This window comes from Anopheles stephensi, unplaced genomic scaffold (assembly GCF_013141755.1).
Source record: "Anopheles stephensi strain Indian unplaced genomic scaffold, UCI_ANSTEP_V1.0 ucontig7, whole genome shotgun sequence".
NCBI classification, from domain to species: Eukaryota; Metazoa; Arthropoda; class Insecta; order Diptera; family Culicidae; genus Anopheles; species Anopheles stephensi.
The window spans coordinates 1-69610 of NW_023405438.1; the positions used below are offsets into that span (position 1 = coordinate 1).

At 44.7% G+C, this 69610-nt stretch overlaps 6 protein-coding genes across 10 annotated transcripts; 3 read left to right on the forward strand and 3 right to left on the reverse strand.

Moving 5' to 3' along the window:
* Positions 1-5518: 5518 nt before the first annotated feature.
* Positions 5519-16401, forward strand: LOC118517212 (low-density lipoprotein receptor-like). 2 transcript variants are annotated; one of them, XR_004908272.1, is made up of 4 exons: positions 5519-5677; positions 6033-6182; positions 11181-11832; positions 13235-16401. XR_004908272.1 is itself a non-coding variant. In XM_036063190.1 (3 exons), exons 1-3 carry the CDS (start codon positions 5561-5563, stop codon positions 13277-13279), a joined length of 312 nt encoding a protein of 103 aa, XP_035919083.1. In that variant the 5' UTR covers positions 5519-5560; the 3' UTR covers positions 13280-14674. The 2 variants fall into 2 exon arrangements, 1 of the variants encoding a protein (XP_035919083.1); XM_036063190.1 differs by lacking the exon at positions 11181-11832 and having other exon boundaries at positions 13235-14674.
* A 1678-nt stretch (positions 16402-18079) lies between these two features.
* On the forward strand, positions 18080-19762 carry LOC118517217 (developmentally-regulated GTP-binding protein 2-like). The gene is made up of 3 exons (XM_036063199.1): positions 18080-18371; positions 18446-19311; positions 19406-19762. Exons 1-3 carry the CDS (start codon positions 18308-18310, stop codon positions 19565-19567), a joined length of 1092 nt encoding a protein of 363 aa, XP_035919092.1. The 5' UTR covers positions 18080-18307; the 3' UTR covers positions 19568-19762.
* Positions 19763-19826: 64 nt separating this feature from the next.
* Positions 19827-27104, reverse strand: LOC118517213. The gene is made up of 6 exons (XM_036063191.1): positions 25644-27104; positions 22989-24395; positions 22226-22896; positions 21997-22165; positions 21733-21930; positions 19827-21652 (listed from the first exon to the last, which is right to left on the reverse strand). The coding sequence occupies exons 1-6, from the start codon at positions 25993-25995 to the stop codon at positions 21033-21035; spliced, it is 3417 nt and encodes a 1138-aa protein (XP_035919084.1). The 5' UTR covers positions 25996-27104; the 3' UTR covers positions 19827-21032.
* Positions 27105-27175: 71 nt separating this feature from the next.
* LOC118517214 (signal recognition particle subunit SRP68-like) lies at positions 27176-29461 on the reverse strand. Its single transcript, XM_036063192.1, has 2 exons — positions 29220-29461; positions 27176-29122 (listed from the first exon to the last, which is right to left on the reverse strand). The coding sequence occupies exons 1-2, from the start codon at positions 29326-29328 to the stop codon at positions 27384-27386; spliced, it is 1848 nt and encodes a 615-aa protein (XP_035919085.1). The 5' UTR covers positions 29329-29461; the 3' UTR covers positions 27176-27383.
* Positions 29462-29665: 204 nt separating this feature from the next.
* On the forward strand, positions 29666-32444 carry LOC118517215 (ATP-binding cassette sub-family E member 1-like). The gene is made up of 4 exons (XM_036063193.1): positions 29666-29802; positions 30101-31647; positions 31719-31953; positions 32017-32444. Exons 2-4 carry the CDS (start codon positions 30104-30106, stop codon positions 32065-32067), a joined length of 1830 nt encoding a protein of 609 aa, XP_035919086.1. The 5' UTR covers positions 29666-29802; positions 30101-30103; the 3' UTR covers positions 32068-32444.
* Positions 32445-32681: 237 nt separating this feature from the next.
* LOC118517216 lies at positions 32682-40825 on the reverse strand. Of its 4 annotated transcripts, none has more exons than XM_036063195.1 (4): positions 40722-40825; positions 36976-37376; positions 34222-34505; positions 32682-34139 (listed from the first exon to the last, which is right to left on the reverse strand). In XM_036063195.1, exons 2-4 carry the CDS (start codon positions 37223-37225, stop codon positions 33306-33308), a joined length of 1368 nt encoding a protein of 455 aa, XP_035919088.1. In that variant the 5' UTR covers positions 37226-37376; positions 40722-40825; the 3' UTR covers positions 32682-33305. The 4 variants fall into 4 exon arrangements, with proteins under 4 accessions (XP_035919088.1, XP_035919089.1, XP_035919091.1 ...); XM_036063196.1 differs by having other exon boundaries at positions 32735-34139; positions 40671-40825; XM_036063198.1 differs by lacking the exon at positions 40722-40825 and adding an exon at positions 38125-38344 and having other exon boundaries at positions 32735-34139.
* Positions 40826-69610: the final 28785 nt, after the last annotated feature.

The window sequence follows — 69610 nt, forward strand, 5'->3', positions numbered from 1 at the left end:
AATCGGAAGCAACACAATTCAGTTCGTCCGAATTTTCCTGAGCCATCTATCGGCGGACGTGTGTGCCATGGTTGTGTGCATCCTGTTAGGCGGTAAAAATATACCGAAAAAGCAGTTTGCTTCCCTTCTTTTTCCCTCCCTCTCTCCCTTCTAGTACTACTTTTCCAACCTACTGTTTGGAGCATTTTTACCTTTTCCGGTTTGAACGGAAGTTTGACTTTTTAAGCGAGAGCAATTTTACTACCTACAAAATGGGGCGAGAAAACTAGCCACCCCCAGTATGCGCCGCCTTGTGTGGTTTTTTTTTTTTTTTTTCGCTTTTCCCTCTAGCCGGTAATCTTGTCTCTGTTGAATGCAACTTTTTGAAAGGAGGCCAATTGGCAAAAATGTTGAACCACCACCACCACCACCCGGTCGGGTAAAATAAATGGCAACCGGGCTACCGATTTGCCGCGATGATTGCCGTGATTGTGCCGACGACGAATTTGATCTACGGCCCATCGTTAAAATCGTTCAGCCCGCAGTTTTTTTTTCGTTTTTCGCTTCGTTCGAGGGGAGGAAATTTGATCGAGGTACGAGGGAAGCATAACTTTTTGATGTAACTTTTACGGCAACGATTTGGCGAAACCTGTAAGGGCGAGCGACCAGGAACGATGTGCGCCTTTTGCATACATAATGCAGGCATCCATCTACCTGGCCGGGGCAAAGGTAGAACCGATCACTCGGGGAAAAACTTTTATAATCGAAGGGCCCTTTTTTCCGATCGTTGAAATGAATGTGTGTTTTGTGTGTGTGTGTGTGTGTGTGTTGAGGAGGTTTTTTTATTTAGTTTTCCGCTCTCGTGATTTATTTCCTCCATCACAGCAATGAAAACGTGTTGATACATCTTTAAGAGGCAAACCACCGAGTTTTGGGCGTTAGGAAGGCATCTTGTTTTGAGAGTGTTTCGGTGGAAAACTATGGTGTAAATCTCTCACCATTTATGTGAAGGGAACGCTGCCGCCCTAAACGTTAAACGTTCCTTAAAATAGCCCTTTTTGTTTGTTTATGTTTCAAGAAGCGCCCGAGTGCGGTGTGTGCGCTACAGTGATGGACAAAACAGTAAGATCATACTTATGATTTTTTTTAACTACTATTTTCAATACTTCTATTAGCTATATCGCTTGCAAAGTATAGGAAAGCTCCAGCAACATCTGGACCGTGTTAATTTTATGTTTTGTTTAGATTTTACCGAATAATTGAGTAAGAAAAAACAAAAACAAAATTAAACTTACGATTAAACAATTTTTATCGTAAAACAACTACATAACTACAAAATAACCAACAAAATACGGTCGATATTCCTCACACGACAGGATTGGGTAATGAATCCCGTCCCGATCGTTAATTTTTAGGATTCAGTTACGTATCATGTATCATGTTAAGGAAGCCCAAAAAGCAAGCTAAGACCTCTCAAAGCTCTAGAATTAAAAAGAAAAAGAAACTAGCCTCTGTTTCATTTCAGAACTTTGAAGAGGAAATAACCGGAATTAGGGAGGAGATCATAAAACTAAATGAGACCCTATTGCTTAAGATTTTTTTTGCAATCTTTTCATAAAATTGACAAAATGGTATTTAGATTCAATTTTCTAATTTACTTAATACTATCTCCGGTTTTTAGAGATATTTAACTATCTTTAAAAAAACCGCTCGACTCGTTGAATTTTGCTCCATAAGCATAATTTTTAATTTTTATAATATTCGGTGGTCTTATTTTTTATATCCGTCACTGTATGTTGAACATATATTTTTTAAAGCAATCTCATTTCATTCCCTTCTCTATCGGTAGTTTCACAGTGCGCTTTCTACATCCATCTCCAACTTCCACCCAAACGGAATGCAACCTCAGAAGCATTCCCGAAGGATCATTTTTTCCATTCAGTTTGCTGTTGCATCCTTCCTTAACAACCGGCGGAAGTGAATCTGTTTGGTTCAACTGCATCGTCTGACGGGTGGAGCAAAAAAAAAACGTTACAAAGCTGGTGCAATAGCTACCGGAAGCATACTCATTGAAAAGAATGTATAATGTTGTTGCCCTGCTGCATGTTCAATGCTCTCGACGAGAAGCTCTTTTCTGGCCCGATGGAGATGAGCTTTCCACATCTACTTGGTACATCGTTGCTGTACCCCTCTTGCTTGCTCTAAATGGAGTTACCCAATAAGATATTATCTAGATCGCCACCGCGTGAAAAGTACGCTTTCCCCGTGAAAGGAGCTTTGCCATCAAGCTTTTCCACGGAAAGAGAATAAACAGAGCGCCGAGTAGCAGCTCCCTTGTACACACCTAATTGCCAGCTTATTTTACGGCCACGACAACCAGGAAATTATGTCGCAAATATGGCCAAGAGTTGTAATCATCATTATGGATATTGCTATTTACTACTGTGCGGTGGCGTACATTAGCCACGCGCAAGATTGATGGCGGCAACAACAGGGCAAAGTCCCCACGGCAGTGCTTAGCATTCGCTCATCGAGTTGCTGTGTGTGTTTTTTTGGTGTGCTTTTTCTTTGTTTTTTTTTCTCCTCATCTCACGATTTTCGTCAAGCTTACGGTTGAACGAAATAATTTGTTAGTCAAGTTTACTTTCCCAAGAAACATTACACCCGGCCTCAACCGTCGGTGTGAATGAATTCAGCGGTTGCCGCGAGGTCCGCTGCCCACCCCAAAACGGTGAGCGAATAAATACGCACCAACGGCAACTAAATGGCTGAAATTGGCACATTTGCTGCCCGGGCACGGGCTATATTTTCGCCCAAAAGGAACCGATCAGGCGTATCGAAACGCTTCGGAAAAAGCGTTGATGCCGGTGTGACGGTAATATCCACCGCCGTAGGTCAATTCTCCAAAATAATGCCGTGAAAGTTTTTTCATGCGTAGAATTGCTTTTGGATTTTTGAATCTTTTTTGTAAGCTCGCTTGCTTTTTCCTGCAAGCGAGCAGTAGTTTGGCGCATGGAAAAAGCCGAAGACGAGCTTAAACGGAATCATTTCGCCATTATTGATGGTTGCAGAATGAGACATCCAATTTTTGGTTGATGTCTCGTGCCGGTTAACGTGGCGGAAGTTTCACAGCGCTTCACCTCTCGCTGTGTGCGGTGAATGTCCGGTTTTCCAATTTTTAATTTTTACCACAGTCCACTGACGTTGGTTGGCCTGTGTTTGGAGTAAGCCCGGACCACTAAATATGCCGTCACCGGGGTGTATCCTGGTGACCTTCTCGTTATCGCTGTACAGCGTGGAAGAACATAATAATGATCCTTACCTAGATCTTCAGAGTGTGTTTCTTTTCATGAAAATTGGACGCCAAAATCATTCCCAAATTTCCTACTGTGTGGCAATAATAATTCATTGTGTGCTTCGTTCTTTGTGACATCGTCGTGCGGCGAGAGAAACGATTCCCTTCACCAACAATGATCTCTGTTACACTTATCCACTAATGATTTTTACCAAAGTAAGATACGACAAAATCGGAGAGATGGATACCCTGAGGTGCCTGGCAAAGAACTTCGAGGAAGTGCACACTCTCCCCTCGCGCATTAGGATTGGGTCCATTTCGATTTTAATTAAAATCCTCAAATAACATACGGCGTGTGTTGCCGGTCGGTGGCATTGGTGCGCCTGTACCGCCTGTACGGCTTTTGATGTGAATCGTGGTGGTTGTAAAGCCGCAGGAAATACCAATTCATCTATCACTTTGTCAGTTTGGTTTGAATTTCATTCCTCTCCGCCATCAGCATGGCAGCCTATCAGCTGATATTTCATTCCGTTCACAGAATCGGAGAAGAACGATCGAAAACCATGGGAGGCAAGCATTTAAGGGCAAAAATGTTTTACAAATGCTTTAAATAGTTGGCATATCTTTCATCGTAGAAGTTTGGACGATCTTTATATTGGTGTGTTTCGGTGTTGCAGAGAAAGTTGCACATTTCTTGTAACTGGCGCGGTGAAACGTCAAAGTACGGCTAGACAGGAGTCGGCACAAGCAGTCTGCCTATATCCTCCTTCGTCATTGCATATATAACAGATGACAGGACCTAATTAAGCAAATTACAGTACCATTTCGCATTATTTAAACAATTCGCCGCGCCAAAAATTCCAGACAACATGGCGTCTTGTCGCTTCTTCGAGCCTCTCCACTGTTGTACCTGATTGAAATTCTCCACCTATTCTCCATTAACCACAAATGGTATCATAAAAGTTTCATTAAAATTAGTGTAAGAAATACAACTCTCTTTTCTCGTCCCACCGAACCAGAACTCATCGTACCGGAATTAATAAGACAATGATTAATGTGTACCATTGGGTAGTCCAGCCAGACAACCACCAGTCCACCATCAGCACTTCTCTCACTCCAACAAAAATGGGATGGGAAAAAGTTGGATTAAAATTAAAAAATATTTCTCTCCACTAATTGAACCTAATTATGATCTATATAGACGTCGGTAGGGCAAACGCAACGCATTTCCTTCCTACTGCTATTCCTGCTCCCGGCTAAAACAAAACCACCGTGTAGCCAATGTTGCTCTATAGCACGGTGCTCCGTCTTTAGTTATTAACATTTTATCCTAACCACCGGCACTATTACTTCCCTTGCGGTCTTAAAGGAGCTCTATGCCACCGCTATCGTCGAGTTTTGGTCTGCCCCGTATTTTTACACTCTGACCCGTGGCGCTAATGGTTTCCATTACTGTGTCGTTATTTATGCCACTTTTAATATGTTTCCTTTTGGATTGCCGCACGTCGCGCCGACAGGGATATAATGCAACCGTGCGCCCGGAACGCGAAACGACGGTGGCGAACAACACACCGGGTTTTTCTTCCGCTTCGTCCGTCCGTTCACCGAATGGGGGCAGATGTGTTCTTAGAAGACACTTAAGAATTCTCGCCAGGCGAAACCGTCCAATAATCATACCCCACACAACCATCTCACGACCATTACGCTGTTCCTCACGCAATTCATTACCACGTTCGCCGCGCTCCAAACGTGGCCAAATGCATTCCCACATTCTTTGCCAGCCTGTCGCTCGTTCGCCCTTTTTGTGTGCTGTTCCCGTGGTCCTTTCGTGGACGGGGTATAAGATTCCACCGACTTCACTAACTTCCTGGTGTTGGTTGCTTCCTGTTGTTGTCCTTCATGTGATACGCGTTCCGTAACCTGGGTCCTTTTGTAGTTATTATTATATCGTACCGAACCCGGACCTTGGTTAGCTTGACGCTCGCTAGCTGACGTCCCCTCAAAGCGAATGGGCGTTCCCAGCTGCCGGGGATGATGGGTAGTGCGGGTAGTGTTGTCTGTAATTGTTCTAACAACCGACCGTCCATCAGGACGCTTGTGGGTCCACGTTGGGTTTATCACACCATCGACCCTACCGATACCATTCCGTCCCAAACGCTGTGCACTCGCGCGGTTTTAATCAAGACATTTCTAACATTTTCCATTTTCTTTTCTCTTCTCTTGGACATTTCTTCCCACTGCTGCCCACCTGGCCCGCTAATAAATGGATATTTATAACCAGCGACGATGCGAAATGGCACCGACGGAACGCTCATCCATCCGGGCGTGGTCGAGGATGACTCCGGTAAGGTCGGCGTAATCGCTATATGCATCCTGTTTGCGTTGGCCTTCCTCGTCGGATCGGTAAGTGAATTTGGTTTCCCTAACAAAGCTTCAAGCGGCTAGTACCCATTACCGGACGTTTTATTCCTGAGTTTTTTTTTCTTTTTATATCTTTTGTAAAACTATTTTCTCAACTTTTTCTCGTTGATGGAAAATTTTCAATTTCAATGTAATGAGTTCAATTTTCTTAGTTATCTGTTTCGCATCCCCTCTTTTGCAACCGTTCGTTTAAAATTCCATTTAATTATTTTCTACCGGCCCCTCCGCAGCAATGCTTTCAAAAATCAAACCTTAGAAATTTTCTTTCAATAATCAGATAAGGCTACTGGATAACTATTTATTTTCTTACCCATTTTCTTCGTTCTGTTTTGGCTAGATTGTGCTCTGTTTATATCGCTACTACAATCACGCACGCTCGACCACGATGAACTTCGACAATCCGGTGTACCGAAAAACTACCGAGGACCAGTTCAGCCTGGAGAAGAACATGCAGAGCCGCATGTACCCGAGCACCGTTGGCGAAGAGGTAAGAGCGCTAGCCCGCGACTACACCGTCTGCATTAGATAAGGTGATCCGTTCGGCTACTGGCGGGAAAATGGTGGCGAAAGGTGAGCCGTGTCCCCGTCTGTGCAAATCACCTGCGATTTAATAAAACGGATATCCTCGATCGTCGGTGAGAGGGGGATCGAGAGAAAAAAAGGGACAACACAGCACAAGGCATTAGGTTAAACGTTAGCGCAAACTATCTCACCGGTGTCACGAGTAGCGAGTGGGTCGTAATTTTTGTAAAAGCAAAACACTTCGAGGGAATGGATCGGTGGAGTCCGGCGCTGTGGTCCGTGTGCTGTGTGCGCCGATGTAGAGCGAGAATGGAGAAGATGGAAATGGGAACACCTAACGAAGAAGGATTACAAATCGAGCAAATTAGTGTGGTGGTGGATAATGGAATAGGATAAATGGAAAGCGTTCCGACTGGCCAGAAGGAAGCCGTCCGGGACATTTATTATTGGGCAAAGGTACAGTGGACTGTTAGAAGTGGACAGCACAAGGCTAGACAATTCTAGTAATCTTGCTAGAAGGAACAAGTATTAAAGGTAGAAACGATTTATGAACAGGCTTGGATCGATCTCGATGTTTCGATCTCGTACCAAGCGCCACGATGACGATGAGTGTTAGTCGAGTCATGGTCCTTTAACGACGCCCCACACTCTTCGGAAGATGCTTAGTAACGGTTCAGATATTTATGTAAAGTATCATTCAAGATCGGTCATTCAACATTTTATCCACACATACACACAAAGAAAAAAGCGTTATCATAAATCATAACGTGTCTGCTGCGTGTCCTCACGGGTTCGGGGGTTAATCTTTTTTCCATTGGCTCAGAGATAAGTGAAGTGTTTGCTAAGGAACGGTTAATATGCTAGAAACGCCCCAAAAAAAAACTGCTCTAATTAAATCCTCCGGTTCGCCCGGTCACATTGTCTCGTCGGCGGCGAGTCTTCAGGGTGAGCTCGCATGTGCGGCTCATACGGCTCATAAACTCTTTCTGTAAAGTGAGCAGGAAAAGGGTGCAAAAACCCACTTTAAAATTTCATTTCATTCGTCCCCAAAAGAGTTGTTGTAGCTGGGATGGGCAAAACAAAAAAATGGCAGGGCATCTACTGCTGCTGGATCCAAGCATATGGGTGAATATGAGCAGATATTAACCTGATTAAATCCTTGGTGCTTGGTTCGGTCGTGCAGAACCACGTGGTACTAGGTCGTTGTGATGAGGAGGTACACAGAAGGACATAACTAAAACACTAACTAAAAGTTTTTTGTTTGCACAAAGCTTTTGCCTCGCTGCTGTATATTCATTTGCCACGTTTTTTTTGATCAACCGTCATACCTAGAGTAAACATTAGGGGCAGTCACGGGTTTTCGCCGGGCTTTTTCCTAACGTGTGGTGTGTCCCGCAAACCATACGGTCGGGCCATACCGGTACCCAACCCAACAACCCGCACACACACACACTCATTCATTCGATTTAGAGTCTAGAATCTGCTTTGTGTGAAAAGCGACACCGTAAGGAACCACTTGGGGGTGAATAAGTGTTTGGGGTCAGTGTCGTGTCGAAAGTGCCCACCCCCACCTTCCAGTATTCCAGCTTCCTGGGTTCACAGGGAAAAGTCCATCGAACAACAACAACAACAACAACAATAACATAGTTAAAAAAAGACCATCCGTATACGTTGTATGCGGTACAACGTTTCAGGCTATGGACTCCAAACTTTTATATCCCCAACTCTTACCGATTCTGCCCTCACTGTGTTTGAGTTTAAGTTGTGACAGTGTGTGGTGTTGTGGAGCATGGTATTAGTTCTTTTTTATTCCGTTCGTTCCTGTGCGTGTGTGTGTGTGTGTGTTCCGCATCCTAGATGCTGTCCTCGCCCTGCTGGACCGACATGAATTATTCACAGCCGTGGAGGCGCACAGATGGATAATAAAATAAGCTAACCGACGAGATATAAGTTTTAAGCAAACAGTCACTCCGAGCATTCTACGGACCAACTTTTTGGACGCTTTCATTTATTTTGGGTTTTGTTTTCGGAGGGTGTTGCTGTTTGGATTGTTTTTTTTTTTCTTGTTTTGCGAACATGATTAGAACTATGCTTCGCACTTCGGTCAATTAGGTGGGAAACTTTGCATTTGAAGCACAGTAGCTATCGTTAGGTGGCATCAAGTATAAATTGACACACTTCCCATTACGTCGTCCCACGATTCAGTCCGCTCCAAAGTACTATAACGTGAGCCATCTTTCTGTGAAAAAAGTTGCAGCGAAACGTGTGCAACAAAACAGGTAAATAATGAAGGAAGAAACACATGGAAAAAAGAAGGCGACCGGCAGGTGTTGGAGCCTGATTTGTGATTTGCAAAACAGAAAACCTCACCCTCACACTCTGTTGGAGTGTTTTCGTCTGGAAGCTTCAGTATCTCCTCGTAAATTTTTTTCTACAGTTTTCTTTTGTGTTTTTCCGCGGATCCGAATAGTGTCACCCGGAGGTAATGTTGAGTCTGGGCTAAAAATCTGTCCGTTGCACCTCCCGGCCAGTACATGTACAAATGTGGACAGGTCTCGCGATTCACGAAACGCTTTTCCACTTTCTATTTATATCCGGATGGCAAACAGCGGCGAAGGCACCAGGGACTTGACTTGCATGACTTGCTGGCAGCGAATTCGCATGTTGGCCTCGTCCAGAATTCTTCACGCCCTTCCACTCAAATCGGACCGGATACCGAATGCGGGAGGGGAGAAGAAAATTAGAAGCATGAAAACGGAAAGCTTGACTTCAGAATGCATTTGTGTGTGCTTCTTTATGTGCTGAAGGATTTCTGCACTGCTGTGAGTCCCGCTATTCGGACGTCTAAAGTGGCTTCTAATGCGCCTTTTGCCAGGATTCAGGCAGCAAGAGCAGCTGTGAGTGAGCTAAGCTGATTTTGCTGGCAAAAGACGCCCGGCCAGCCCCACGGGAATCTGGCTGGGCTGGCTGTGTTTTTGTGCATTGTACGGTTTTATTTCCTTATTCGCACAAAATGCACTCAAAACCGGAGAGGGATGGGGGGGGGGGGGGGGGGGTGGCAGGACTGTTTGTGATGGTGGGAGCTGGGCACTAAGAAAGGATTAAAAACTATCTACCCGTCCCGACATCCATTTTTCAGTGCTTTCTACGCTTATTTCTGATGCTGGAAAATAGAGGAAAAGAGAGAGAGAGAGCGAATGCTCATGGAATTGAGATGGAAAAAAGGGCGATTCCCTTCACACAACAGACCTTCGAACAGATACGATTCTGAGCAACAAAAGTCGAGCGTGATGTGAAAGCTCAGCCATTCTTTTTTTTTGGTGCAGCATCAGATTTAACTGTAGATTAGGCAGCGTGGGTTGAGGAACAAATTACAAACAAAAGTACACTGCTGGTAGATATTGGTATAAACACTGAGCCCTCTTTTTGGGACTAATCTGTGCAATAGTTTGCTTACAGGTCAAGCATAATTATTTGAACATTTCTAGGGCGATAAGTGTGATTCTGACCTTGGCGCTCCAGGAGCGGATCTTTACGTGGTGCTGAGGTGGCCGTCATGAAGAGCTTCGAAAGGACCCTAACTGTTTCAGAAACGGGCCTAAATCCTATAATAAACTCATCGGAATTCCATTCGTTCCTTTATAACTCCAAAAAACTAGCATGGAGGAACGCAAAAGTCATGCATGACATTGCATGGCATTTAAGGCAGGCTAATAACTTTCATTCGTGGAACTTAGCCTCGCTCCCCTAAACACCACAACAAAGTTCGCATGAGATTACAAGAAAAAGCTCAATTTTAAAATAGGACATGGTCGAATGTCAATGGCAGATTAAACTTTCTGATTGAAACCAGCACAATAGAGGTGTTACTTTAAGCACCAAATACCATTACCATGTGCAACAGGTACCGGTGCTCAGCTGCGAGAACTTACAGTTGATACATTTTACCGGGGAATCCGCTAAATGATACGTTTACACAATTTTCCGAGAATGTCCGGGGGTTGGAAAAGGATTTGTTTTAATATGACAATGCCCGGTGTTATGATGACTTCAAAATTGTTTTTTTTTTTAATGAATATGAATAGGTTGCAAATAGCATTTCCAGATCAAAAGGCTTAACTTTTAGCTGAAGACTTTATGGTTTGTGAACTTAAATGAAGATAAATTCGAATTATTGAAATTATCACCTCAAAAAGCAGTGTTTGTCAATCAGATTTTAATCCAGAAATTAAGCAAGGTTTTTGAACAACGTCCATAGTAAATAAGTTATTTTCAAAGTCCTTGCACTTATGTCCATCAGGGAAGAGCAAAAGACTAGAGGACGTGCTGCAGATTTCGTTTAAACTCATGAGAGATCCTGACTGCATCCAGAGCTGGATATTAATCTCGGTACATCTTAGCATCCAATTCATCCACCCAAAAAGAAATCAAGATGAGCAGAATTTTATATAAAATTGTTCATTTCAATCAGAAATTCATATTCCTTCGCCCGACGCAGATATAAAGGCATCCAACGAGCAGGAATTACTTAACATCAAAAGCAAAAAGGGACATGAAGGTGAACGCCGGTCAGCATCTTGAAGCATGCCCTAACCCCCTTTTCTTCGTGGTCTAAAATGCTAAAACGTGACGGACTCCCTGTACACTACTACATATTCCGGGTTTTGATTCAACAACATTTGCTCTCTTTCTTCTCTTTCTCCAAACTTCTTTCTTCCACACTCTTGCTCTCTCTCTCTCTCGCGCGCGCACTACTACGCTAATGTATGTAATCTCATGGTCGTTTACATCGTGATTGCCTTCCATATCCTTCCCCGAAATGATTTGCCAAAAACCAAAACCAAAAACTGATTCGATTAACGATCCTTTTGCCAAAAAAACCTTCCAACCCGAATTCGATTAACATTATCTAACCGTGTCCCCGTTGGGTTACAATACAACAAAAAATTCAAAAAAACCCTAGATAAATACATTTCACTACCGCACTTGAAGTGTTTGCCAAAGTAGCTTAGCTGAAAATTAAAGTTCTGTCGTAGGGTGGAGGTGGTGGTGGTGTTTTGTATTATGTGTGTGCGTGTGCGTCTGTGTCTGACACACGGAGTAGGGAGATAATGCAAAGATAAGCAACCGGCAGCCATACAAAGGGCCATCGGAAAAGCGTGTGAAAAGAGAGAGAGTGAAGGAAAATGCAACACACCTTCAAGCTTCAGAAGCTCTGCAAAAATCGTATCGTCAGCGCATCTCATCAGCGTGGCGGTGCATCCACCGGACGTGGTTTCGAACATCCCATCCATCCACCCTCCAAAGAGCGCACTACGTACTTGTACTAAAAACCGCAGCAAACGTGTCCTTCATCAACGCTTTTCACCGTCCACACACACACACACTCAAAAGCGCGCGCAATGAAGCACATTAGTTCTACACTCACACGCCACGAAGCGTCATAACTGTGCACCACCCATCATCAAATGGCCATCGTCACCGTGGGCCACTGAGGAAAACCCCAACCGACCGACAGACCAACGCAACTTTCGAATCATAAAATGTACAAACGAAAACAACGCGCGAGAATGCGAGATGGTTGTTTGAACGTTTACGACCCGCACACGCGGAAGGTAAGGCCGCCGGGGTACAATCGAAGCCTGGTTCTGTTCGTTGTCGTTCGTTGGAAAAACTGCAGTATAGCATTGTCTTGCTAGTTTTTCTTTTTATCGTCGGCATGTTTCGGTTCAGAAAATGCATGCACCGGTGTCGGTGTGTAGTACGTTTAGTTAGGTTGATGTATTTATTACTTTTTTTGTATTATTATATGTTTTGCATGTTACTTTTGCAAATGTATTTTTTTTTCTATGCCTCTCTCTCTCGGTTCCATTTACGGTGGACCATTTATAACGCTTCAGTTTTTAGGTTTAGATACGCGTACTAGTTCGGTTCCATGTTTTGTCCTCGAAAGTTAGTGTGTTTAACTTTCTCTTTCTGTCTCTGTAATTTCAAGCTCCAAGCCAGGGTTACCATATGGTAGATTTTGATACAAGATTTTCCGAATTCTGATTAATATTAGATGGAATAGAAGGAATTTCCCGAACCCTAGTATGGAAAATTTTGTACTGATGTATGGGTTTGTTGAAGCTATTTTTATTGATGAGCTATTATGTTACATCGACATAAAAGTTCGACCAATGCGTCAGAGTTAAATTAAAATCGGAGTCCAAGGAGACATCTTGGGACATCCCAGAAAAATAATTTCGAAGTATTCTATAAAACGTTATGCATTCTCTAGAAATTAGTAGTTGATGGACTGGACGCCAGCAGACGCTTTCTGCGGTTGAACTAACTGCAATAGGTCCTGCCTTGTGAAGACCGGCACCACAACTGTATCTACTATTGCACCACTTCAATCACTTCATTGGAGACATTTAAGTAACTGCTTGAAGTTATCTGTTTCGAGGAGTCTTGATGTATAGTCAAAATTTACTGGGTGATTCAAAATCATATAGTTACCAAGACGGGATGAATTTTTGTTCCTAAATTTTAAATGCTAATCTCGTCAGATTTTTCTTGGGAGTATTCTGTTTAAATTCTGTTAAATATTTAATAAAAGCAGGTCACGACAGCTTACAAAATTTGTAAAACCCTGCTAAAAGCCACGCGTCCTTCAAACGAACATTCTGAAGGTTAAAACGGTTAAAACCGAAACTGCATGCAACGGCCGTAAAAAAAAGCTCAGGCAACTGTATAAAAACTATAACTGTCGTCCTGCAACACATGGCGTACCAGTTAAACCACTTTCGGTTTGTTGTTTCCAAGTGTTCCATTCCGTTCCTAGGAGTTGTTCTTCTAGCTATTTACAGTTTATTTTTGAATGTTCCGCATGTATGTTAAGAATTGTATTTATTATTGATTATATTTTTGCTCTCCAATTTATTTAGATTATTTATTAAGCGTTCATTGCAAGGAATTGTTTTTAATAATGTATTAATCTCCCCTTTTTATCTTCTCCACCATTCCACTCCACAGGCACAGGAACCGCTCACCCGACCGGCCACCAACGATTATGTCTAATAGATACCAAAAAAAACAAAAGACTCGTTGGTCCACGTACCACACGCAAAGCAAGCCAACCAACACGCTCAAGAAGTGATTTTACAACAACATCAAAACCAATGGCGCTACATGGATGGGTCACTACAGCAGAATAGATATTACCGGTGCAGCAGCAGCATAATCATTACAGCAAAAGCAGTCGAACGCACCAGCCGGAAAACAACGCCCGTCTGGGTGGAAACGAGCTGGCGACATTTGTCATTCGAAGTCAAAGTGTCGTGCATGTGCAATATATTATTTAATAGGTAGTAGACAAAGTTCAGTGGATCATAATTCAAATTTGAGCAGATTCTTAACAGTTAAACTTAGATACAGGCACAACAAACTACAGACACTCACAGAGATAACTATAGAAGGTCAGGGAATGAACCACAGCCCGCCGGTAAATACTCATCGAGTATAGCAAAAAAAGCTTCATTTCATTTTCTTCTTTCCGGAAGATCCCCAGAGGATTCAGGTGGGATAACATCAGCAAAATTTAAACTTTCCCTGCAAACACATTTAGGTAGTCTTCAGATGAATCCCCCCCACATACATACAGATGTATGCAATACGCTTCAGTGATGGTGGAAAATGACTGCTATTAGTATGATTGTACGCGGGAAAATTTAAAAGGGAAAACAAGCCGTTACACTTTTCCTGTTTGTTTTTGTATAATACTCCATCGTGTGTGTGTGTATGTGTACATGATAACTAATTGTTTGCTGGAACTGAAAACCATCCAAAAGCTCATCCTAAACACAGCGCCTAAATTTATGCAAACCTGTTCTTTTTTAAACGATTGCATACTACACATCGGGGAAAAATGCGAATCGGTGAAATGATACGAATGAAAGGGATAGATGTAAATCATTTTTTCGAATTGCTTAATGTCCTAAATTTGTTTTGTAGCTTTAAGTAGTGGAAAGTGTCAACCCAGATCCAGTTGTGCTACTGTGGGATACACGGATAGGGCAGAGTTTATTAGGTAACCACTGTTAAGCTGCTTCGTTTATTGTAATTCAAAACAAAATTACGGTTAACGGCAGGTTTTTTGGCTTCTTCACTGTTGGTTTAGGGCAAATTAGAGAAGAAAAAAGACGTGTGACGATTGTTTAATGTTATGTTTCCCAAAATTACACACATACGGAAAAAATGGATAGGATTTAAGGGACTCCTAGTACTATGGTAGACTGAAAAGTGGGTAAACAGTGCGTCATGATGCACATGCAACATTGGCCATGCTGTGTCATCGAAAACCATCGGAAACGGAACAATTTTTGCGAACCGTGAATGGCAGGCGATATTCACGGCGGGAAAATTAAATATCTAATTGTAAATACACCAAGCCCAAGTTTCGTTATGTAGTTTAATTTTGTTTGTTTTTTCTCTCACTCATTTGAATCCTTTTCCCCCTTTTTAAATACTTTAGTTTGGATGACATCATTTTCTCCGCATTCATAGTCCTTTGTTTTCCTTTTGTTTCGTTCTTTCCACATTTTTCCTCACACTTCACACAACCAACCAATGTAGCACAATTTGCAGCGTAGATAGTGAAATTTTCCTTCCATAAAATTAAACCGAATCACATTGTAAAACTCCTATCGGGGTGATGATGTTCCTGTTTTGGTGGTGTTTGCAAATCGAGCCAAACCCCTGTTAGCGCCTCGTTGCGATAGAATTTAAACAAAACTGCGAGCAAACTGCGAGCAAACGCAGAAAAGAGTAGCAATCTGGCCGTTTGTCCCCAGTTTGTACTTGTTCCAGCCAATCTTTGTTGCGTCCTAATCCCATTCTAGCAATATGTAACGTTTATTAGCTTTTGCACACAACAAGTGTAACAAAATGTTTCCGCAACTACTACTTCTACTACCAACTAAGTTCTTCCTATGCAGATCGTTAGAAAATATTGAGACAAAGAGGAAAGTGCTAGTGGATGTGGAAAATTTGTAAGAAATCAATTAGCGAGCTAGGAGAGGAATTAGGATTATTAGGCGTTCGGTTTTTTGCTCAGATATTTCCCATTCTTAACCCAACGGCACCGAAGCGTGTGTCCGGGTTGCATAGACATTTGCTCAAACTGAAAACGTAGTGACATTTTTGGATGCGGTGGAAAGCAGATTGCACAGAAGGAGGGTTCCAATGTGGTGCATCTTACACTAGCATAAGCATAGCATAAAGTAAAGCAACAAAAAATTGCCCCAAACAACAGAGCAAAGAACGTTCGCCAAACAACAAGAGAGAGACTCTGCTCTGGTACTAAATAAGGCCAAATACTTTTTACACTTACAGAAGCTAACACCGACAGCTTACACAAATGGTGATTTAATTCGAATTCCTAGCGCAACGGTTAGCCAAAACACAAAACCAATAATCCATCCAACAAACCCCACAGTGGTGGCCTGGTAACACTACACTCTGTCTCCTATTATCGGCTTTTTGTGATTACATTGCAGTCCGTTCGGTGAGGTTCGTTATGGAGGGCGGCAGAGCAAAACCCAGTATGCGAGGTAGAGCGAAAAAGAAGTGTTATAGAAAATGAGAGATTTTTAATTACATAGAAGCAGAAAAAATGAACGAGAACCATCGTTTATAGTTAACTAATAACTAATTTATGCTAATTTTAGATCCCATTTTTCTAGACACCCTACCTACAAAAAAAAAAACTCAAGCGCAAGGGAACAAAATGGAGTGAAGCGAAAAGATGCAGCCAAAATTTGGGAGTTACTAACTTTACTGAAAACGCTCAAACATTAAGCAAACCGACAGCGTGAACCCTTGAGAACATTTAAAAATACCGAAGGCTACGCGAACTACTACTGCAAAACTACTGTACTGGTCAATGCATAAATGTAGTAAAAGTTTTTTCCACCTTCATTCACTCCAAATCAACCAAGTCAACGGAAGCGAACAAAAACCATACAAATTCAATATAACTAAATTTACACCCACTTCACAGATTTAATGTAATACGTAAGATATAAATAGAGGTGGTTTAAACAAACAACAAAACGATTAAACCATGATAACAAAAAGCAAGGCTCAACATTGGCAATTAAAGTAAAACAAAAGACGAACGAAAAGTAAAAACAAAAAAAAAACTAGATACAAAACAAACAAAAAAAACTGTAAATATAATACGTTTGCAAGAGCATGATAATGGCGGTACCACGGAACCACACTACAAAACCAGTTCAATCAAGAACACTTCAAAAATGTCCACCAAACCATCTAAGCGTAAGGGTTCAAACATCAGTCCACGTGTGACGGATGGAAGAACCTTGTGTCCTGGTAAATATTTCGATTTTATTTTTGAGGGGATGGAGCCTTTTGTTCGATGTAAAAATTAAATAAAACAAACAAACAAGTGACAAAAGTTGAATTGATGGTGGTAAACGCGATTGGGCGATGAATTCAGTGTATTCGATGTTTCGATGGAACTAACACAATCCTTTTCGAAATACGGAGTCAGCAAGGGGAGATTTTTTTTTGTCACTCACATACTTCAGCATATACACATTTCTTTAACTCAATCAGTAAGCAAAGGCCGTGAATGCTTGCAGCTGCTCAAAGCAGCATGGCACACGGTCATCAACGGGCAACACAGCATAGGGCAGAAAGACACAACGGTAGAGATAAGCAAGCGAGCAAGCGAGCAAACAAGCAAGGAAACAAAGTTAATTATCGGTTTTGTACATACAGATATACAGATTAATATAGCAAAAACAAAGAAGGAAAAAGGATTTAATCTTAGTTATATATACATCTTAACGCTTAAGGGTTCGACGGTCGTTCAAGAAGGTGCAAAAGGCGGGATGGATGGTGGAAAGTTTGTGCTTGGGAAAAGTTTTGGCAAGCGAAACTGCAAGCTCAAAATGATGTGGTAAAGAGATTGAAACTATGTACTATAATAAATAAAATAAAAAACAAAGACAAACAAACAAACCGGAAGATTTGTGGTAGTTTGTCTGGTTTGGTATTCATTAGTTCTGAGATTCTCCTACGTAGAAGCTGCTTACCAAAATGGATCAAACCGATGACACAAAACATCGAACTGGAGGAAACTGGCTGATGGCCTGAGGAAACTGCTCTGATTTAGATTACCCAGGCTCGGTGGTTTTGTCATGTCATGAGAATGGCACCGGACGAACCAGGTCATAGAATCTTTTCAGACTGTCCACATTGATAAAGACGGTGCGGATGAATTGAGATAAAGTGATGACGTCAATAGGCAACACTGCAGATCGGATGCGGAGCCTGATAGGTAAGCAAGTAACTAAATATACCAAATTTGAAGCTAATATTAATCAAGAGAACGTTTGCCAGATCTGCTGTATGATAAATCTTAAGAAGAGCTGTTCTTTCACCTTTTTCTAGATTAACCGTGTTCTAAAGATCGAATTATTCAAGTACAAAATGCAAATGAATAGCCTTTTCTCTTATTAAAAAAGTATTCAATTCACTACATAACAATAATATCCTGTACTGAGTTGGGATGCAATGACTAATTACGAGATATTTTCGTTGTATTACATTTTGGAGGAAATGAGGTTGTTTAGGAATGCATTTTATTTCGTTTTAAGTCTTAATATTTTTTAAATCTTTAAATTTATTGCATACCGGTCATCACATTTATGCAAATAACAGGCTCCTTTGTACAGCACTGTAAATTTCAAAATCCCAAAGCTTTACCGTAACTGTCAAGTCGAAAATTCAACATGGCGCTCGGATGAATGACACTTTAATACGCAACTCGCACATGGGCCAACCGTGTCTAGCGTTTGTTTTGACTGACGTTTCGTGAGCTGCGGCAGGTTCCTTCACCACGCAAAACCACGCAGGAACCTAAATAATTTGTCCCGTTTATCAAACCATTTCCTTGCTGAAATTTAGGCCTATTTGCAATAAGTGCCGTAGAAACTTACAGCCTAACGCTGCCTGCTTTGCGATAGCATCTGTGGTTCGATAGAAAACCCGTCCGGTCCCGGCAGCATCGTCGTCCTCACCATGGGTATCTTGGAAAAAATCTCGGACATCGAGAAGGAGATTGCGAAAACACAGAAAAATAAAGGTAAGCAACGCCTGTTTACGTACGCTATTGGGTAAAACCGTAACCCCTATCCTCCGTTGTTTCTGTTACGCCAGCAACCGAGTACCATCTGGGTTTGCTGAAGGCGAAACTAGCCAAGTACCGGTCACAGCTGCTGGAACCGTCGAAGAAGGGCGAAAAGGGTGATGGGTTCGATGTACTGAAGTCGGGCGACGCTCGCATTGCCCTGATCGGGTTCCCATCGGTCGGTAAATCTACGCTACTGTCGACGCTGACCAAAACGGAGAGCGAGGCAGCGAACTACGAATTCACCACGCTCACCTGCATCCCGGGTGTGATCGAGTACAAGGGGGCCAACATACAGCTGCTCGATTTGCCCGGTATTATTGAAGGTGCTGCGCAGGGCAAGGGTCGTGGTCGGCAGGTTATTGCCGTGGCGCGCACGGCCGATCTGGTGCTGATGATGCTGGACGCTACGAAACCGAACGTGCACCGCGATCTGCTTGAGTACGAGCTGGAGTCAGTCGGGTTGCGGTTGAACAAACGAAAGCCGAACATCTACTTCAAGATTAAGAAGGGTGGCGGCGTAAGCTTTAACGCGACGTGCCCACTGACGCGCTGCAACGAAAAGATGGTGCAAACGATACTGCACTCGTTCAAGATCTTTAACGCGGAAGTGCTGTTCCGAGAGGATTGTACCGAGGACGAGTTCATCGACGTGGTGTCCGGGAATCGGATCTATTTGCCGTGCATCTACGTGTACAACAAGATCGATCAGATCTCGATCGAAGAGGTGGACCGGCTTGCCCGGCAACCGTACTCGGTCGTGGTCAGCTGTAACATGCATCTCAATCTGGACTATCTGCTGGAGGTGCTGTGGGAACATTTACAGCTGATCCGGGTGTACACCAAAAAGCCGGGTGCACCGCCAGACTTTGACGACGGTCTAATTCTACGAAGGGTAAGTACATTTCAACGGTTGTTTTAACCGAAGCGGCCCAGAAGGTGGGTTTCCAAAGCGATGAATTAATAATTTGTGGTTTTTTTAATTGCAGGGTGTTACGGTGGAACACGTGTGTCACGCAATTCATCGTACGCTTGCGGCCCAGTTCAAGTATGCGCTCGTTTGGGGCACCTCGACGAAATATTCTCCCCAACGGGTGGGTATTTCGCACATCATGAACGATGAGGACGTTATTCAGGTCGTTAAAAAGTAACCCTCTTCCACAAGCAACACTTTCTGCGTCCTCCTGGTATAGAGTTGTCCCCATGATAGGGAGGTTTCTTCTTTGCAAGATAAAATAAGGCCAGACCCCCGTAAAGAATGAACTGAAACCGATTCTTTTCCGTGGTTTGCCGATTTTCTTTTTGGTTACTCGTTTAAATAAACACAAACAATAACGTAAAATTAATTTTAAATAGTACTTACCTACAATTAGAAGCGGTCCTTGCTTGGCCAATATTTTGAGCAGTCCATTCTCTTTTCCATTCCACACTATATTTACATATCTTCAAGTTCTCTACATGCCCCTGCAATCGGTAATCACTTGTTTTCTCGTTACATAGTTTAGTAGCTTCCATTTGCTCGATACCATTCTTGTAAATATTCCGTTTTTCAAACCTCCACTTCCATACTGATGCTTCTGGCTGATCTTATCTAATCTGATAATACTTTTGATCGATATTGTATGATATCAGTATGCATAAGTATGCGCTGGCCACTAATCACCAAACAGTAGCTTCATCGGAGTGGCCCTCTTACCGTTGGCTTCCCTCAATCTGTTGCTATTCTAAATGTACATTAATATAATTTTCTTCTCTGATTTATCAACACTTCACTTTGCGTAAGGGGATTGTCCTATCTGCGGTTCACTCAAGTAGTAGTAGTTAATGGTGATGATGGTTGGTAGTTCGGTTCAAACACCATGCAAAAACCCCTTTTTGCCTAGCCTACTTTACACTAGTGATGTGCAAACTGAGTCAGCAATGAATGAGATGATTTGAATCATCACTTCAGAGAAATTTCAACTCATTTATGATTGAACTCTCCGTGCCGTCCAACCACTCACTTAATGCTTTTTAACTCATTCACTTCGTATTAACTCACTCACTTCGTTTTACTCACTCGTGAGTTAAATATCGCTTCGATAGATAAGAGTTTACAACACAGTGAGCGAGTGATTAATCGGCACGGAGCGTTAAATCATTCCTCGAGATTTAACTCTTACAGAGTGAGTTTAAGATTTGACTCACTATTCTAACTCATTCGCTCTGATTTAATTCGCGTTACTGAGTAGTTATTCCCATCACTACTTTACACCGAGGAAAGGATGATAAAATAGTATGTTTGAAGCTTTCCAATGTGTGCTCAAATCCTGCTTACTGTCCGTCCGTTCATCTACGCCCAGCACACTATACCTCAATTCACCTCTTTTTTGTACGACGGTTTTGAATTTGTCAGTTGTGTCACCAATGAACAGCATTAAAAAAAAAACTGTGTCCCAGCCCACAATTTTGCGCAACAGATTATTACAAACTGGTAAAGTAAAAAAATGGCACAATAATACTTCCAACAAGAAGAATACAGCAGGAACAGCCTTCCATTTGTTGAGAAGAGAAAGATAGAGAGAGAGAGTCACAGAGAGTCATTTAAAAAATCTGTTCTTTCTCCCCGGCACAGTTTCAGTAGCGACCGTGCCCATCATTGCCCATGTACTGGGTCCACCGTTGCTGCTCGTAGCTGTGCAGCTTGGAGCAAACTTCACGTGCCGGGTTCAAATCGGCACTGCAGCCACATCCGATCTCCACCCGCGTGACGATGATTTGTGTCTCGAACCGAGGGTACTGTGGTGTGAGGAAGTTGGGCAACCGTGCCTTCAAACACTGGGCAAAGAACTTTTTCTCCAGCTGAACCATATCCTCGTTACGGTACGTCCGGTAGGCTTGCATCTTTTCCTGTATGCAGCTGAGGTCGGAATCGAGAAACAGTGGTGGATACTGTTCCGATTCGCGGATGTTCATCACAAATACGTAGTCGATCGTTGACGGGGTAAGGGTGGCTGGTGTGGTGGAAGTGGTCGGTGTGGTAGTACCGCCGCCCGTGCTGGTGACCGATTTCAGCAATACACCGGTCGAAGCGATCGAGGGAAGAATGTTTTCGTTTGGAAGTACCAAGGGCTGCTTCTGCAGCAATGCCGGGATGGTGGTTGATGGAGTTGCGCTTGTCGTCGTTTTGACCGGGACAGTAGTTCCTGCCTGACGTCGGGCCTTATTATTATACTCATAGTTCATAGCGTTGACATCTAAAAAAGCGTAACACAAAAACCGGAGGCCAACTTTACGGTTACTCTCTTCTTCTATCAAACCTATCACCAATCCTTACCGTTCATAGCTTCCTTAGCCTCCTTTTCCATCTCCAAATCCCATAGTGTCTCCTTAGAACCCTTGGTGCCCAGGTCGGCGTTCTTCAAATCGTCCATTATCTCATCGTTGAGCAACACTTTCTTCACGATCTGCGAGTTCGGATTGGACTCGTTGAACACCTGCTCCTCCAGTGAACGATCGTGAAGTTCTATGTCGTCTGGAGGACAACAACAACCAAGCAGGTGAGTTTGTCTTCAAGTACACGATTTTGATATACACTTACCGAAAACGCCAAACTTGCTGCGAACGTCTCGTCCGTTGGAGCGATAGCGCGGACGCTTGTACGGTACGGGAATTGGTCGTCCGTCCTCCTCAAGCGGTGACGTTCCATAGTCATAGTCCAAACCACCGACCGGACCCTGTGGGATTTGATTCGTCAAGTAAGGATTGCGCTGGAAGTGTTTGGAATTAATCGCCATGTTAATGTTGCCCACAATTATCTGATTACTCACGCCATCCTGCTCCATTTGATCGTAGGGAAGATAGATGTACGGCTTTCGTTCATCACCACCTCTACCCTCGTCACCCATCGCACCTAGCGGACCGGCAAGATCCCCGACCGCTTCCTGGTCGTTCGCATTGTAGATGTACTTTTTGTACACATTGTTCAGCGCCATCTTCTCCTGCCGCTTCGCTTCTTCCTCCGCAAGGGTGTCGATCGATTGTGCCGCTGCTGCGGATTGCTGCTGCCCGCGGAAGGGATCCTTGCGCCGGTTGCCGAGAACCGCCGCCTGACCCGGACTATCCACTACAACTCCCACCGGGACCGGGTTGGGCTGTTGCGATGGCGATAACTTTTTATCCATACGGACGTCGGCCTGGTTCGTTGCCTGTTGTCCTACGGCTGCCGCCTCGACGGAAGTTTTGCGCATCGTTGCACTGCTCTGACCATCGTTGCGTCCCTTTAGCTTCATCTTCGGATGTTTCATCGGTGCCACATAGTTCGGTTGCGCTTGCTCCGATGTGCCCGTTTCGTTTAGCCGGATTGTTAAGTCATCGGACGAAAATATGACCGCACCCGGTGGCTCCACGTGACGCGTTATGGCGTACAGCTTAAGCACTGACGATTGGTTGTAACGCAACGCGCACGTGTCCGCACGTGATTGTTGGATAACGTCGCTTTCTGCAAGCAGTTGCATCAGGAAAAACAAGAGGAGTTTAAGTAAGTTTTTCTCTCGCTCGTCAGCCGGTTTTTTTCCTACCAATCGTACTTACCGGGTATGAACTGATACTCCTCCGTTGTGTCTGTCGTACGATTCCGGCACTGTGTTTGCCAATGTAGAAACAGATCACCTCCGCCGGTTTGGGAGATAGTTATGCCTCCGAGCAACCCGTTAGGACCACCAGAATCTTTGATCGAACTGTCCAAAAATGGTTTCCCATTCGTGCCGTTGATGATCATCGTTTGCGAGTAGTAGTAAATCGGAAATCCTGGCCCCGTATTGTACTTCACCATAAAGTCCGTCACATTGTCATGGTCGAAGTGTCCGGGGACGATCGAGCTAACGCTCTCCGAGTCGGCGATCGTGTAGGACCACAGCTGCGTACGATTCACCCCATCGAACGCGTACACGGTCGAGTTGAACGAGCTGACCACAATGTCCTCCGTACCGTCTCCGTTCAGGTCGGACAGTACGGCCGGTACCATAAATCCGGACGACTCTAGCCGTACGATCGGCTCGAATGCACTTTCGCCCGGGTACTTCATGAGGTTCTCCTGCTTCAGTACGTAAACGCCACCGGGCGAATTCTGCCCACCGGTGACCACCAGAAACACATCCGAACCATCCGCCCTCGGTAACTCCTGGATCGGTACAAACATTTCCTCCCGGTACGGGGTGGGAATGCTGCGTAAGATGGTTCCGGTAGCGCCGGAAATTAGCTTGATGTGTCCACCGTGCGCTCGTTGCGTTTCTTCCACGTGTACCGCGATAAGGTCCGATATACCGTCCCCGTTCAAGTCCCGCACCACATTGATCGTGTACAGATCGATGTTTATTTCTGCGTAGCTTTCCAAGTCCGAATAATCCTTCAGCTCCCACAGTATGCGGCCGTTGTGTCCATCCAGCGCCAATATAAGTCCGCCCCGCCCGGCTGCCACACAGTCATTCCCACCGTCCGAGTTGATGTCGATGTTACACTTTAGCGAGAAGATCGTAAACGATGTCCACCGTTGCCACAGTGTTTCACCATCGATTCCGTTCAACGCCAACAGGCCACCACCGCACAGATCGGTGATGCCCGTCTTGCGCGACGTACACTGGGGGATGTAATCTCGCACTCCTTCGTCGACCATCTCGTCGATCCCATACCCAACAATGATGTCATCCACACCGTCCCCATTCACGTCCAGCTTCCGCAGAGGACTCTCAGTGTTTACGCGAGCAATCACACGTGTCCACACGTTTTGAACCGTTATCTGGGTGCAGGGGACCACCTCAAGCGTGCCGTTGCGTCCGTCAGGACCTCCGTACGTTGTACCATCGGCGGTGTACATTAAACTGCTGAACTTGTCCCGTATGACGGCGCTGCTAAAGGCGGACTCCTTGTGAAACCATATCTTGATCTTTTGCAGTGGCTGTGGGAAAGCCGTCAGCAGCAGTGCAGCCAACACTATAAGACCTGCGAAGAATACGTTAAGGTGGTGTTAAACTTCATCGTTTGCATACGAAATTAAAAACTTTTCAAGCGATGACGCTCCCTCCAGGTACTTCCGCTATGCATCGTCAACTGCATTATTAGATTCAACGAACTACGTTCGACGAATTTTTCGCACAACCACCTTCTACTTTCGACGAAGGAGTTCCAGCTCTTTGTGACATTAATTGATTTAGACTTTACAACCGAGCCTCTCTCTCTATTTTGAGAGTGCTTCGACTAAAGTGCCCAAACCGTGAAGCAATGGAGGCAGCATCAGTCGAGGTTGGGCTAATTCTGAGCAACCTAGCGGCAACATCTTTCTGATACAGTTTGTCGTTTTTGATCAACCATGAACCATTACTTAGTATTTGATGATAACGAAAAGGGTTCTTCATTTCACCCCTCACTCAGATATATTGACGTCATATTTGTTTTTCACCTCAATGTCTCGGCCGGATCCCCGTACCATGTACAAGCATCAGAAGAAAAAGGGATGTGATGTTTCCTATCTTCACTCCTAACGTCCCACTACAGTGGACCTCCATACTAGATATGTTGGGCAGTCCTTAATTAGGAGTCTACCATCCATCATCCAATCAGTCTGCGGTCAAATCGGAGTAGCAGTTCATTGCCAAGATAAGCTTATTTTTAATAAGCCCATTTTTAATGCATACGTTAGTAGGGCATTGCAAAGCATTACCACGTATCAGTAGCAAAAGCTTGAGCCGCTGTGAACCACGTGTGAAACATATATACTCGCTACTTAAATAATTAAGGTAAAGTAAACTAAATGAAAAAAGAAACCTTCTTGTACTGTTCAACTGCGTCTGGCATAACGTACAAGACGGCCAAATTATTGCTTCGCCAGCCACCGACCACCCGATACTTGCCATTTCTTTATCAATTCATCCAAAAAATTCGCAAACCGACCACAAGCCAGCACAGAAAGGTCATCATCGTCCGCCTCGTGCGCTCGGCGGGTGTCTATAATTCATAAACTCATTAAAACTAACAACCGGTGTGTGGAATATGGTGGCACATCGACTGCGCCAAAGAGCAGGCACGCACGATGGACACCTTTACTTTCGCACGCGAGGTTCACCGCTGCGGTTTATCCCTTCAAGTTTCGCTTCCATTTTTTTTTTTACTTTTTTGATCCTACGCCATACTCTTTTGCGTCGTAAGTTGTCGCCGCATATCGCCACTGGCCAGTGGCTGCTACCAACTTACCGATAAGCACGGTCACCGCAGCCAGCCCGTAGCAGAACGGTTCGCAACACTTCCAGCACTTCCGGCGGCGATACTTCTTCAGGATGGGGCTCGACGACCGCACGCCGCCAACCCCATTGCCACCCGCGCTCCCATTGCCACTTGTTGCTTTGCCGTACTTGCGGCGCGGTGCCATCAGGGGCCGTTTCGCACCCCGGTCCTCGTACGTGCGACAGGTGCGCCCGTCCCGTATGAACACCTCGTCCTCCACGTCATCGCTCAGGTCCTCGTCCATGCTGAGGCTGACGCTGTCGCGCACCACCAGCTGTTCCGACGGTTGGTAGGGTTTCATCTTCTTCCGTATCAGCTCCATGGTGGCCGCCTGCACCACTCGCCCCCCGGTCCGTCCCGCTGCGAGGGTTTTCAGCAAACGGTGCACCACCGTGAACCGACGTGCTGGGAATGTCCTTTACCGAAACGACGATTGCAACTGCGGTCGACGCACCACACACACACACACACACACACACACACACGGGAGAGCGCGAGCGAGACGTAGCGTTGTGTGCGCTCGGGACTGAATTTTCCGCTCCAGTTCGAGCAAACAATGAAAAAGAAAATACAGCCACCCCCCGGCCCGGAACGGGGTAATCTGTTGCCTATTGTTGTGACCTTTTGTTGCCACAATGCCACCCGATGCCAGGATGTTATGCTCGGGCCGCTGGAAGAACGCCGTCCTTAAGCCACACAACTATCGCGATACCACTGTTGCCGCACCGATGGCACCGTTTTTCGCCAACCATATGTGACGGAATGTGCGTATGGATGGGTTTGTTCTTTAGCTTTGCACTCCAAAAAACTCACTCACTTCCCAAACGAAGCGTTATCCACACACCGTTACGAAATGCGCCACAAACTTTTGTACTTCGTCCGTGTACTCTAAGGCGTTGCGTTCTTCGTAGCACATGAATGAAATATGTGCAGCAACCAAGTTTTATTCCAAAGGTTTTTCTCGAGCAAGCTCGCACGGGAAAAATCGGTCCGCGCCAGTGCACTGTCCACGACCGATTGCTCCCCGTTGGAGGAAAATCACCACGAAAGCTTCACGTCACGACGTTTTTCCACACGGCCGTTTTGGGTTGGGGTGAGTAGAAAAAAACGGGAAAACATCGTGGTGAAAAAGAGCGCTCTGTTGATATTGATATACACGCACACCTTTCGGTTGGCCACGCGCGCTTCTCCGCGTAAACAGCGAAGCGTTCCCGTTTTCGTGCGGGTTTTCCGCTGGAAAAGCGGGGGAGCACGATTGTTTCCGGGCAGATGACACATTCTGCCTCTTCTCCGGCGAGCAGGCGCGCACTGCGCATGTGACCACCCGAAACACCCACCATTCCGATGGAGGGTAAAAAGCGCATCTACCATAGCATCATCCTTCGAGTGGCCGGTATTTGTGGATGGTGTTGGCAACGGGAGGGGTTTTTTTTTCAACCGCCGTAACCGCTTGAACTGCTGTTCTGTTCGGACCGTTCGTATGGGTTTCCACTGACGAGAGGTTGGGCTTGTAACATATGGATTGTTATTTATTGGTAGTGTTGACATGCTAGTCACCGATTTCCATCCCAGTTCCAAGTCGGTGATAGTGATTAAAAAAGCGAAAAAAACAATACAGTAATCAAAAACAAAAGCAGATGCAAAATATCCCTCTACACAGATTTTTTGTTTCCGGTACGATAGGCTGCATTTCCTCTGCAAGGATTGCATTTACTTGTTAGCGCCACCACCGCCCCAGCCGAACAAACCCTTCACAAAGCCGGACATTCCGGCGGTCGCACCCTTGCCGGCCGCCTTTTGCTCGATCTTATCCTCTAGCGACGGGAAATCGACAAAGTTGAGGGCCAGATCGAAGAACAGCGGTTTGGCGGGTATCGGTTCCATCTCCGGGATCAGCTTGAACACGTTCGGGTTGCGCGAGTTCAGTGACGCGTCCTCCTTGTAGTGGGCTAGCCGTTCGTACAGTGGTTTGGACGATTTTTGACTCTTGCCAAACAGCACCGTATCGTCCGCGGTGTCATCCTCGAGGACGCTGTACGCATGGGCCGAGAATTTGCATCCCTCAATCGTGGCGATCAGCTGCTTCAGCTCGGTGCGCAAATCGAAATCCTTACAGGGCGTTTTGGAGTTGGTCGCCTCGTTGGCATACTTCTTCGATCGCTCGTACATTGCCACCGCTTCCCGCCAGCGTTTCATGGCGACCAGCGTGATGGCGATGTAGTAGCAACGGAAGGCACGGAATGAAAGCGACAGCGTTTCCATTTCGGCCTGATACGACGCTTCATTTTCCAGCCCGCTTAGCTGCTGCATTTCGGTCACGTTCTGCAGAATGATCTCGTACAGCCGCGACAGATCCTGCGGCTTTGTTTTCTTACCTCCACCGGCAAGTTGAGTCTTTTCCGCTACGTTTGGATCGTCCAGCGTCAACTTGGCCTGCGCGACGAGCAGCAGATTACGTTCCAGCGTTAGCTTTAGCCTGGTGTACGACATGTACGCCAACAGATACTGAATTCCGATCAATCCTGCCGATCCGCCGTCGGTCGTCGTTTGGCGCAACTTCGGGTCCTGCTTTATCTCATCCTTGATGGCCGCTATGGCATCCTTGCAATCGAGCAACACATTCTCCAGCATTTCTATCTTGGCCGGGAAATCTTTCGCCTTCTCAATGCTCTTGTTCAGCTCCTGTATGCTGAGCAAAAACAGTCGAACCTTCTCCGGTCGGACTGTGACGCTACGACCGCGCCATTCCGTCATCTGGAACGCTTCCATGCTTTCGGCCTTCGTTTGAGCCACCAGATGGCTCAAATTGCCCAGCAAACCAGCCTGGCCACGCATCTCCAGCAAATCGTTCACCGACGCGTTCTCGCCAACATTGTACGCACAGTAACGTAGACTGGGTTTCAGCTCTTCCACCTTGGCCCGGTAAATGGTTTGCTCTTCCTCGGGCATGGCTTGGGCAAGATTTTCGTAAATCACCTGAGCCTTCTTCAAGTTTTCGGCAGCCGATTTCCACAGCGCCAGCTCGAAATGCAACGAACCATGGATCCAGGCGGAATATGCCTCCGCTTCCAGCTTCGTACGAGCATCGCAACGCTCCGAGCTACACAGATCCTGCAGCTGCAGTGCGTACACGCACGATTTACGCAGCTTCTCAATTAGATGGAACCGTTTGCGCGGCTCCGTGTTCGACTCCTGGCGTAGCTGCATCGCGTACGACCACGTACGTTCGGCCAGCATGAGCGGGATGTGCAGGAACCGTTCGTCCGAGTCCGGTTTCTCTAGGTTGGCGAGCGTTACGTTGCGTTTCTTGTAATGTCGCCGGTCACCCTGAGGTAGGTTGAGAGTTTTCCGGAGCCGCTTAACGCGCCGGGAACAGTACCCACGGTAGCGCTGAAAGTCTCCATGGCGAAGACCATGCTGCAGCTGCATGTCCTTGATGAGACGGAGGACTACAGGTAAATCAAAGTGAAAGGGAACAATCGTTAGCACACGCACACCCAAGGAATCGTCCCACGATGATATGTTTCCACTCGGACCCAGCCTTACTTTCCACCGTAAACACTTTCATCGGCACATCGACTGGCTCCATTTCCTCCTTGCCTTCGTCCGCATCTTCCCGGCCAACCTCGGCCTTTTCTGCCTTTGATTCAACCATGCTTTAATTGATGCTGGACCCGGAATTAAACAATGTTTTAATTGAACACACAATAATTACACCGACAATTTTTGTGTGGACACGAAGTCAATTCGGCCCGTGCTTTCCTGTTTGACAGATTGTTGTCGTGTTGACAAAATCTCCTGACAGCCATGTCGACAACGGCGCTCCGAATGTCGACTCATCGACATAAGGAAGGAAATTAATTAAGTGCACAACATATTAGCGATAATAATTATCCTATATTTTTCACAATAACTTAACATTATTTTCTGCTGTAATATTATTTAAAACTAATTTATCAAACCATCAGGTATCGGAATTGTACCAGCAGCATACCCACTGTGTGTGTCAAAAAAATGCACCTCGAGCTCGGTGTCAGCTGTCAAGTGTGCTGCCTTTCCGCAAGACCAAACCCGTCTGACACGCACGAACTTTCTTTTCGTTTCTGTCCGGAATCACAAATTTCGACAGGTAAGCTAGCTTTTTCACGATCTACTCGATGCATTTCAACTATATTTGCAGATAGGCAATGTTTGAAAAGACACACAAAGTCTCCCGGCCATAGGTAAACAAGTGCCCTAGATTGGTTGGTAGGATTTGAGGTTATTCGGATGGGGAAAGGGAATTCCCATACCAAGTTGTTACCGACAGCGGGCAGGAGGCCGTACACGCACTGTGCTTACGCGTTCGCATTGCCTTTCACCTGGGCTGTGAGTGCAGCATGCAAGTGACACGTTTCTAATGTGCTGGTTGTTTATCTTTGTTACAGAAAATGTCTCGAAACCGTGCGGCCGAAGAGACGGACAAACAGACGCGTATTGCGATCGTCAGCTCGGACAAGTGTAAACCGAAGCGATGTCGGCAGGAGTGCAAGAAATCATGCCCGGTCGTGCGTATGGGCAAGCTCTGTATCGAGGTGGCGATGGACTCGAAGATCGCCACACTCTCGGAGGAGCTGTGCATCGGTTGTGGTATTTGTGTGAAAAAGTGTCCTTTTGAGGCGATCACCATCATCAACATCCCGAGCAACCTGGACAAACACACGACCCATCGCTACTCGAAGAACTCGTTCAAGCTGCATCGTTTGCCGATCCCGCGTCCGGGTGAGGTGTTGGGACTGGTGGGCCAGAACGGTATCGGAAAGTCGACGGCACTGAAAATTTTGGCCGGCAAGCTAAAGCCGAATCTTGGTCGCTATTCCGACCCACCGGATTGGACGGACATTTTGGGGTACTTCCGCGGTAACGAGCTGCAGAACTACTTTACCAAGATTCTGGAGGATAGTCTGCGTGCGCTAATTAAGCCACAGTACGTGGACCAAATTCCGAAGGCCATCAAGGGTACGGTAGGGGCACTGCTGGACAAAAAGGACGAGCGTAAGAATCAGATGGAAATCTGTGATTTGCTCGATCTGACCCACATTCGGGACCGTGAAATCCAGGCCCTGTCCGGTGGAGAATTGCAGCGGTTTGCGTGCGCGATGGTGTGCATCCAGGACGGTGACATTTTCATGTTCGACGAACCGTCGTCGTATTTGGACGTGAAGCAACGTTTGAACTGCGCCATGACGATCCGTTCGTTGATCCATCCGGACAAGTTTATCATCGTGGTGGAGCACGATCTGTCCGTGCTGGACTACCTGTCCGATTTTATCTGCTGCCTGTACGGTGTGCCCGGTTGTTACGGTGTCGTAACGATGCCGTTCTCGGTTCGTGAAGGTATCAACATCTTCCTCGACGGTTACGTGCACACGGAAAACATGCGCTTCCGAACGGAATCGTTGACGTTCAAGGTGTCGGAGTCGGCGTCCGAGGAAGAGATCAAGCGCACCTGTCACTACGTGTATCCGAGGATGAAGAAGAAGCTCGGATCCTTCACGCTCACGATAAACGATGGGCAGTTCAGTGATTCGGAGATTATCGTGCTGCTGGGAGAGAACGGAACGGGCAAAACGACGTTCATCCGTATGTTGGCCGGTAATCTGGAACCGGACGAGGAGTCGGAACCGCTACCAGTGCTGAACATTTCCTACAAACCGCAGAAAATCTCGCCCAAGAGCCAGTCGACCGTGCGGTACCTGTTGCATGAGAAGATTCGCGATGCCTACATCCATCCGCAATTCGTGGCGGACGTGATGAAGCCGCTGAAGATCGAGGAAATTATGGATCAGGAGGTGCAGAACTTGTCCGGTGGTGAGTTGCAGCGTGTGGCACTGGTGCTTTGTCTCGGCAAACCGGCCGACGTATATTTGATCGACGAACCGTCTGCCTATCTGGATTCCGAGCAACGTCTTATTGCGGCCAAGGTCATCAAGAGGTAAGAAAGCTTTGTTAAGAAAGATGCGACGGAAGAATTACTGAAACGATTCTTTTTTATTTATTTTGCAGATATATTCTACACGCCAAAAAGACCGGGTTCGTCGTGGAGCACGATTTTATTATGGCAACTTATCTGGCGGACCGGGTGATCGTTTTCGAGGGTCAACCGTCGGTGGACACGACCGCACACACGCCTCAATCACTGCTGAACGGTATGAATCGGTTCCTGGAGCTGCTGGAGATCACATTCCGACGCGATCCGAACAACTTCCGGCCAAGAATCAACAAGCTAAACTCGGTGAAGGTAAGTCGGTGTGTTGCTGCTTATGCCGTACGGCTTGTACTTGATTATATGGTAACATTTCAGGATGTGGAGCAAAAGCGTGCCGGTCAGTACTTCTTCTACGAGGAATCTTAAGCCGGCGACGACAATTTTAGCAACGATCAGTATGTGCACGGCGCGATGCAGGACCGATTTTTAGTTTTCTTTGTTTTGCCTGCCCTTTCCGGGCACGTTCGATGTACGTGCCGTGAGGGGGAAAACAACGCATCCGGCGATAATAGTGATTTTCTAGGCGCCAAACAACAACAATAACAGCAACAAAAACTTAAGACAAGGGCGTCCATCTCTCTCTTGCTGAGCGGCTTGTTTCGTTTGCAATAACGCGCTCGCCCTCCCGGGTGTGACGACGAAAGGTGGCTTTTGTTTTTTTTTAAATCTTATACAGTTTTTCGTTTGACTCTTTTCATACAAATAAACACGGATTGTAATTATGAGGAAGAAGACCGAAATTATCACACCTTGTTACCCGTTCATTTGCTGCCTTGGGGACTGCCATGGGAAACTGCCGTATCAACATGGTAATCCTTTTGCTTCGGTCTGATTCAATCCGCCGCGGAAGATAATTCAACCAAAACAAACGGTGCTGCAGCAGATTAGCAGACGAAGGTCAGGGAATGGGGTGGACCCTTTTTAAGGGACTACGGCAGGGACGGTGTGGCAACGCGGAAGCTCAACTAAACGCGATCTGTAGTAACAGCTGTTTATTGAATCCAACAAAAACAGGTCATCTTACACTAGCGGCTTATCGCATCAACAGGTTTAATTGGTAACATCTTAGCAGCCTGCTTCTTCCATCGATCGTTTAAGGCTGAAGAAGGGCACACGTGGCACACGAGCGGCGTTTGCAGTTCGCCGTCTTAGCAATCGCAACGTAGGCAAATTTCACGGAGACCGTCTCCTAACCCTCGCGTCTCTCGGGTACGCTAATCGCGCGCACCTTACGACCGGTTGTTTTCCGATTGCGCAATCGCACAATAAGCAAGTCTCAGCTTTTCAAACGATCCCTATCGCAGTTAAATATGTTTTTTTTCTGTTTTGCACTTTCGTAATCCGGCTGTCGACCACACACACGCCTCAAATGCGCACTATACAAGTACAAACTATCGCTACGGTTTTTGTTGTTCTTTCTAAGCTGACTAAAGCATAACACAAACACACTGTACAATGAACGTTGCGGACTGACTAACCCGTTGAGGCCCGTGCGGATCTCTCAACTAAGCCCTTGAATTCGCAGCTTTCTGGCACACGCGCAACGGTTGAACTCTCACCGACACACTCACGCCCCCTTTAAGATAATACGACGGTTCTGCACCTTAGATGATCTCCGTGTTGAGCCGCTGCAGCACGCCCTGGTCGTACATTTCCAGGGCAATGTCGCGCATTCGCGTGTGGTAGTTGACCGAGACCATCTGTGCGATCCGTTTGTCGTGTTTCTTCGTTTTGAAATCATTGATCGTAACCGCATCCAGGTCGGGTATTTGGTCCGGGTTGAAGGTAACGGCCGGCAGCAACCACATCGCAATGCCCAACCCGTACGGCAGGCAGCGATCGTACTGGGCCCGCAGCCGCTGGTACGAAAACATTTCTGCGAAATGGCGCATCGTGGACGCTGCCGCAGCTGGATCGTCGTACGAGCAAAAGTGTTCCTTCAGCGCTTCCAACAGTGTCCGGCGGTACTGGAGCAGCAGGTCGGTAACGTGCTGTTCGCGCATCGCGCGCTCCGTACTCGTGTACAGCAGATGCAGTATGTCGAGCACCGGTGTGGTGCAGCGCATCGTTTGTAGATCGATCAGCTTGACGTGCTGCCGATCGGCACTGAACATCAGATTGTTGACCCAGGTGTCACCGTGGCTGATGACACGCCACGCGTCGTCCACGCCGTTGCACACGAGCCCGGACATGATGCGATAGAGCCGGCCGGTCAAACCTTCCACCGCCCGGATCGGCTCGTCCAGATCGCCCTCGCTACTGTTGCTGTACCGCAAACTGTCCAGCGCACCGCGCAGCGACGACTCGAGGGAATGTGTGTAAAAATCGGCCGCCTCCGGACAGTACACGATCTCGCGCACTTTCGCACAGACGTCGGCAAACTCGCGCGGTTGCGTGTGTTTCAATGCCAGCGAGACTGCGTGCAGTTTGGCCAGTTCCTGCGACAAAGTACACGAAAGTCCTCCATCAGCCTACTTGCATTACGGGGCGAATGGGCGTATGGGACTGGTGGAAACTTACCTTCATGACGGCCATACAGTGTTCGAAGCTAAGACCGATCCGTCGGTCTTCCATCGCGTACCCGCTGGTGGTAAGATCCTCCAGCACGATCCGGTCACCATGATCGTCGCTGCCCGCCGTCACACACTTCGGGTACGGTAGATCGTACGGCGATATCCGCTGCAGGACGGGAATGATGCTTGCGTAGGCGGTGATTTCGTTCTCGAATGCGGCATCGCACCGGAACAGCATCCGTCGGTTAGGGTTTGTGATTTGACGTTTGAAAATCAACGAAATCGTAAATACTAATAGGGGAAGAGAGGGAGAGGGAGAGAGAGAGAGAGAGAGAGAGAGAGAGAGAGAGAGAGAGAGAGAGAGAGAGAGAAAAGGATAAGACTATTAGCAATATGGCTAAGAACTTGGGTAAAACTATACATCGTGCTATTTCTCAACCTTGCTTTAAATATTAAAGGATGATCCAAGCACAAGTTTTGCGGGATCTCTTCAGTATATGAGTGGCGTAACATTGACCAATGTATGTCTAGCTAGTTCCTAGATTTTAATCTTCTCAACTACAACAAAAAAGCCAAACTTGTGACGAATTATCGAATCAAATGAACGTTGGATGCCATGGAGGTGATCTTAAGATTCTTTGAAGATCTTGATTCTATATTGCAGAGAATACAGCTTGCTTATTGCCACTTAGAGCTGCTCTAGCTTGCATGGCAGACTTCTAACAGGCATGGCAAAGTAATACCTCCTGAAGTTGTAGTGCCAAAGCAGAAGAAGTCTGCAAAGTCTGATGAGCTGGTGACTTAAGGATCACTTCAAGAGACCGTTGTGCATCCCTTGATGCTGTATATCTTCTCCTAGCATACAGGAAGAGTTGACCGTTAATCGAAGGCAAATCCTGTGTCTTGAGAAGTGAATTCTAGTTCCAAACTGCGCGCCCACCCAGAAGCCCGGCCAATGTGCGTAGTATACTACGCAGCGTAATGTTTGTGTAGTGCAAACACACATCATTTACTTAATGACGCGCAATTGATGCGCTTTGGAAAGCATTTCTACCCACACTGCAGCTTGAATGGAATCAATTCCCCTGCGCACCACAAAGGAAGCAATCAAACGAATCAATACGGCAATAGTATTCGCTCGTCATCATCTGGCATCATAGCGGCTAGGCCCAACACCACCACCAGCCTGACCACGACGTCAGCGCGATTGTTTCGCGTCGCTGCGCTTTAACCTATTTTACTCCGTTTGCTCGCTGATACCACCTCGGTCAAAGTGGGTTAGCTTAGAAACCTTGAAATAAATTCGACGCTTGGTGATGGTGGAAGAGGGTGGGAGAGCGAGAGAGAGAGAGCGAGGTGAGCCTGGGGTGGGGAGGGACAAGCCTCTCGACAATCAAAGGGGTTGTCCGCTTTTTAAATATGCAAACACTAATCTATTTCAAAGCAATGCATCAAAATAGAAGTCTTCTAGAAGCTGTGCATATACTCACATCCATCTCCATCGGGTGAGATGCACCCGAGCAGGTGGATCAATAATCTACAGCAAAGGGGGGTTTCCTTTTCCTGAGCACTGAGTAGGGGGAAAAAACGAGTGCTTAGGTCAAGGGTCAATGGGAAGTTGGAAATGGTCCAGTATTGTGCTATTTTTCCCCTATTTTTTTTTACCAAGCGTCCGCATAATAGATTATTGTAAAATGAATTGATTTTACGAGTTCCGGTTCTTTTTTGTTTAGTTTAAAATAGTTTTCCTATCTACAACGTGAGTCATCATCAGCACGGTATCGAATGGATCGTAAAATAGCCTGTGTCTGTGCCACTGGGAATGCAGCTACTGGCGCCAGCTCGAGGTCATTGCATTCCACGCTGACATTGAATGCAACGGTTTCGCGTGTTCGGGTGTGTATGTGCATGTGTGTTTCCATTGTTATTTCTTGCTTCCGTTCCCTTCCCGAACTTGACATTGAAACGAAATTTCTTTGGCACGAGAATAATCGATTTTAAGCATTGCACAGCAAACATGCATCACGGGACCATTCCATTTCACGTTTTGCGATTACGATTCTTCTACTCGTACCGTACCGCATGCTCGGGGGACGAGTTTTGTATTTTTTCCCTGCCTGGCTTGAAAGTTACTGGGCGTCTCCATCGGCCCCATCATTGCAGCGCGAACTTTCACATACACGCTCGAAACTTTTTTTTAATCTACGAGAGTATATCGCGTTTTCCCCCCCACGGGGTTTTTCTCTTTCGCTCTTTCTCTACCCATTAACGGAAAAATGCAACGAAAGGGTTTAGCTTTCTTCCGCAACAACAACAGCAACACCTTACCGCCTCAGGGGGTGGATGCATTCTTAATGGTGCATGCTATCACCCACCCGGCCGGGGAGGAAAGTTCAGCTGTGTTTGCTATGTTGCACCTGGTTTGAACTCGTGCCCGTACCCGACAAACACCAAACAGCACCAACAGTGGGGCCCAAGCGGATAGAGTAAGACGGAAAAGCTCGGTGAAGGTCGGTCATTGCTCAACTTAGAACAGTGTTTGGCGCTCTGTACGTGCGGGCAGACGCGTTCTCCAACACCGCTTCACTAGCACCACATGTGGGTGTTTGATGTGAAATGCATCGATGTTAATGAAAAAAGAACATAGAATGCAGGTGTATTGTTAGCGGTCGTGTGTTTTAAGCGAATAATTCTATTAGAAAACTACATAAAATCGTTAGACTCTTCTTCTTAAGCTTTATACACACTCACTAGCACTTACCATGATTGCGCCCGTCGGATGATTTCGCTTTGCAGTGGGCCACCACTCGTTTGATGATCGACATGTAATTGTCACCTTCGCGGCTGCCCGGCCCACAGTCGACCAGATCGACCGAAAGCGTCTGCCACAGATCGGCCTTCTGCTGCATCCGGATAATGTCAACGATCGTGTCTTTTCGCTCGATCATGTAAACATCCCGATCATCATCCACGAACCCACCGACGATGCCGACCGCTACCTCCTGCTTCATTGCGTTGTTTACACCGTCTAACACTAACTTTCAACAATATTGCTTTGTTTTTTTTTGTTTCTCCCAGCCGGGGGATGTTTTAACTAGTTGCCGCTTTTTATTCTTTTGTACACGTAAACACAACACACAATCACCACTCACTGCTGGTTGGCTGGAGGAGAGAGAAGATTGGTGAGTCCCCGTACGGGTGGGACATATTGCTGTTTATGTTTTCGGGTTTTCCGCAGCTTTTCACAGACACCGAAAGCTTAAACCAATGCCGCCGCAACCAGAAAGCAGACCGCGCGAGAAAGGTACCTGCAGCGAGCGCACCGAACCACGACCACGAGAAACTACGTCCTTGACCAACGACAATACGTCACGGAGTGGGACATCATTTCACCGCCAAAAACCAAGCTCTCGAGCGGCTCGGGCAGCTTGTTGTAGCTTTTGCAGCTGCGACGCGTGTGAAAGTGAACCCGAACACTCTGGTGCAGGTCAGGACGGGCACACTGTCGTACGACCGTACGACGACGACGACGACGACGACGACGACGAACGGTAAGTACAGTACGCTACGGCGGCTGACAACGAAGTGTTTATTATTGCATCTACCGACGACGGCCGAAGGCAAAAGAAGCTTTGGCGTTCATAACGGCCTGCACGCACACTCGTGCACCGGCAGCTATACGCAGCGTACACGGGCACGTTCGTAGTGATGGCGCGCGGCCGTCCGAGTGTACTTAGAGCGCGTATTTAGTAGTGTGTGCTTTATCGTGGTGCTGCGAACCACACCAGCCCGCGAACGAACGCAAACGAACGTGTAGAATCGCGCGTACTGTTCGAGTAACCCACTTTTTGTTTTGTTTTGCTTGCCGTGTCACAGCAGAAGGGACACAATTTCGCGTTTTGTTTGTTACCGAAAGCCTGAACGGTCGGTGCGACAAGTGCGTAGCGTGACATTCACGCGTCTCACACGTAAATCCCGATCCATCCGTCGATCGCTCGTGTGTATTGCGACGGATCGGCAACTTGCAAACCGTACGATCGGCGTTCAATTAGTAAACGATCACGCACTACTACCAGGGCTCTCGATCGCCGCCGCTGCTGCGGCCAGTGCCGAAAATGATTGGAAACCACACACCGGGCCTGTTTGTACGATGGCGGGCGAGTCGCGGTGTGTCGGTGTGTGCGTGAATCATGACAACCGAAACCACGTGCGTCCTTGAAAATGCGGAGGGCATCGAACGAAACGGTGCGCGCACGGTGCGTTGCCACCATCGTACGCTGGACAGCAGCAGCGCGCCTTCTCTCGCCCTCTCTCTCTCTCTCTCGCACTCCCACCCGTTTGGTTGGTGCGCGCCTGTCGCGCAGTGGCGCCGTTAGGCAGCGCCGTGTGGTACCGAGCGTTAGTGTGTGCATCAAATGCACTTGACTTCAATAAGCCACATTCTTCGGGCTGCATCATCGATCGGGGCGGCGCGATCGGTTCACCTTCATCGTGTCGACGACACGCACGTCAATCCGTCCAAGTTAGATGCTCGCGCGTTTGTGTGTGCGAGAAAACGGTGTGTGTAGGTGTCATCTTAGGTTTGCAAAGCACGCGGCGGCGTTGACGATCATCACTGATGACTGGTGCTTTGTCCCGTCCGTCTTGTCTTGGCTTGCTTTCGTGACCTCTGCCGCGTACCAGCCGTGCGGCGGCAATAGCTTCTCCCTCGTTTTTTGCTCTCTCTCGCTGCAAAGCTTTTTATTACGCACCGAGCTGAGATGCGTGGAAAGTGTGCACCAAAGGACAGTCGCTAGAAAGCGGCACTTGAGCACACAACCCCTTTACTTCCTTTTGGAATGTCAGACCGTAACTCGCCTTGACATTGAAGCTTTGAATGTCACGCCTAAGCCGATCACATGCGGCGCGAAAGGTTTTGGATGCTGCACGATGCTTTCCGTTCGGTTTGTGGTGTATGGCACAAATAGGCTTATGGTTGAGTGTCTGCTGAACTGGTTAGGCTCAATTTTAGTTAACCATTTTCAGTTTATTTACAAAACTTGCTAAAGCTCAACTGGATGTTTTAGAAGCTCCAACTTCCAAAGTAAAAAGAATCCACAAAAATGTGAATGTCAATCAGTTGCTATAAATAGCACAGACGCCCAAATTTTCCAGTTTTACAAGGCGGGGTATTTTCCATAAACCGATCGGTCATTGTACTTGTTTAACAAAACACCTACCATTTGATTCTAACCATAGCGGGATTGATATCTCCCTACTACTCCTCGTCTCCCTGCGCAAACCCGAAGCTCTAACCGGTTGGAGGACAGTGGTAATCAAAATATTGTAGAAAGCCAGAAGTCAAACCTTGACCGACAATGGGTGTCGAATGGGGCTTTTAAAACGACGAAGAATTCGACGATTCCGTGGAATTTATAGACCCGTCCAGAAACGTACCGCTACCAACCGGCCGAAGAAAAAGTATTGAAATATTAACTCCATTACTTAAGCACCGCCACTTAGAGCACTTCTGAATCGTTAAGCTCATTAAGCTTACCAAGTACCATGCTGCAATAAATCCTGTATTCGCCGCCACCGAACCGCAACCTGCCGCTGACGACCTCACTTCACCCGGTCTGGGTCCGGTCTGTTGCAATGCTGCATTCGATTCCCGTTTCACTGAAAGAGGACGTTTCACCGACACTTTTGCCCAAAACGCAAAACGAGTCGGACCGAAGGACCTTGAAGGAATTGGTGTCATGAAGCTTTTAATGCAACGCGCAGGCAAAGCTTGCGCCGGCAAATTTTCACTGTAAGCGAACCGCGCTGTCAACTGGACGCGAATGTTGTGGATTATTATTCATATTGTGCAGTGTTGGCGCACATGATGCAATCAGTGTGTCAGGATGGATTGGGCTGGAAAGAAAGTTTACGTGACATCATAATTTGCGTGCCCGCGACACGCACAATTGGAATCTCAATTATGTCACGCCCGCGCCATGGGCCGGTCCGGTACTTGTACCGCGCGCCGATAACAGACGATCGATTGCATAAATGGAATGTTTGGCAATGTTGCTGTGGGGTTCGCTATTGGCAAGCGGGTCGTCAGCAGAGAGAAGAATTATTTTGAATAAATTTTTGAAAATCCAATAGCGCACACGCGCACCACATATGCGGCACCCATGTTTAATGTGCCCCGGACGGTAATAAATGGTTCGCTGAGCAACTGAGCCTTCGGCGTATTACAACATGGCGAACTGTATCGTCCTGTATGCACAATGAGTATGCCAATTCTTTTGCTTAGTATACTTAACAGCACATGGGGCAAAAACAAAACCCTCCAAGACAATACAGTCTTTAATTAGAACGTCTACAAGATTCGCCTGAGGTACTTCTTATCACTTGTTGCTATTTGCTTTCCGAACTGTCAGGACATAACCAAGCGGAACTTCACACACAAAGGAAACTCAGATTTACGGTTTGTGGCAGTAGTAGGCTTTAGTAGTAGCTGGGCTGTGTTTAGAATACCGAGATGTTGGCTCCAGATAGGGCCAGGTCACAAAACACCGTCCGACACTAACAAACGCACAAACAAGAATGACTGAGCGGTGCGCTACTGCGACTGCAAATATAGGGCCCCCTTGTAGGACCGAGGAATAAATATTCTAACGGTCTAGCGTGACAAACAGGCTAGTTTGAAATTGTTTACGCTAATCCGGTGTTTTCGAGTAGTTATTTTCAAAACATTACTTGTTGCAGTAATTGGCAAAAGTGTGTTACCTTTCTTACCTTTAGTGGGCAGTAGATTGATATTTATCTGAACAAAAAAAAAAATCCGCGAAAGGATTGAAAGTTTTAACTAAATCATTAAAGTTGCTTTTTTAGTATCCTCGTGTTACCACGTGGAAGCCATTTTGAGATATCCAAATATTAAAAGTTGCATGACTCATCAGTAAAAGCGTCGAGAAACATATGACAGATGTAAAGATTAACCGGGGTTTTAGTGTCTTTTAATGCGACATTTAAAAAAGAAGCTAATTAATCCCTTAAAATGTGTTAGAATAGGCAAATAATCCTTGCCCGTTTATGAGACATTACCTTTCCATTTGCCATCGGTGAGTTCTACGCTGACGTTCTACGATGTCGGTCGGTAGTGTGTCTAATAGTAGGTTTACATAATAAAGCTTACAATGTAATTGATTTGCTTCAGTCGGAACAACACGCTCTAATGTTGTTTGAAAGCAACCGTTTTTAATTGCAATATGTTTTTCAAAACCTACCGACGGTTCAACGACCTACCGATCGTCGAGACGTAAATGTTGTACGTAAAAGTGAACTATTGACTTTTGGATGTACTCACTTACTACCTCGCTACTGGGATTGCCCATAATAACAACCCCTTTTCCGGGTTTAAACTCCGTGTTAGAAGTCCCGCCAGGACAGTTCATGGCCGGTCATTTGTTAATGAGGAAAAAATCTAGACAATTCTGGAGCTTCAGATTGACGTACTAGACCAATCAGGTTCAATGACTTGTCATCAGGTAGTTGTTTGTATGGCACAATGATCTCTTACTCTGTCAGGTGCTCCATTCATGTGCTAACTGGCCCAACAGGTTTGTCAGTTTGACGTGCCTAGTGTCATGGTACCTGTTAGAAAGTGGTGCAATACTGGCAATACCTGGTACCTGTTAGTAGTGGAATTTCTGGCAATACTTCATTTTACGGGTAAATCGAAAGCTATTGTTTCTACCTGGTTGTTTGTAACTAGCTGACTGTCTGGTTCGTTGACTCATCCCTGGACAAGCGCGTTGTACCCTTTTAACTTTTTCTTTTTGATCCTGTTGAACATCCTTCCTGACAGGGCATTGGAACACTTCAAACATTTCTAGTATTTTAGTTCGAAAAGTATTTTGCAGGATTTCCATAATCGCGATCTTATTATGTTTTATAACAGAAAGAAGATCGTTCTTCAAAAATGTAGGTATGGTTAGATCTAATGTATCACATTTAGTGCAAACTTTTTATGCCTCGGAATTATAAGTTCTGCCTGGCGTCAATACATCGAGCAATCTACGCATGCGATTTCTAGTTTCCTTGCAGTTTATATAACAGCAGCAGCAGGGGTACGATCGAGATGGGATCTTATCGTGTTGGAAACTGCAAACACTAAACCTGCGGATTGCATGATGATTTCATGTTTAATTCAATTAATATTACAAATGCATAACAAGAACACGTCAGCAGAATCAACAGAACCTAACCTTGACCTGTAACGGTAAGAAAACTGAAGGTCAGAAACTGAAAGAAATTATGTTAAAAAAATGGTAAAAAATGATGACTAACTCAGCTTAAATCACCGCAACCAAGGAAATTGTCCCTTAGACGACGACTATGAGAACTAGATATAGGAAACAGTTAGAGTTAAATACCTCGCAACAACTCGACCGGTAGATCACACGGGATGCAAGGTAATTCGACTTACTATTTATGATTGTTGTATCTACGTTATAATATTTCGTTTTTAACTTTAAGCTACATTTTCTACCTAAAGCTTTGATCAAATAATCTTCGCTTTGTAGTCCTGTGATAATCCCTTTGCTTGCTCTTCGCGACCGAGAATCATGACGGGCACACAACTCGTACACAATATCCAGTGCTTAAATGTTGCATGAAAAACTTGAACGCAATACCAGCCCCTAGCGTGCGACCGGTCAGTGTTTCTTAAGTGTATCTGAAGCTTTCATGAACTTGAAAAACATGAACATGAACATGAAAAATACATTTTTGTTAATTAAGCAGTTTATTACAAGCGTTTATTACAAAACTTTCCAGATCCATGATTTAGCATTCATATAAAAAAAAGTTGTCGACACGCTGAATCAATAGGACCACGCGCACTTGTTCATAATTTAAAAAGAGAGGTTCTTCCTCTTCCTTGGCTGGCACTACAACCTGGAAAGGTCTCGGCCTGCCATTTCTGGCTTTCTGTGACTTGGCCGAGACGATAACGGCGTTGGCCGGACCGGGGTTCAAATCCCATCCAGATCGATCCCCCGTAGTGAGGACTGACTATCCAACTACGTGGTATCATTAAGTCTAGTAAGCCGAAAATGGCAGGCATGACCTAAGAGGTCGTTGATATGTGAGCCTTATTAAATGTCGCAAACATTAGCTGCTAATTCTGAAGATGTTAGTGTGTAAAAAAGATGTTACCAATTTAAGCGAAGCTTCATTGTTATTTGTCCAAATCCCAATCCAAATTCTACCGGATTACTAGGCCTCTTTGAAGCGTCTTATAATTAAATTAAAGTCCATACGGAAGGAGCTCGTTAAGATAGGGATATTAAGGACGCACGGAAAGGATGCTTTTCGGAAATGCAACACACGCTAAGGAAGGTTCGTAACGATTACACACCTCATTAAATTCACTACAAATTACAAGACACAGAACAGAGGAATCGAATCGAGTTCCTCTACGACAATAAAAACAGCGAAGAGAGAGAGAAAAAAAAAACATTATCGAATACAATCTTGCACACATTGAGAAGCACCTGCTCACATGCTTATGTTAAAAAAAAAACACGGCATTCATCATAATGATCATGATGAAATGTCCTAGTACATTTCAATTTTAGTCCCTCCCGGTGTAAAAAGTGAAGGACTAAAATGGAGCTTAGAATATATTGGATATGTCTTGCGATGTAAGGTACCTTACCACAATCTTGTGAGGACTGTTGATTGAAGCATTTTAGCAAATATTTCAATGCATAAAATGTTCTCAAACTTCCAAGAGGCAAGCAAATTTAAGCTGGGTTTAATTAGTCGTTATTTATGTAAAGACCCAACTATATTTCCATCACAAAGTTGATGGTATTCATTAGGGATGGTTTCCACATTAAAAGCAAAAGAACTATCGGCTGTTGCTGATAAGATACCTTTATCTATGAATCGGACCTTCACTGTGAACTTAGTCTAATAAGCTAGCTAATTGTGAAAACAAACAGCAAAAGTTCTCATTAGCAAACACAATGGCTGCGGTGAGAACCTATGGGAAGAGAAGGTAAGCAGGCACGTAAAAGACGCTTCAGGTTTCGAGAAGAAGTTAGTAGATTCCTATCATAGATCCACCACAACCGATTAGAGCAGGCAACTACCCTTATAAGTTTACCCCTCTTTCTCCCCCTGTTGGGCGATCGGTTAGCCATTAAAACAACGCAAACTCTGTGGCAGCCGGTTACCACAACACTGTGCCGAGCACAGAGAAGGATTTCGAATTAAAATTCAAAGCTGCCCAGTTATAACATTCATCAAAATTCAGTCGCCCGTTTGCTTCGGAGACGTTCCAGAAATTCGTTACACCCATCCAGACCCCGACGATATGCGGTTTGACATTGGGCGAAATGTGCGATCCGTGGTAAATTCACGCATCACATTACCGCCGAACCGAACTACGCGGGGGAAAAACTGGAACTCGCTCCTAGTTCCTCACCCCCCTCCCCCCCGATCCGCGTGGAAAGCGTAGCGGAAGATTGAAAACCCATGACAAAGCCGATAATCTTCCTTTGTCAGGGCTGCGTGCCAGAACCGATGAGAGTTCCTGGTCCCAATCGCTTTTATCGCCGCGCCGTAGCTTTTGTTGCGGAACAATAGATTTCGATGCCGACAAAGTGAAAATTAAAATGTTTTTCTTTCCATTTCCTCCTTTGTTCGCGTCTTTCGATCGGTTAGCGGGGGTTAAAAACTGCGTCGTAGGAGTATGGTGATCCTCAGGTGGGTTGTTGCTTTTTTTTGGGAAACTATTTCTCTACGAAATATGATAAGATCTGAAGAGGTTCTAGCGAATTTTAAATGTTGAAGTTTGCTTTAATGTGCGTTTGAGATACTTTTGTAAGTTGAGCCATCCTTAGAACAAACATCTTGTGATAAGAAATGAAAAAATGTTATAAACTTTAAATGGTTAAAGAAAAATAGACAATCGTGGTACAGTTATTAATTATTTTTTTTGGAAAGGTTTGGAAAAAGCTAGTTTTGGGTTTCCTCTCCGAAAATCAGAAATGCAATATGCGGTATTTGGGATTAGTTATAACAAAACTACTCATCATATATTGCATCTATTGTATAAGTTACGTTTATCGTTTATTTCCACTTTTAGTCAAATGACCTCTTCTCGATCTTCAATTATCTCTTGAACCGTTGTGAAGAATTATCTAAGAGATTTTATTTATTTATTTATTTATTTATTTATCATCTCAACGATAATTTTCTGATTTTGGCATGTCTTGTTTATTGAACGACTTTATGCGACTTCAATAACTCGCAGATCTTGGTGATACCCAAAAAGAACAATAAATCTCGGTGATAACCACGGCGAAGAGCTGTATTTGGAAGTATTTATCGTCTAACTATTTCCATCCATAATGGGAAATGGCAAGGACAAAAGAGTCCTTCCAACTTCTTCCAACTTCTGATAAGAATCATTTATGTAAAATCAATTCCTTTTGTCAGCTTGAGACTTTAAAACTTAGTGCCAAGGTTTCTTCTTCCTTGACACTACAACCTCGAAAGGTCTCGGCCTGCCATTTCTGGCTTTCTGTGACTAAATTTTACCCGTAGCAAAGTTGTCAGCCCTGCGTAATGGGATTTGAACCCCGGTCCTGGCGAGTGAAGACAGGCGCCGCTGTCGCCTCGGCCACCGGACGCCCCGCGAATATTCTTACAAGACTATTTTTCATTTATTTATAGAGGCTTTGAGTCTTTCGCCTCTTCCCGGTGTTAAAGTTATATGGCTATTGAGGTTACGTCTTGCGTAGTAAAGTGCGTATTAAAAACTATTACTAAGTGGCTAGTGAAAAAAACTATTGCAGTGCAAAATTTAACTTCTCTATTAATTTTATGTGATGATGCGATGTGTAGAAACCGTATAAGACGGTTCTGTTGCTGTTTGCCGGGTAAAAGAATGATGGCAAAGTCGGTATCTGGTTGGCAGGTGTTTTGATGTGGTGCGTTTCTATGGTAATCGGCAAGGATATGGCGGACGGTGATGTCGACACCACAGAAGCTGCAGAGTGGAGGACAGGATCTTTCGTGGAGGTAGGAGTGCGTCAGGCGGGTGTGTTCGATGCGGAGGCGGGAAAGGACTCGTTGGTTGCGGCTGGAAACTTGCAATACAACACTCTTCCTCAATGCTGCAATTCTAGAGCTCGAGACCCTACCTACAAAATTCAATTTATTCTCCGGACCATAGTCCATAGTCCTAGTCGTAGTGCTTTCAGAAATCTTTAATTTTAACAACATTTGTTAAACATATAAATCATGTGATCAGAAAATTAATAAGCCATTGTAACATTTGCTGCGGATCGATTAATTAAGGATAAAAGTAGAGCGACGTCAAATTCGAGTAGGTCTTGTTGAAGCAGGAAGCCATTGATAAAAAAGGAGGCTCATTAGAGCTATGATGCGTTCTCCGGAAGCCAATACTTTAATACTCCCAACTTTGTGAACTTCGGGATAAAGTTAAAACTTTACCCAGTTAACGCATCTGAAGAATCTACTTCATTTTAAGCAATTTGGCAATAAAAATAGATTCAACTGTTCCTAGCAGTAACCGATGAAGGTGTTGCTCAGGATGAAACGAGAGAGCTTCGTTTATATTACTTCTAAATATTCTTGTAAGGATACCATACAACAAACTGGAATCCGACTATAGATCGATCTCAGTATCCGTTACGCAATAAAAGAAAAAAGCACGGACAAGCTATTAATATGAGACGATTAAATTGCTGTAGGAAAATCAAAAAAAGCGACACAAGTGACAATTTAAACATTCACAGTCAGCGGTATTGTTGACCCATGTTATTACGCTTGACTGGATTATAATCATTGCTGCAAGTTGGAAGAATAATTTTGCACGTTGCTCGCTCGACTCGTGTACCATTCATGCAACTAACTGCAAAAATGCATCGCTATCATAAAGGGGGTGCGCGGAAGGTGATACGCGGAGAGGAGGGCAGGACACGTACAGCCATTTTGCGATTTTCATCTTCTCCGGTGTGCTACCAGTGCAGTGAGCGAGAGCGGCCGTTGAATGCTTGCGGTGGTTGTCGGATGTCAATCAGGAACTTATCATTGAAATTACTCACAAATAATGAAACCACCGCGCACGACAACAAACACGTTCGCGATGGCTGCCGGCTAATTTTATGCATTTAAAGTAATTCTGATGGAAAATTGTTCGCATTAAGAAGAAACAAAAAATGGAGTGGGGGAAAGGGGGATTGCCAAGGGAAATGTGAACCACCCCTGTCGTTCGTTTCATGAATGCGAGACCGTGATGTGCGGATGTGCATTTGCAAGCCCCCCGGTTTGATTGATTGCGCACCGTACGAATGAAGCCAGACCCAGCGGAAGGGTAATCACGAACCCAAGGAGGCTAAGGAATCTTGTTGGAAGAAGGGGGAGATAGGGGAGACGTGATGGAAAGAGATTGGGCGCCTGTGAAGGAGGAACGATTATTCACCCGGTGATTTGATGCAAACTAATTTGCTTAGAAATTGAGACCGGAATTAGATTGTTAGCCAGTTGTGTGTGTGGCTTTGTTGTTATTTTGCGGCACATTTTTGTTATTGTGTCAAACAAGACCCCTACAGGGGGGTGGAATTTGGGAGAAGCAGGAGGAAGGCAGGTTTGTGGTGGATGGATTACACGCAAGCTCTATCATTATTGCGATTACTGCAAGCCCTGGTCGATCCTGACCTAGGATGGCGACAGCAAACGACGATCGGAAAGCGACGATCAAAGAACGCCACGAAACGACCGAAGCATAATAATACTAGCAGCCGCCATGCTAGAGGGAAGAAGGGCAAGCGGACAAGCGCAGAGAAGAGAACTTAATTTTCACAACTGCAATTTGGATACATTTGAATGCATCCCCGTGAGTGCATTTGTGCAAGGTGCATTTATCGCCATGCAGTGAGCGGGCAACCAATCGCGGGCCGAGAATTTCAAGCACGATCGAGCTAAAGGGCGTGGCTTTGGGCTGGAGTACGGAAAAATTGCCCTCTCAAAAATACAACCAACCGTTTAACACATTTTCCTCGCGTTCAGATAAGATTTTGAAAGATAATGTAAGGTGCGTGATAAACGCAAGTAATAGTTCATTAAACGGGGGGAATGTCGTTAATTTAGAGGAGAATAAATTATACCTCATTATGGACGGTGTTCGCATTTTGAACGCAACCAATCGATCGGCCATTCACGACGTGTGTCGCATGCAAGTTGTTTATTAAATTGCACACAGTTTCACGCAGGGTTGTACTGAATGTTGTTTGCGATTGGGAGCGAGACGCTTTAGAAATATGTATCATTTGTTGCCTTATTTTATTCCCTAACACAGTCTGTTTAAAGAGCGTCATTAAGATGTGTTGGTTATAGTTGAACATTCATCATGAAATAAGAATAATATGTTTTTTAAGACTAAGTTACTTCTTCTCTTGCGCTTCATTTTCGAGAAAGCTTTGTCTGCTATTTCTAACTTCCTTGACTCTTAATTATACCCGGAGCTGTATCGGTTATCCTGCGAAACCTCTATCAATCGGCAGATTGGTATAAAATGTATTTAGTATCTTGTTCGGTCGTGTGGAAGACCGATAACTGTACTGTCTTTGATCACACATCTCGCTGTACGCCCAGAGAAATCAGGAGCCATGAGTCTGACCTAAGCCTGAGATCTTTTTGAACTAAAATATCTGCTCGGCATAGAAGTAATCAGGTCAGGATCAGGATCAGGATGATACTAATATTCAATTATTGGTTCGTTGGAAAGCAATCGTTCAGTGAGGTCTATTTTTTATTTAATAAGATATTATTATGGATGCTATTTCAGAAAAAAATGTTTCGTTTTTTTAATTCACACTTTTAACTTTAAGGTCGGTTTACGACGAGTTATTGATACTGCAGCTGACTTAAAATTTACAGATTTTCTAACTTAAGTCATCATAGACCCCATTATTTAAATAAATATTTTAAGCGTTTCAGTGTCCGATCCAGTCTCAACTCAACCCTGCAACGTTTTGTGTGCAATAAACGCAACTGCTTGTGCGTGCGGCGAGTGACGGTTAAGCAGCTTGCAAGCAACATTGTGCAGCGTGCGGTGAGTACGTTATTTAATTTTTGTATTTTTATTTTGATGACAATTACTATGATTAACATTATGTTGTATCGTTAGTATGTGATATAAATCGCAAACCAATCGTTAACTTGTTATAATTTTACTTACTTTGGGTTGTTCAATTATACTCTTTATCGGGTGGTAATCCAACAGTAAATTCTTCATTAAAACAGTATAATTTTACTAACTTACTAATTTTACTAACTAACTACTTTATTTCAAAATTTAATCATTTTTTTCCCAAAGATCGTTTGGAATGCACTCTCATTATTTGTTATAGTATTTAACAAATTACACATCAGGTGTTACGAGTATTCCTAGCTTCGCTCTTCCTATTAGACAAGTCCTTAAGTGTTAGCTTGTGCTCTTTAATTATTTACAATCATCCATTTATAATTTATCTGTCTTCATCGTATACATCGAGAATGTGGTTGGCACTGTGAATCACAATAGAAAATTATACACTACGACTAATACCTTGACCGGCACAGGGGGAAGTATAGTGTGTTATTAAGACTTAGGCGCGTTAACTCGTTATCTGCATATTTTATTGATACCAATCACTAGAGTTAGTAAAAAATAGTATAAAAGATATTACAAAAGGTTCATACATTTAAAAAAGAAGCGCTTTTTTGCAGTTGAGTTTTAACAACTTTATTTTTAAATTTAATTATTAGTCAAATATGTCTCTGCCTGTGTATTAAACGCCGTTAAAGTCATTGAATCTACAAGTTTTATTGAGTATTTTATTATTTTTACCACCTTTACAATTCCATTTGTGTTACACTATTGGCACTTCGAATATGATCATCCATCAGCAGAGCATAATGGATGAACAACCACCCGAACGTTGGAAGCTTTTCCACCCATCCAGACCTATCAAAAGTATTATCCCACACTTCAATCGCCAGCGAGCGCCAAATCGAAAACGCACGAATTGTCAGCAAATCCGTTCGAATGGGACAAAAAAATAAAATTAAAAAAAAGTCGACACATGAGCCACCACTATCTTTCCGAACGAGGCAACTCGCTGCCCTTGGCTGCCCGACTCCATCCCTCATCCACCTGCGCCTGCCCTCCTTGAATCGCACCCCACGTTCACACATCGTCCGGCTTTATTATCCAGAAATTTATGTTTTAAATGCTAATTGCTCACTCTTTTAATCCGGCATTTTCGCGACGGGACATGGGAAGGTGGTGGTGTGACTCTCAATAGCGGGATGAGTACGATATATATATGGGATACCCCGGTTGGATGGCCAAAGGCGAAATTTATAATCCAGCATCGTTCGTTAATGTTCTTTCGAGCTCTCGTCGTTCGCTTTTCCCGTCCCGCACGGCGGGAAGCGCTGGAATGTTCTCGATAGGGGTTGTGGCCATGAGTTTTCCAGCAAGCACGGCACGATGTGACGATTGCGAATTGCGTCCTTGCGTCGGCTGATGATGTCGCTAAACAGGAGAAACGGCGCGGAGATGAACCGCGCTAGGTGATGCTGATGATGATTTGCCACTTCACTTTTCAAAATGGAAGACCGGGTGGAAAACTCTAACAAGTGGTGGTTGTGGTGGTGCGAAAATCCAATGATGGCGTTCGTGCGTTCGGGTTCAACCAATCGATGCATAGATGGATGGGTCAACACGAAATGGGCTCTACACAAACAAAAAAAAGACTGTTGGAATGTTGTTTCGCAAAACTGTTTTCTACACCATTTTCGATTTACCGCCGAGATGCACCTTAAGCAAAAAAAAAAAAAGACTGGCAAGACATAATGAAGCGAAAAAGAAAAACCCATCACAAGATGGACTTGAGCAATGTTAAGAAACCCCCGTCGTTCGCTGCTGCCCTTGAGATAAGGCTGATGAAGCGCTTGAAGCCCTCAAGAAGTGCACCGGGGATGATGATGGGCTGGGAAAGCAACAATCCACACACACACACACAGGCACGCATCGGAACGGACAGCGAGCGAAACGAGAAATAGCGAAAGGTTGCCAAGTCTCGGGCAATTCGCATCGGCTAAAGTGCAGCGCACCGGGCACCAATCAATGGCGGTCGATCCGTGTGCGAAACGATTTATACGCAACTTAACGCAACGGGTTGCTGCGCCATCAAACACGCAACCACCGGCCAAAAAGGATCGGAGGCACCCAGCGGGTAAAGGTACGCGAACGTTGAAAAAAAAAACAAAAATAAAAACAAATTCCCGCGGAGATGTGATACCGCGGAGACGATGATTCGCCGCCAGGAGGCTGGCTTGCACCAAAGAAGCGGGACATCGGCGCTGACGACGATGATGATGGTAATGATGATGACGTTCATCGATGCTGCTGCCGCTCATTTGTGCCTTCGTCGCTCGGCACTGGCATGGTAAAAAAAACGGCTGCGCTCCCCCCCCCCCCCCAAAAACGGCGGGAGAAAATGCAAATGCAAACTTATTGCCGTGGTGGCGGCGGCACAGGCACAGATATGCCTGCGAGATCTTCGATGGGCCGCAAGGATGCCAAAAACCGATCTCGCAACACGATGGCAGTCCCGAGGTATTCAAGCGGGGGATAGCGAACGAGCCTAAACGGTTTTCATAAAGGGAATGGATAAAATAAAAATTACCAACGCCGCTTTACCGATGCACCGCCCATTCCGGCCCGCTCCATCAGAAGTTGCCAGTCTTCGGCATCTGCATACACGGCCAAGGATGCATCGTTGGTGCTTGACGCTCGACAGTCGATAATCCGCGCCCCCCCCTCCCCCCCTTGCAATTCGATGCCCTTTTCGCGTCCTCCCGTCCTGGCGAGGCGGCTGATGAGATCTCGTTCTGGGCTGCTGCTGGGTGCTGGGTGCTGTGTGTCCCAGGAATTGGTTGCCCTTCCTGCGCCCGGCCGATCGCGATCTTTTGCGCGAAACGGATTCGATTGAAAAGATGCGATCCGAAATGCGCAAAAGATTTAGCGAGATGAGATATTACTGCATTCTTATTATACGTGTGTGTGTGTATGTGTTTGTCGGGAGGTTGTTTTTTTGTTGTGTAGTTTTGGTCCGGCTTGGTTACTTCCCTCGAAGTTCGCTCGAGAGTCCCCGCGGCTCTTTCTTGCAAACTGATGGGATCGAAAGCAGAATTCGCCAACAAAAAAAAGCATAAACCGATGGTCTGACGGACACCACAAAACCGTCCTGGGTGATGTTGTTGTCCGTTGAGATCCTGAAGGAAGGACACACGGTGCGCAGACAAAAAAAAACCTACTGCAACAAGACTGCAGCAAAAAAAACGGCTCAGTCCTCGCCAACAACGAGATTGGTTGCGATAGCCTTTAAACTTATTTTGCTTAACGTTTCTTTGCGTCTTTCGTTTGTCTTCATAAGTGTTGTGCTGGGCGCATACCATCCCTTAACAGCCAAGTGGCTGGGGGCGCTCTCTCGGGGGTACTTCGCGAGATGATGCATCTCTTTGCCTTCATTTGCTGCTTCTTGCTCGGATGAGATGCGCCGACCAACTCCAGCCAACCATTAATCGCCAATTAATTGCAATTGGAATTATTAATCGAACATTAAACCAGCGGTGGCGGTGGACGGAAAGCAGACTGTTGGGCGGGAAATAAATAAGGCGGAAACTCAAAAACCTGGCTCGCGAATGGGAGAGGGCTTGTTGGGAAAAGATCGATCGATAATCAGCGCGAACGGGAGTGAGCGGTGAGTGCCTGGGCGAAGCAAAATCGGTAGCTCGATTCGGTTCGGGCTTTTTCTCTTGTCAGGTGCCCGAAAAGTGCATCTTCCGGTGGCATCTTGTTTGTTCCCACACATAAATCAGTATTAGTATCAGTTTTCCATTTTTGCATAAACAATAGGGTGCTGCATGTTAATCAGATCGGCCGCTAAACGGTTCCGTCCGGTGTGTGTGTTTTTCCAGCCGACGCTTTTTATTACTGTCGGCAAGATTCTTGGCTCGCTTCGCCGGCACTAATGTGACGGGTAATGGTTAAATTTTTCTCCACACCCCCGGACGACGCTACAAAACCGCCGTACTTTAATTCACACCCCTTCGATCGGTCCCTCGGGTGTCTGACGAGACACACTTAATCTTGTCCGTGCGTTCATAATTCATTAGTGATCGCGAGAAAGATGCGAAACTGCAAGTGACGAGTCCGGTTGCTACCGGTGGAAAATGTGCACTCACAAACGGGAATGTGGAAAACAAGGCCCTTCATGAGGGGGGGGCGGGTGGTTTCCACCCTAACAGCAACAAAAACAACCATAAATAAATAAAAGAAGATGACTTTTTCCTTTAACACCTTCCATTTCTTTTTTTGCTGCTGCTGTTGCTGCCAGGCTAAACTTTCAAGGTGCAGCGTCGTCGTCGCAAATCTGTGTCGCTCATCAATCTGGTGCGGTGGTTGAAACACCGGTCAGGAGGTGGTGGGAAGCAGGGGAGGAAAATCTGCACCGGCCATATCGTGACTTAATGTAATAGATAATTTAGTCTTATGAGTGATGAATTATTATCATTTCATTAGACGCGAGCCGTGTGCGTGTGCGGCGAATGAAGACACGAAGGTGTGCGCGGCGACGGGCTCGAGATTGCACCTGTGTGTGTGCGTGTGTGTGTGTGTGTGAAGAATCTTGGCGTTTGGTTCCGAACCCACTATCGGCGACCCATATCTTCGGTTTTGGGACCCGGCGTTAAGCCATTTTCCCTTCACTCGAATCACTCGGGGGAAAAAAGCACGAAGAGGCTGCCCTACGCCATCTTCCGCCGCTTGTCTTAATGGGAAGGTTTGTAAGGGTTTAATTTTTCAATTTACATTGTTATGGAGATAATTGTTTTGCTGAGTGTGAGTGTATGTCAGGTGGTTTTTTTTTGTTGGTTTAAAACAAATAATAATGATTCATTTTCCACCCATCATGCAGTGCGCATGGTAATAAATATTTATAGAAATAATTCAAGTTTTCTTCGCCATCGAGGTTTTGTTTTTATTTCTTCCGTTTAGCTTCATACAGTGGTGGTCATTAAAATAAGGTCGTCTGTTAATGCAGCTCGATTGTCTTAAATGAAGTTTGTGATACAGAGCAACATATTTTTTTCTATATTCCAAATAGTTTTTTAAGTCATTTTAACAATTGAAAACATTTGTGTGATTTTAAATTACAAAATGATATAGAGCCTTTAAGATAAAACTTATTATGCTTGTGACTTGTCACTTTTGACAATTAACCTGACCTGAATTTGTAGGAGCATAACGGAGTATGATTTAAAGGATATATTTCAAATTACAAAGCTAATTTACCTGTCAGATATTTATTATTTTATCATTTTGCCTTATGTGACCACGAAAACCATGAGGTCTAGCATAAAGTCAAGAGTTACATCCCAGAAACAGCACATGTAAACAAACCTGAAGCTAAACCAAAACCCAAATGTTAACAAGAAAATAGTTGAAAAAAGAGCAAAGGTTTCTCTTGTCTCAATATAGGCAACGTAAATTTTTCCTTAAATTATTTACCCTGAAATGGTTTATGTTGCTACAGAACAGTTTACTCTTAAAAATATTTTAGATAAAAGATCCAAATTGTAAAAATCTGAATTCGATACTAATTAATGATTAATTTAAATTAATCTGCTGATAAGCTTGTGTTAGCATATGTACACTGAGCTGTCATTTGTCAAGTCATGTTAGTGGAAAGTGATTTCAAATCGAACCCAGCAAGAGCACGGAAAGAAGAATTCCTAGAACCTTGAGACAAAGGCAACCGATAAGGAAACGCTTTATCGCGGCAGTCGATAATCTCTCGATGCTGTACTCCGTGATGGTATCCATAATACACAAGCCAATTCTTCAATTGGCCCAACATTGGTCTAGCAAAATAGAGAATTGAGGTAGTAAGGAGCCTCGTACTCATTTCTGACAAAGTCGACCGAAGTCTAATGTAATAAAGCCGCTCATTATTTTGTTCAAACTTACAGCACTAATAAATCTTAGATCACATCAATTCGCACTGAGAGCACAATTATCGGCACTGAATTACCAGCAAAGTTATGGCACCACAACCTCGGAGAGTTCTCTGTCTACCATTTCTGGCTTTCTGTGACTTGTTTATGCCCGTAGTTGGATAGTCAGATCCTGTAGGCTGAAGATTCGTCCGCAGTCGTCTCAGACTACCCCAAAAGCAAAACTGTACTTAAAATAACCTTGAAAGTTTCCCTGACATCATACCAAAAATACTTAAAACGGACTAGAACAACAGAATCTAGAGCATAGAATTCTTAGGATACAAACAGAGCCAAATTATAAGGTAGCTAAAATAATCTTTCAAGAAATAATATGGAACGATTAAACCTGAAATCTTTAAAACAGTTCATATAAAGGCAAATAATTCTAGAAATTCCTTGAAATCAGCTGTTAAGTACATCTGTGGCCTTACTTCACCATTACACAACTGTACAGACAGCAAGCATTGTTGATCATTATTATTAGCCTTGTCTTTAAGGCATTCCCGGCCAAACACAGCCCTGGCTGGCTGGTAATGTGCCAAATTAATCCTAATCCTTTTTTTACCATCGCCACAAACCATGTGTTCCATGCTCTTCTCCGATAAAAAAACATCAGCAAACCTTCTAAAACGATCAAACAACACACATTTAATGCAACATGGCACGGCAGCTGATTGTGTTACGGTGTGCAGGTAGTAAAGCGAACTTCTTAATTTACCGCACACACACACGGGTGGCAAAAATAAATCGCAAACCCAAACAAGACTTTATGTCTAGCCCTCAATAAAGACGTCAAACGTTAATCCGGTTCCGGAGAATGGAAAATGGGACCGGGGTGGAAAGGGGGGAGGGGGGGGGACTACAAGCGCAAGCCATAGTTGAGCGTGCAAGCAAGCGTAAGAAAAATGATTTCTTACCATTAGATACCGACCGCAAAAGAAGCTTTCTGACGGATTGAGATTATATGGCGAACCAAACGGGACGCACAGTGCACGTGACATTCTTTTCCAAGACGGCCACAATAATCTCCTAGCTGTTTGGTGTTAAAGACCTTACCGGACCGGTACCGCTGAGTGAATTCCACCATTAGGATTAGGTTGTGGAGTTAGGCGCTCGAAGGGAAAACCTACCACGACGCAATTGCTTGCAAATGCTTTATTTCTTATTGAACGTTGCATCACAATTGCATTCCTGGCCTCTACCGATTAAGCCAACACGGCTGGAGATGTGAATGGGTTGGTGGGGGAAAATTATAACTCATTCACAAGTCAACCAAGTTTTTCCCTCCGACCGACCACCGGTGTTGTTGTGGTGTGATGAAAGTTAACAGTGCCGATAACGAACCGTTCCATGACTAACACCGGTACCGGTTTCGCCACCGAGTGCGAGTCCTTTTTGCCGTCAAGCGGTCGGCAGTTTTCCGCCCAACACCCTTACACCCCACCCCGTACGCTGGTACGGCATGTTGCGTCAAACCGTACGGAACGGCTAATCTTCTAATTGAAACAAACGAACCTTACAATTTTTATGCCCACCGCTTAACGTCCACCACCCCGTGCTCTGTTGCGTGTGAGTGCTGCCCTCTATGTGTGGCTTGGTTGCCTACCTCTACCTGATACCTTTATCTTGAGCTCATTTCTCTCACACTCAACTATCGGCCGGGATATGTGCCTGCCTGATGGTTTCTGATGCTTGGCTGATAGTAATGGAAATGTGCCCGTGTCCAGGGTTCCTTCCTTCCAAGCGGGACGTCATCCCAATGATAGGATGGCAGAACAACAGCCCATACAACTCTATTTCTCGAGCGGGAGACCACTAGTCTCACCACACTATCGCATCGGGATAGACAAGCGGTACCAGTCTTTTTAAAACACAATCCAAACGTAATCAAACCGAATCGCACCGTTTGTTGGTGTTGCGCTAAGGAAGGAGAGAAGCATCTAGCCCATAAGGGCGACTTTGACTTTACTCGTCAGACGGACGGTCAAAATGGTACAGCGAAAAAAAAAAAATACAACTCCCATACAGACAACAGTAAGAACAGCAGGAAGAATGGGAAAATCAACCCGAAACCTTCTGCTGATTAGTCCGGAGTTAAATTCTATGATTAGTGCATGCATGTGTCAATTCTATCCGACAGCATCTCACGGCACGACGGTGCACCCCATCTCGGACAGGGGGTCGTTCAAGTTGCGCTCGACGAAGACTGATGGGTTTTTGAGCTCTTCTGGCTTTGTTTTTTTTTGGTTTGGTTTCGTTGCTGCCGTCCAGATCGTCATCAGAATCGTCGAAATAGCTAAGGGTCCTTACGTGTTTTGTGCAAAGCAGGGGTTCCCAAAATTCCCAAACCCAAAAAAAAAAAATCCAAACGAACCAACAGAAAAAAGAAGGGAACCATTTGGAAACGCGCTCGGGAATGATGAAATTAACACCGTGGCTGGCGGCGGGTAGGTTAGGGAGTTTTGTGTGTTATCGGAAAGAAGACAAAAAAATAATCAAACAAATCGTTAAAGCAACAAAAAACACCGAACAACTTCTATACCCACTGGATGTATCTCGAAAAGTGTTATTCGTTTGTTGCAGCCACCAATACAAACGGTGTGTGTGTGTTGCTGCTACATAAATGGTGTTTGGTGTTTTTATTTCCATCACTTGTATGTTTTTTTTCCTGGTGTGAGCCACACTACTCGCAACTAATTTTGCCAGTTCAAAAAGCGCCGGGAAACATCGTTCCCCCTCCTGTTTTGTGCGCGATCCTTTTCCATCTGGTGGCGAACTTGGCGGTGCTTCTGGTGATCGGAATTTTAACTACTTTGCACATTATGGTTTAAAGATTAGAATCACAATCAACCGGCACTTGGTTTGGGATTTTTGGGTGCACTCACACGAGCGCGTTCGTTTTCCCCTAGCTAGATGGAAAACGCATTTCCCAAACTGAGGTTCGTCCCTGCTGTACGGGTCAAATCCGGGTGCTGCGTAGTGATAAAATGGTTGTTTTTACGATGGATAATCGCTATTAAAATTTAATTCAAACGTCAAAATGAATGCAAATCTACTCGCAATAGCGGCGATTGCTGTCGCCGTTTTTCTGGTGTAGGAAAAACAACACGGTAGAGCCTGGTGGACGTCGGTTTATTGTTTGACAATATGACTAGGTTTGGGACTTTAGAAGCGTAATTGTACGATCGTTAGGAATTTGGAGATGGCTTTTTGGATCGGTGAAAGGATAAATTGGCAAGTGCATATGGGTTTTGGTGCTCCTTTCGCACGCGCATGAGGATTTGGAAGAGGATATTCTTCACATTAGGATTAAAATCTCCCTGAAGCTAAAAATAGCTGTCTAAATTGATCATATATTGGCGGAGGTTTATTATGGCTTTCACCACACATCGAACAGTGCGTAGAAACGGTGAAGTTTGAGGAAGAATTGGTTGTAATCTTCGATGAGGATTAATCATTCGAGAAGCACTCCCAAAAATACTTGAAGTTTCCTTCTTATTCTTCTTTGGCACTACTACCTCGAGAGGACTCGGCCTGTCATTTCTGATGTTCTGTGACTTTATTTTTCTCCTCTAGAGTCAGACATGCGTACGGGGAGGCGGTCTGGATGGGATTTGAAGCCCGGTCCTACCGTGTGATTATGTTGTAGTTCAAAAGGCAGAATGTATCGTATGTTGAGACCTGATCCAAGAAGACTTCATTCCCAAACAATACAGATTTGTAGTCTTAGTTTAACTTGCATTTACAAGAGAGTTTTATCCTGATTATGCCTCATTAGTTATGCCTACGCAAACATTCTCCTTCTTCTTTCTTGGCTTAACGGCCGTTAAGGCTTAGGTCATGCCTGCCATTTATGGCTTATTAGACTTGTTGATACCACATAATTGGATAGTCTGTCCGCACTATGGGGGAAAGGCCGCGGTCACATCTACCTCCGGGCCGTCCTTCACTGAAGGACCCAAACATTAGTAGCTTTAAAGGCTCTGTAGCGAATTTAGTGGGATCAGCTGTATGTAGTGTACTGTGAGCTGTAACAAATCAACAAAACGATCACCAGAAGTTGGAGCAAGTATGTTGAAATTAACATGGACAAGGGCTCTTGTTAAAAAAGAAATCTTTAAAGGCTGCCAGCAGCTAGCTATTCTTACTATCCAAGTAATAATATATTCTGGTGAAAAAATTCTCGACCATACCTGAATCTGTGAAAATCTGAAGCCCTGTTTGCTATTCGAACCAAAGATCCTGTATATTGTGGAGATCAGGTCCGTAACTGTTTTTCTCATGCAAACTTAAAATCCGGAGCAAAAAGAAAAAACAAATCAAGAAAATCTCATTTAAACTCCCAATAGTTTTGTAGCATCCTCTCCCATCTCCAGAACCAGAACTTATGTCCCAAAACCTCCAATGTTGCAAATGGTTCGCTGGAAAACTATGCAAAACCAACCACCTTGCGGATGCTCCTAAAACACACACACCCAAACTCACTCAAAACTCCAAATAACCACATGAATGTGAATTAAATTCCCACTCATCAAACTGCACCACGAGTGAGCATTGAGCGATGCACCGAACCAAATGAGGATGCAGCCCCGAAATGGAGCGGAAGCGTATGATTAATGGGAAATCAAAAACTCTACCAACCGAGCACTGGAAAGGGCGTGTGCACCCACCTTCCTCCAATTGGTAGTGAAGCGAAAAACCACAGACAGGCGAAAATTTGTGTTTCCTGCAAAACTGAGCACACAATTAAAGTACAGCAGAAAACCCCAAAAACCCGAAAATTATCCACTCGCTACCACGGCGAACCCGAAGGTGGGTCCGAATCGCCTGGAAGAAAGTGCATTTTGGGGATTAGTGTAGGCATCTCAAGGATATTCAATGTTTGATGAATGTTGGACATTCGCTTTTGTTTCTGCTCATCGTACATTGTGGTTTGGAAGCAGTCGTGCAGTGGGAACGCCGTACAAAATAACATTCTAATAACTGTGAACAGAGGGTAAGCGTCGGATATTTGAACTGGATCTTGCAATGCACCTCAGAGAAGATCAAGGGAGCGGTGGCGGACGGTCGGATTTAAATTGAGCCTGAAGAACCGTTTGATGCACACCACCATCATCACCCAGAACCCAAAAACTGTTGACGTGAACGATTGTACGGTGAGCGCGGTTATTGTGGTTCGTTCCTGAGGACCACTGCAAGGCACGGAAGAGTGGCAAACGAAGCACACCGGCAAACCGTGTATTTAAAAATGAAAAACCAGTAACAAGTTTGACACTAGAAATTAAGAGCGACCATACGACCGGTGCTGTGTATCGCTTTAACCGAGAAAAAGCATAACTAAAAATGATGGATAATTATAGGTGACCAAGTGCCTGGGAAGAAGCAGACTGTGGTTCTTTTTTTTTTTGGGTCGGTTGGACTGGGTACGAGTCAGAACACCAAAGTACACCCATATACAAGACAAGCGGTGGATAAGATACTGCTGGTGCACCCCTTTTTGGGGAAGAACTCCTCGAAAGAACACATACTCATTATGCCTTCGTGGCCACAGATCGGACCTCAGGTGTGGTGATGGCACGGTCAGGAATCGAAAGTTGAAGTTGAAGAAGAAAAAAAACGGCTCACACTCTCGGCACACACACACACAACCCCAGGACCCACCGAGAAAAAGCAAAGCAACTCGTGCTGAAGGAGAGATAGAACACAACGACTTCTTCACAACAACAACAACAAAAAAGCCATCCACAACGGAGCTTCGTTGGATAATTGTCCGAAAAGTGGCCTGTGGGTCGAGAGGATCAACCACAGCTTGCTTGTGGGTCGTCGTTTTTTTTCCGCCTCGCTTTGTTTTCGCCGTTGGCATGAGAGGTGCAACACATCGGCTGCATCCACCCAATCCATCCATCCATCCGTCCTGTGGAGCGCACCATCTTATTTTTAATTTAAGCACTGGAGGCCTGCAGCACCGCAATGTCTGGGTCGGAAAAGCGATCTCTAAGGGCTAAGCGCAGCACGACGAATCGAAGGATTTTTCGAGCTTTAATCGTTCGCTCGGCTTGCCATATCCGTTTTCTCTCCCTCTCTCTCTCTCTCTCTCTCTCTCTCTCTCTCTCGGTTCCATTCCAAGCCAGGAGGGGATAACCGTCAATTTGTTAATAGCAAGAGGCGCATTCCTTGAGCGGCTTATACTTTTTGCAGGCTCGTTTCCTTCGCAGCGCGAACATTCCATATAAAAACGAATCAAACAGTTGGCTAGTGTGTGTGTGTGTGGTGTTCCCGCCCTTTTGCGTGGACGGTGATTATGAATTTATCGGCCAAACCCCCAGCCGAAAAAATGCAGCGCCAATTATTACATGCTGGTTGAGGTTTTCGCCTAGCGGTTGGCGATTCGTCGAAAGCAAGCAAGCAAGCACTTGCCGAATTTTCCGAACCTTCCCCCCCTCACCAGGAGCAGCTGGTGGGTCGGCCTGCTGCCCTTATGTTCCCGGCATATTCACTCGGACAGGTTCTAATCAAACGCTCAAACCAAACCGAAACGCGTGCAGTGGAATAATCAGTGGAAACCCCCCCGAGCATAGTTTGATGCCGCTCCGAAATCCCCATCGTGAAGTCCCCATCAAGCTTTTCCTTGCAGAAGGATCCTGCTTTTTTCCTTTCTTTCATACTTTCAATGTCCAGAAAATGTGGTCGGCACGTAACATTTACCAGCGTAGCGTCTTACGTGATTCCAGATGGAATAGAGCGCTGATGATGCGTCCATCCCATCCAGTCGATCTTCCAATTTTCCAAGTGCATTTTCATTCCCCATTTGGGGTCGTTGGGAGATGGCGAATCGAGAGGAGAAAAATTGTTATGGCAGAAAATTGCGTGCCACCCCGAGTGGCACTGGTCGAACGTAAAATATAGGATAATTTCTTGCGCCCCACAGCAGTACCTCCGGGTCTCCGTCCATTTGTTTGTGAGGTTAGGTTTGGTTTGGCTTAGGCCACAGGCCAAACATAAAGAGCAACACGGAGACGGTCGCCAAGGTGGACGTCGCCTCTTGGGAATCGTGGCTTAACTGCATCCATAATGATCTGCATTTGGCAATCAAATGCCGTTCTTTATTGCATCTTAAGAGGACCCGGACACTGCGCCGTACCAATCTGCCCTTTCTCTCGAATGCGTTGCAATCCCCTATGGGTGAAATTACGCTAGAAGCACGGACGACACACTTGGACGTACGATGTAAGAATGGGTTTTCGGGTTGCTATGATGATACAAAACGACAATCAAAAGCGATCAAACGATCCGGCCAACCGTTCTCCCGACCGGATGGCTGTGATGCTGGACGCAAAGGTCAAGCGAATTTGTGCCTGCTCAGCAATCAATGTAAAACATCCCGCTCGTTCGGACACAAAACTTCCTGATGTGCAAAAATGTCCATAAATCACGTGCCCGCGACCACGGGATAAAGTTTCGCTTCTCTATCGCCATTTGCCAACGCGAAAATCAATTTATCTGGGTGTGTGTGTGTGTGTGGTGGGCGAAAATGCGCTCGCCTCTGTGTGTGTAGTTTTACTACATTTTTTAAGCATATCTTCGCCCGAAGCATTTCTTCTCCTTCCCTGTTTTTTTTTTTCGAAGGCGAAAGTGGGTTAGTTCTAATTGAAAGAATCCACATCACTTCGCTGGAAGATTTCTTGCTGCACAGAGCATGCTCACATTTTCAAACTCCCAAGCCAAAGGAAGTAATAAACATTGTTCGATCGCAAAACGCTTACATCAGCAGAAACGGTTTTCTAACCCGGGGGTGGCACAGCGAAGAAAGCAAACGTTTCCCTGACGAGTTCCACGATGGTCATCCACGAGTCTGGAGCTGGAGCGTCTGTTATTGCTTTTGCGCAACAGTTGCATTGGTAGGATGTTATTTCTGGGGCGAAGGGCGTTCGAATGTTTTAATAATATCATGAGAAACGAGTTGCAGAAATTGAAAATAAATATTCCGCACCTAATGCACGCGCTGGATTGCTCTCCCATACACGGTACACGGATGATCAGCCGGAGCGAGCTGATTATTTGGAGAGCATCCAACTCATTAGATTTATGTATGTATAAACTTCAAGGTTCGTGTAAGTGCATCATTCGGCAATTCGACAAGTTTTGGGTGGAATAAGTGGATTCCGAAGGTGCTAGATTCTGGCGAGATTCCTTCAGTTTCTTGTTCCTTCTCAAAGTGCAACTTTATCTTCCACAACTCGTTCGACAACACCAGCTAATTACAATCATGAGCGGCAATAAAACATAAAATACCTCAACACAGCTTCACCAATTCCATTTGACATTTGTTTCGTGAAGTTTACAAACATTTAGTCCCGGTTAAATTTTATAGCCTCATAAAACCCGAAGGCCACCACCAGACGGGCACGGGCAGGCGAGAAATCCTCACCAAAGTGCCCAAAACCCATCCATTCCACGGTCCGACGTGTTGTAGTGCAGCAAAACAGAGCTCTTTCATCGCCTTTATTTACTGCGTGAATATTCCGGCGAGAGCCACCGGGAAAACAGCATCCTTGCCTGGATGACTCGGTACTGGTCTTGTCCTTGCGTACGATACCGACCGAGGGAGAGAGAGAGAGAGAACGACGTCGAATCGAAATCGACCGTTCATTTCCTGTGGATAAGTGACATTTCCCAGCAATCTCCGCTAGGTCGCGCGCGCGGACCTATTTTCTATTTCAAACACTGAGGACACATTCCCGGGTTCTTTTTTTTTTTGGCATTCCCGGGGATTTGTAACCATTTTCGTTTATCGATCTAAATCCTCGATGAATGACAAAAGCGAAGGACGCTATTGACAGAAGGACTCCGACATTCCGAAGAACCCATGGCCGGTGTCCGTCCGTCCGTGGCCATGTGTTGCCGAGCCATGTGCTTCGATCGGTCCCGCAATTGTCCCGCTTGCCCTTTTTCTTGCTTTCTTTCTCTTTTCAGGGTGATTATGGGCCGGGTCGCTTTCCCTTGGGTCCACGGCTTTTCCTTCGCGTTGAGATGGGTGTGTTTGGAACGATGTGTCTCTTCTTCCTGCCCTTACTGCCGGTACCTTCCTACCCTGCTGCTACTCTCTGCTGATGTGTATTAAACATTTAATGAAACAAATGTTTCCCATACGGCGAGTCCTGGTAAGCTCCTGGTCCTTTTTTTAGCCTTTTTGGTGCTCTCAGCCCTCGGCCCTCGACCCGCATCCGTACCAGCGAGTCCTCGGGTCCGTCGAAGATGAAGGATGGCTGCGGATGGTGGTTTCAAAATCGAGAGCATCACTTTTTGTGGGATGGAACCGGTGGGGAGGGTAAAGAGGAGGTGCAAGAAATAACTAGTTTTTTTTGTTTGGTCTCTTCACTTCTTGTCTGGTCGGTTGACATCGGTCCAGGAAAAAAGGCTGATCGGTTTTATACCGTTTACATCGTATCTAACCGTGGCCATTTTGAGAGGATTTCGTTTCGGCGGCTGAACGAGGCGGAGGTTTTTACAATAATCCCTAAATGTCCGTGTGTGTGTGTGTACCGGCACCCCGGCCCAATGAATAGATTTCAATCAAACGATACCGAAAGTCAAAAAATGGATTTCTGATCCTTGGATATGATGGAAATGGATGCGCTGCGCAACAATGGTTTGCTGCAGGTGCACTCGACTGAAGATGCACATCACAGTGCGGCGGGTGTGCAACGCGAGAGAAAGGGAACGAAGGTTGATGCATTCGATGGGATTATCTCGTTGACTTTCACGCCAACCCATCGCCGAGCGGTGTGGCCCAAGTGTCAATTATAAGGCAAACGTCACCGAACGCTTGAACGCTAGCACAGCAGGGTATGATATGGGCTCTTTCTGGGGTTTGGAATTGGCAGTTTTTGCCGAAGGAAATCCGTAAAGTAGTACTGTACAATGCGGCATGGCATGTAAATAGCTTATTATGATAAAACGTAGAGTCAGATGTTGGGCTAGCTAGAGGGCAGAAGGTTGCAAAAATTGTTCCAAGTCCAAGCGACTGTAATTAGTGTATTAATAATGAACCTTACTCAAGGAAAATATGTTTATGTTTATGATTCGTTCAGTGCTTTGGAATAATGTAGTGTCGATGCATTGCAGGTGTAAAATTAACGTTGTTTTTCAGTCATTTAAGCTGATTATAATGCTGAGAAATCTGTTTAGTTTATGTTCAAAGTATATGATAACTCTGTTCAGAATAGGTAGGCTGATTAATTTTGAGCTGAACTTAGCTTTGATGTTGGAATTATAAGTTGTAAACAATAAATCTATCAAGATTCGATTAGCATTCATGTTTATTATTTTATAAGTTTAGTTTTGTTTGTCTTTTATTATGCAGACTTCATGTGGGAATTTTCAAGTATGACAACCGCTCTGTTGAATATTCTTTACACTTACACTGCTGGGTTTCTTATTTACTCCTCTATGAAATGAAAATGCGGAAATGTTTTTTTTTACTATCTAGCTTAAAAGACAGTATACAGCTTAAAAGAGGCTATAAATGCTATAAATGCTATAAATGAAATATAAATATATGTATATAAAGAAGCTATAAATGCAAAGCATTGATCAATTAATTCCATAGTTATGCTAAATATTATAAAACACAAGAAGTTTAGTTTTACGTTAAACTTTTAGAATCCACCGCAAATAAAAAAGATAAATTTGAATTTATATTACTATTTTGCATTTCTTATGCTTTATTAATTCTCTAATAGTTTAAAAGTAAATATAAAATATAAAAAGTCGTAAAAAAATTAAGGATCTTCGTGTCGGATCACAAAACTGAAATTATAAAACACACACATATGTTAGCCTAACTCCTTATTACTAAATTTACTGGCATTTGAAATAAAGAATCTTCCGAATCGATTGAGCTGATTGATCAAAAAGATTTATCGGTGAGTGGTTTGGCTTAAAGCTCAACGCTTCAACAATAATCTGAGAGCGTAAACTTTAAATGACTTGCAAAAATCTCTGCGCGTTTGGTTCTGAAGTTTTTTTGTTCGAGTTAATTCACCATATAGTTTGAGGATGGAACCAGACGTATTTTCCACCTATTTTCGCATTCGAAAAATGTCATGAAGTATAAGAAATGTGTAAAAATGGATATTTATTAATTAAGGTTTAACGAGGACGAACCTTATTTTACTTTAAATTTTAAATGCGTACAAAAACATACCATTCTATTCACAAGTAATAGATAAAATAACTTCAACTTTATCTAGATCAAGTTTATCTAGTTTGATTACCGATCCGCTACATAACCTATTAAACCTGTAGCAATAAATCATCCAGAACCACCAAGTGCGATAAGAATTCTTCCAAATGCCACAATGTTTACTGAAGCCCAGGCTGATAACATCAATTCCTTCGCTTTCGTTTAAGCATCATACACACAAATAGGGAAAAGGAATAGAGACGATTTTTTATAAATTTTCATCTCGACCCGTAACCCTCGATCCCATCAAAAATGCAACCAAACTAATGACAGGGTCTCGAACACACATCTAAATCAATGAGCAACGACGAAAAACGAATCCATCTTGCCATTTTTTTGTTCCCTTCCCCAAAACAAAAAAAAAAAAACCTTAAACGCATGCTGTCTCTCCCACAGCTATTTAAAGTGATCATCACCTAGAAGCCATAATTATTTCGATCACGGGTGTCCCGTCCCATCCTCCACGGATCCATCCGTGATCCGATCAGCTGAGCTAAAGTTTTTCTTGCTAATGACACCCGTTTGCAACCACCACGACCTGGACTCGTGCGGGTCAAATGGGGAGCGATGGTTCGGGCTCATCAGGCGCACCGGTTCGGAATTATGGCATTATAAGGCATACGAAGAGCAAAAAAAAAACACCAAACGAAGGCTCACCGAATGCCATCGATTAGAAGGTTATTAAAACGGCCAGCCAATCGACATCGGCAAGCAGCGAAAGGAAGTCCAACCTGTCGAATGGCACGAAACGAAACGGTCATTTTAGTTGATTTTTGTGTATTTCTTTCATCGGGTCATTTTGTTGTTGTGTCTTTTAAAACGTATAATTTGGCATGTTTTATCGATGTAATTTATCACTTCATTAATTCGTTTACGGGACGCGAGGGGCGATTGAATGGGAGGGGGGGGGGGGCTTTGTTTGTCGAGTGGAAAAACGGATGGACCCGGGAGTGGAAAACGCTAGATGGATGAACGATTTTCGAAATGCTCCCTCGAGCGTTTGGAGCGACTGGGTGGTGGGCTCGGATGAGTCCGGTCGGAATGAGTTCTGCCAGCCCTTTTCTGCCACGCGCACCGGATACTTCGGAACCGAACGGCCTGCTTGACGTTATCTATCGTGCAGGGCGTGAGCTGAAGTAATTTTAGTATTTAAATAGGGTTGGTACGAATGTCATTTCGATCATTCCGGAGTTCCGGTTTCGGAATGATGTGTTACAACGGGCTGCTTCATCTGCTCCCTCCATCACAAGAGGAGGTGGTTAGGGTACGGGAAGGGTTTTGCGAAAACGGTCGGCGCTGACTGGTCGAAGTTGAAGGAATTTAATTGGAAAATGCGGTAAGATGTCGTCCGGTAATTTATGGTTTTTCGATTCCGATATCTATGCATTCGGCATTAGCCCTTAGCAAGAGCTGGCTGGCTTGGTAGGGTGTGGGTTTTTAAGGGTATTTAAGTGAACTGAAAGGGTTGTTCCTTGTAATTGTCGCTTTTTTCTATTTTAAAATGTGTTGTTTAAAGTGCCTTCACGTTGTTTAAGGTACTGAGCTACGCCGCCACCATTTTCCGAAAGCCTTTTAGTAATTCTATTATCTCCAACATCTTCTTGGATTGGAGTTTTTTTTACATACATAACTTACTATAGAACTTACAATAGTTAAATTTAGGAAAGTCGTGGAGGCCATTTTTTATAAAGCCACGCATTTTTTCGCGTCTTATTTCGACGACTTGACATTCTATCTAGCCACCAGCCTACAGATTCATAAAGGCTATCCAGCGACAAACTGCTGTTCGTCATACAGTCCTTACCAGAACTAACAACAGTATCTTTTTTAAGAATAAAAGAAAAACTATAGGAGTTTGTTGATGATATAGTAAGTTATAAAAATAATATAATACAATTTTAAAGAAAAAAAATTACAAAAAATAAAAAAAATTTTAAACATGTTAAATTCCTCCATATGATGTAACTATACGAACACTTCACTTAAAACAACTACATAATCACATAAATCACTAAAAAATCAAGTAGCTTAAGACAATCGATGTACCGTTATCACTATTTTTAATAATTTTATTAAGCGTGTTTCGCTTCCTGCCTTACAGATTTAAGGGGAAAGATACAACGGTTTTAATTTTTATTTCTTCTGTTGCAATTTTTTAAGAGCAGTGCCTTAACAACTTGAACAGTGGAAGTAATGTTACATATTTTTTCAACAGTATGTAACATTTTACCTTTCTTAAAGATACATTTGAATAGTTTACATTACGCTTTCGATTTAGTAGACCCCCATGTACATAGAACTACGTGTGTCTTAATGTTTGCCAACGCTTTGCTTCCCAAATTCTAGTACTTCTTGTGGGTGTTGCTTTTACATACATCTTTTCTTACAAACAAACCTTTGAAATTTTGTTAAAAATGCAATGTCAAAAATAAACAAAAGAAAAATATGAAAAAATCGCATCTTGTCCGTAAAAACTAAATGGCCGGCAGAGCCGAAAATTCCTCAAACATAAAATATTTACAAAAAGGGTTGTCTTAAGCTACTTTTTTTTCTACAACAGCGAAAAAAAATTGTTTCGTAGAAGCTTGAATATTTGCAGTTATAATATGTGTCAAAGATTTTCCATGTGCAAAAAAATTGTTAAGGTGTGTTTAATTATCATACTTTACTTCTTACTTGAACATCAGAACTGATTAACTCTTCCAGTTCTTCCAGTTATTCTCAAAATCTAGCTGTATCTATAGATCTGTTAAATATTGTTGAAGATAACATCCATTTCAAACAGAATCATTTAAATCAGAATAAACAACGTCTGGTTTTCCAAAATTATGAGTAATGTTTTATTGCTGAAAGTGTCCTTCTACTGTAAAGTTCCAGAAACTCAAAACTGTAAAGTTCCGGAAACTCAAAAACATTTTGGAAGGAACAATTTTCGAAATTTGGACGTAAAACCGAGCAATTATGCTACTTTGAATTATTGTAGTATAAGTAAATATTTTTTGTTCTAACAATTTTGGAGTGTTTTTTT

Bases quoted from the DNA above. Each gene is read 5' to 3' on its own strand.
- LOC118517215 (XM_036063193.1), top strand. From the start codon at position 30,104: ATGTCTCGAAACCGTGCGGCCGAAGAGACGGACAAACAGACGCGTATT. The intron at 31,648-31,718 runs GTAAGAAAGCTT...TTTATTTTGCAG, and splicing joins GCGGCCAAGGTCATCAAGAG to ATATATTCTACACGCCAAAA. The intron at 31,954-32,016 runs GTAAGTCGGTGT...GTAACATTTCAG, and splicing joins ACAAGCTAAACTCGGTGAAG to GATGTGGAGCAAAAGCGTGC.
- LOC118517216 (XM_036063195.1), bottom strand. From the start codon at position 37,225: ATGAAGCAGGAGGTAGCGGTCGGCATCGTCGGTGGGTTCGTGGATGAT. The intron at 34,506-36,975 runs GTAAGTGCTAGT...TTCCCCTATTAG, and splicing joins ATCCGACGGGCGCAATCATG to TATTTACGATTTCGTTGATT. The intron at 34,140-34,221 runs GTAAGTTTCCAC...ACTTTGTCGCAG, and splicing joins ACTGTATGGCCGTCATGAAG to GAACTGGCCAAACTGCACGC.
- LOC118517217 (XM_036063199.1), top strand. From the start codon at position 18,308: ATGGGTATCTTGGAAAAAATCTCGGACATCGAGAAGGAGATTGCGAAA. The intron at 18,372-18,445 runs GTAAGCAACGCC...CTGTTACGCCAG, and splicing joins GAAAACACAGAAAAATAAAG to CAACCGAGTACCATCTGGGT. The intron at 19,312-19,405 runs GTAAGTACATTT...TTTTAATTGCAG, and splicing joins ACGGTCTAATTCTACGAAGG to GGTGTTACGGTGGAACACGT.
- LOC118517212 (XM_036063190.1), top strand. From the start codon at position 5,561: ATGCGAAATGGCACCGACGGAACGCTCATCCATCCGGGCGTGGTCGAG. The intron at 5,678-6,032 runs GTAAGTGAATTT...TGTTTTGGCTAG, and splicing joins TGGCCTTCCTCGTCGGATCG to ATTGTGCTCTGTTTATATCG. The intron at 6,183-13,234 runs GTAAGAGCGCTA...TCCACTCCACAG, and splicing joins CGAGCACCGTTGGCGAAGAG to GCACAGGAACCGCTCACCCG.
- LOC118517214 (XM_036063192.1), bottom strand. From the start codon at position 29,328: ATGGTTGAATCAAAGGCAGAAAAGGCCGAGGTTGGCCGGGAAGATGCG. The intron at 29,123-29,219 runs GTAAGGCTGGGT...ATTTACCTGTAG, and splicing joins GAAAGTGTTTACGGTGGAAA to TCCTCCGTCTCATCAAGGAC.
- LOC118517213 (XM_036063191.1), bottom strand. From the start codon at position 25,995: ATGGAGCTGATACGGAAGAAGATGAAACCCTACCAACCGTCGGAACAG. The intron at 22,166-22,225 runs GTGAGTAATCAG...AAACACTTCCAG, and splicing joins ATCAAATGGAGCAGGATGGC to CGCAATCCTTACTTGACGAA. The intron at 21,931-21,996 runs GTAAGTGTATAT...GTTGTCCTCCAG, and splicing joins CAGCAAGTTTGGCGTTTTCG to ACGACATAGAACTTCACGAT.